The following is a 54,974-nucleotide window of genomic DNA, read 5'->3' as shown; positions in this document are numbered from 1 at the left end:
TAACAGAACGGGTTATTCAATTTGGGCGGTTTATATACAACCCTAATCGACAGCTAATTAATTAACTTAACTGATACTAACAGCTAGACACAGAAAGATTAAAGTGAAAGGATTAAAAATCACTCCTTTCTAACATATACAAAAATGTACGATCAGATTCTGTACCTACTTTGTTAAATGCCAATGGAAGCCTTTTTGAATAATTAAATCAACCAACCTTTCAGACAAATCCATATAATCAATTGAAGGAGGAGAACAATTATTGAAAGCATTCAATTGAAAGAGCTTCAGTAAAATCTAGCTCCTTAACTTAACCTCATAAACTTCATTACTCATTAGCTCCTTTTCTAATAAGCAAACCCATTGTCGTTTTGAAAGTAGGACACTCATGAACAAACACCAAACACTTTACAAACTAAAAGAATTCAACAAATATAATTAATATGTCATAACACAGTAATGAAACCTCACAAAATGGTCTTTTCTTCTATTTTAAAATGAAATTGTCATTCCACCAAAATGGTAGAAAGGCCATTTCATTGGAATGACATTCAAACACTTTAATATGCAACCAAACAAAGGAATGGAATAAAAATTGTTTCCTTTCCTTTCCATTCTATTTCATCACCTCCAACCAAACGCCACCTTAAGTCATTCGCAAGGTTAAGAAAATCCGTCTCCACAACCACACCAGTCTATTCTTTAGTTTTTATCCAGCTCAACGCCTCCCTAAGTCCCATGGCTTCAACAAACAGCACCACAACAACTTTTCTAATTTCAATAACTACCCCGCCTGAATTCCTTGCCACCATATCAAAACCCAAACGATTCGCCTTTTGAAAAATTACACCATCTACGTTATGAGATAAAGATACAAAGGTGTAGTCCAATGCTCAATTACAAAGGATACAATTGCATATATTTTAATTCAAGAGTTTTCTATTTTTTTTAATATAAATATAGGCTAATTATATATAAAATCTCACTTATATTTGAGGGATGTAAAACCTCACTAAATTTTAAATCATTAGATTGATGTAAAATGTATATTTTTGGTATCTTATGGTTATGATAGCTTCATTTATAATAAGAGTATAGAAATTTAAGTTGAAATTGGTAACAGCCAATATTAGTGTAATGTCATGTATCAAATAATTTTAAAATTAGAAAAGTAAGTAGTAGTAGACTAGTACTTATCTCCAATGGTACTTTAAAAACTCAAATTTGATGTAGTTTTTTCATTAAAAGCCTTCAATTCAACTCTAAAAATATTCTTATTTTGGTGGGAGTTACTTTTTAATAATTAAATAATCATTTTTCAAGTCAAAAATAAATAAATAATCCTTTTTTTTTAAAAAATAAATAATTATATAATAATAGAATTTATTAATTGAAAAATAGTATAATAAAGAATATATTTTTTAATGTAATTTTTAGTGTTGTGGTTGGAATTGAAAAAAATTTAGCGTTGAAATAGTATCCATTTAGTGTTGATTTAACACTAAATTTAGTTTTCCTCATTGGAGTTGTCCTTACTTCAAGAAAAAAAAAAGAATAGTATGCAATACTTTGACTAAATTATAAAACCTATTTTTTTTTTTTAAAAAAAATTATGGTGTGACTTATGCTATTTTTTTTTTAAGTGACACATGCTATTGCTAAATCTTATTTTGTATTTTTTTTTTTGGTAAATACTATTTTGGACCCTGTGTTTTGTAAAAGTTACCAATTAGATTCTCTATTTTGTTAAATGACAAAATGGACCTTATATTTTCTAAAATGGTAAAAATAGGACCCCGAGCTCAATTTTCAACAATTTTATTTTTTAATATAACCAACTAAAAGATAATTTTTAACACAAACAAATACAGAAATGTAACTAGTTTTATCATAACATCTCTAGATCAGATTATTAAGTTTTATGTTGGCATAAAATCAGTTTATGGTTCTATTTGCACAATTTTAGAAAATACAGGGTCTATTTTGTCATTTAACAAAACAGAGGGTCCAATTAATAACTTTTACAAAACACAAGGTTTAAAATAGTATTTATTTTTTTTTTCCTATTTTGTGCTTGTAATATGGATCATTTATTATTTGTTTTTAATTGTATATGTAGTGTTGTTGATGCCTGAACTCATTTCATGAGATATATTTAAGGGCAATTTACAGTAATATATACATTATACAAATAACTTTATTACAATATGTGTGTATAATAACTTATTTTCATATAATTATACATTTTATTTATTATGAAGAAAATTATTTTTAATTTACTATACAATATATAAATGGTAAGTATTTGATTGTTTGATTTATTCTCACTCATTATTATAGTTATTGAATGATGTTATATTAATAATTATTTTATATTTTTATATAATTTTAAATGATTTTAAAAATCAACTATTATTATAAATATTGAAAGTTTGTATTTAGATTAAATCATTATTTAATTTTTCTCTATAAAATCATTATTACAAATATTAAAAGTTTGTATTTAGATTAAGTCAACACATTTTGCACTTATTTTGAAGGCAATTTATTTATCGAGATATCATATCTAAAATACCTTGCATTCTTTAATTATGGTGGGAATCAAGCTCTTATAAAATTTATTACGTACTTTTTTAAGGACTTGCATGTCCCTTCATATCCTATATACTTATTTTGTTTATCTTTTTACTTTGTGCTTCTTGAGATAGATTTATTTTTATCACTCGAATTAATTAATAAGGAGAAACTTAAATGGTCTACAATCAGTAATTTCAATAAACTAAATGACAAAAAAATCAAGAAATAAACCTTAAGGTGTGATACAAAAGTTGCCACATGGCTCAATGATAATATTTCAATTTTTTCATCTTCTTTTGTAAGCAGCTCAAAAGGAAGAGTTTATACGCAACATATACATTCTTATTATATATATATATATATATATATATATCAACAGTAAAAACTGATTAATAAAAATAAAATTCATTCATAATCACATATAGTTTAAATTGTTTTAATAATAGATAATCTAACAGCCAAACAAATTCCAGTTTAAAATATGTTCCACTTTTCCTCCAGCGATTGGCAAATCATTGTGCTACAACATGCAGCGCTCAACGAGTAATTAGAAACTATAAACAAAACCATACAAAATTAATCAAAAGATAAATAATAAAAAGATATTAAAGTAACACTGCTAATACTTTTTTTATCAATTTTTTATTTTTAAAATTAAGAAAGTAAAAATATTTATAAAAAACATGTTCCATAAAACTGTTTAATCTTTTCAATTTTGTAATTGAGAATCTAAATTTATTTTTTCTTAAAAACAACAAAAAAAAATTACTTTTAATATTTTTTAAATAATTTTTTTTCTTAATCAATATTTTAAATTCTAACCAATGACCTTGAATCCGACTTCTGACCCGGACTTAAATAAAATTAAAAAATAAACTTTACAGAACATAAATTAAAAAATAAAAGAGGTCATAGAAAGCATTTTTATTTTTTAAGAACTAAAAATTTTACTTTTATTTTATAATTAAAAAATTTAAAAATCAAACTATTACCAAAAACCACTTAAATGTTTTAGAAAATTAAGACGAAAAGAATTTTACCAGCTATAAAATCATCGATATGGTAGTCCGGCTCAATTTTTCCATGAGCCATTACACCAACCTGATCCAAATACATGCATAATTAATACTATGAATCAAATAACAATTTCTAGAAAATTTACACTAAAGTTATAAAAAGTTATATATACATCATACCACAAAAACGATGTCTCTATCACTTTCAAACTTATGGACATAGTCTTTCATTTTTATCAACTTTTCTGAGCTAGAAGAGAATCCTGCCATTCAAACACACACACACATATATTATTTACATGATAAATTGTAAATATATATTAAAGAAAAACAAGACTTAAAAAACTCACCGATTTTATGAGAATTAACATGTAAATACTGAGTTACAGGATTTTTTATTACACGCAGAAGTTTAGTGTGAGTTTTTTCATCCTTTATACTCAGCTTTTGTAACAATTGTGCTGCAAATTAAGTAAATGAAATAAATAGTGAATACACAAAAACAAAGAAATTAACTATAAAATATTATAAGCATGTTATTATAAGTATGATATATAGTGTGAGAGAGTAGTAGTTACTTACACATGAGACCATAAAAACGTTTGGATGTTCTTGGCAAATGAGTTTTGGGTTTCACTTCAATTAGAACCCCTTTCTCAGTTCTTATGTACAATCCTTTTAATCTTCCTGCTTTGTTAAGTGGACTATCTAAGATGGCCAAAAGAGCCTACACAGTACAATAATCAAATAATAATCTCTCAATTAATTAGTGCAATCAAGTCATCATCAACTCACACTATTAGCTTTCAATTATGATTTTGTCCCGTTACTGTACTTTTATGGATTGTAATTCGTGATGTACGGCAGCTGTTAGATGAGGGAGTTATTTGATCTGAGGGTTAAGATTGATCTGGGGTAGTTAAGGTTAAAAAGTAGAAACGTACCTGACACTCATTTAATGTACCCTGAAACCCGAGACAAAAACATATCCCTATATATATATTTATAGGAAAGAAGACAAACCTGATGGACAATATCAGGTCGGTAATCTCCTTTGGTTTTTCCCATTTTGCTTAAAAAAACTGAGTGATCTGAGTTTAAAAGCTGATAAGTCTGTTGTGAAAAAGATAAAAAAAATCAAAATATGTTAAAAAGAGAATATACAACATATGCTAAAAATATCATCTTTTACAATCTCTTTTTATGGCTGAGGTAAAAGTTTGACATATATCAAGGTTACTTTTTGATTGTGATCAAAAGGTGAAAAATGAGAGATATTAAGTGTTTGCATGAACACACCAACTGAGATTACACATATATAGTAAAAAGATCTAAACTGGTTATTATGTATGTATAGTAAAATCCAAATAAGTTTACTAAGGATAATTAAGGAGACCTTTCCAACTTTGGCAACTTCCAAAGAAGCTCTCTCAAGGACAAATATAACACCAGGTTGTGATTTGAGGCTTGTTTGTTGAGATTGTGCAAGTGGAATTGGAATTCCATAATCAATCTCAAATGACCCATCCTTTCCTTCTTCTTCTTCTTCTTCTTCTTCTTCTTTGTCATGTCTCTCACATTTTTTCATCTTATCCTTGATAGCGTAAGGACGTACCATTGTAACTAATAATTCTTTCTCTGTTTGGCTTCGTTAAACAGAAAAGCTACTAACACCATAATAAAAAAGCAATAAAATCAGATCAACCATCTTTACCAGTAATCTCTAATGTCTTCATAAAAATATATAATGTACTCATCATTATTCAATTACAATAAAAATACACAAATTTGTTTTAGAAGAAACTCCTCCAAATTACATTCACAGTCACAGTAATTGTATCCATACAAGAAATTCTTACATTCATAATTTCACAAATTAAAATCCAGAAAAAATGGATTGAAATTTATACCTGTTCAATAGCTGATCGCGGATCGTAGTAGAGAAGAGGATTCACACGCTTGGGAAGAGAGAAGATTGGTGTAGCCGACGATGACGAAATTAACCGCAGAAAAAAGAAACATAGGGTTTTCTTATTTATTTAATTTCTAGTGCACGGTTGTTATAAAAATCAGCAAAAAGTTAATATTAATTTATGAATTTTTATATGTAAAAATATGATTTTTCTTTTTTTAAAATAAATATCATGTAATACACGTATTTTATTTAAAAATAAATTAGAATTTGAATTCATTTTTTATAAGTGAATAAAATTTAAGAACACAATCTATTATGAGGTATGATAGTAACTGTGAGTGTGAGCCGAATATTAGAGGGTATATTACACAAGTGGTTCGTTTGTTATGCCATATTTTTAGTATTATATTAAATTGTATTTTATGTAAAATTATAGGTGGTATTAATTTTTATGGACACCTAAATATATAATATTTTAGTATAAATAAAAATTTAATATAGTATTATATAAAAATATGATATATATATATAATATTAAAAAGTAATTTGTGGTATAAATAGTTTAACTCTCAGTTGTAAATAAATACTTAAGTTTTTTTTTGCGGTATCAATACCTATAAAAAATTTATAAACCTAATAAAAAATTTGCGACGGATGTTTAAAATTTTTTAAATTATATATATAATAAAAAATTATATATTTTATTTGATGATAACTAAATTATAAAATTGCATCAAATTTTAAATTTATTAATTTTTATATAAATTTTAAACAAAATTATTATTAATATAATTAATAATAATAAAATGGTAGAATAAATATGGAAAAATAAATAAATATTTATAAATCTAATAAAAAAATTAAAAAAAGAGGAAATTAAAAAGAGATGAGATAAAATTGTTTGAAGTGATTTTAAAGTGTCACGTCATCGCATCATACTTCTCTTTTATATATATATATTGATATATTGATTGCTATATTGATATATTGATGCTATATCATAGGCTATAAAAGAAAAAATATTATATACTATCCATTGCCATTAATTGCTATAAATATATTAAGCAAATTATCATATATCTGTTAGAGATATTATTACAATGGAAGATAAACTAAGATATATACAACTCAATTGTAAAAATAATATAAGGACAATAAAAGAAATTGATTAAATATATGTTATACAATAGACATATATACACTATATATCATATATACACTATATATCATATATAAGAAAGGTAGAAGAAGATAGATTACAACACATGTAATATAATATATGTATATATATATAACAAGAGAATACTATATATGTATACACTCACTCACAGTATTGACTGTAGATTAGTGGGGATCACCATGACTTGAACACAAGGTATTACACCTTTGTCCAAAAGCTTATTTCCCCTATCTCTAAGCACTAAGGGAACTCTCATAAAAAATAACTTTGAGAATTATCAAGCCTTTTAGGGTTTTCTAGCAAAGTGCTTTCTTGATAGAAAATTTCTCTACTCAATAAGAGCACATTAGACCTCTTTATATAGTCTTTAGGATATCACCATTTGAAATTCAAACTCATAACCCCCATGGGTGTTATGGACTCAAATGTAACTCATGCACACACCATAAATCCTATAGCATGAATTTCAAATTAAGATGTGTAACACCTTTTAATATTGGTGATAAACGGAGATTACTCATAGTAACAAGTAACTCTCCTATATGTTACAAAATAATGACAGATAATATACATTGTCATATGTTACATATTCAGGGTCGGCCCTGACTTTTAGTGGGCCATAGAAAAAAAATTATTTTGGGTCCTTATTTAGAAAAAAATATAGTATTTTTCAAAATCAGTAAAAAAAAATGGTATAATTTTAAAAGGTAAATATTTTTTTTGGGCCCCTGGGATAGGTGGGCCCTAGACACAGGCCTAGCCCGCCTATGCCCAGGGCCGGGCCTGTACATATTATTAGTTTATTACACATATTTAATTCATATATTATATTATTTAATAATAATATAACAATCTCCCACTAGATTAAATATTATCTTTTTAGTAACAAACTTGTAACTTTGTAACATATATTTAATTAATTAAAAATAGGGTAAATAGCGGCAAAACCCCCAATACGTTCGTTTTGGTTTCACTAAACCCCCAAAACTTAAATTTGTGCGGCTAAACCCCCAAAACCAGGAAACTATTAACAATTTAACACTTTCGTCCAAATTTAGTTGTTAACTGCCAGGTTGGATTGTCCACGTAAATAATTATTTAAAAAAATTAAAAAATTCAAAAAAAAAATTATTTAAAATTAAAAAAATTATTTTATTTATAATTTTTTTTCTTTTTTTTTCCTTTTTTTCTTTTTCTTTCTTTTCTTTCTTTTTCTTTCTCTGAAACATCTCTCGATCTCCCTCCTCTCTTCGCACTATCCCTTTCTCTTTCCTCTTCTTCTGTCCCCGATCCTCCACAACCACCGAACCTCAACCTCCTCCGGCGTTGTCCTCCTCTGGCCTCGTCCTCCTCCGGCCTCGTCCTCCTCCGCCGACTTCGAAGCCATTAAAGCCACCACCCACCATCTCCTCCATCTCAGATCCGCCATTAAAGTCGGCGAACAAAGATGTAGCTTCGACGTGGTTGTGAAGGAGGACGTCGGGGACAACCAAGCCAGCTCGGATCGATCTCCTCTCTCTCTCTCTCTCTCTCTCTCTCTCTCTCTCTCTCTTTCACGATCTCTTCTCTTTCTCTTTATATTTAAGATTTTCAAATAGTTGTGGGGAAATAAATTTAGGGTTTTCAAATATTAATTTTGAGGTTAAGATTTAGTATATATATATGTGTGTGTGTTTGTTTATTTGTTGGATTTGAATTTGTTTGAGCTTGGTTTTGTTTTGTTGTTTTTTTTTTTTGTGATTTGGATGGTTGTGGTGGTAGTAGATGACTGAAGAAGATGAAGAAAAAGAAGGTGGTGGTGGTAAGGAAGGAATGGTGGTGGGTGGTGGCTAGGAAGGATTTAGGTTTAGGGTTCATAATGATAAAGAAAAAGAAAAAGAAAGAAAGGAAAAAAAAAAAGAAAATGAAAAAGAAAGAAATGAAAAAAAGAAGAAAGAAAAAAAAAGAAAAAGAATTTTTTATATTTTTTTTAATTTTTATTTTTAAAATAATTAATTTTTTATTTTTTTAAATAATTATTTACGTGGACCAATAAAAATGTGCCACGTGTTTATTGTGTCCACGTGGACAATCCAACCTGGCAGTTAACATTTAAATTTGGACGGAAGTGTTAAATTGCTAACAGTTTCCTAGTTTTGGGGGTTTACCCGCACAAATTTGAGTTTTGGGGGTTTAGTGAAACCAAAACGAAAGTATTGGGGAGTTTTGCCGCCATTTACCCTTAAAAATATTATATCAAAATATAACATTCCCCCACTTTGATTGAATAAATAAACACTTTAAGAAGTCTTGCTTAAGTGCATTAGATAAAATGTCTTTCGGCTTGAATTTTACCTTAATATAATTACCACAAAGTTTGATGAAATTTTGGTTGCCGTAGCATTGAACTACTATTTCTTTAGTTCAAACTGGTGATAACACACACACCTTTGCTAATGCTCACTTGAGACCGCATGTCTCGTTTTTGCACTGTTAATGGCCATGTGTAAAATTCCAATTCATGGAATCTCTAGAGAATACTCCTAATTCTCGTAAGAGGCAGCACCACCTCTAGTCCATATATGGGTGGAGTTTTAGTGTCTCACCACTCTATAGACACTTCTTAAGCTTAAGTGAGCTTTCTTAAGCTTAAGCTCCATTAAAAAACCTTTCGGTTTTAACCCTCAATTTTCACCACATGTACTCATCCATAGATGGGACAATTGAGTACCACATTCACTCTATTGACTTGTTATTACCTATTGAACTTGAGACTAGATTTTTACTAGTGTTAAGATAGGTTACCATCAATGAGATAAACACTAAGGGAGTTTAGGTCCCATCCCTCAAAATTCATGCTTTAATCTTGTACGGAGATTAAGCGATTTGTTATAACCTCTCACTATTGTTTCCATGTGAATTATGCATGCCAAAATATAGTGTTCACTTTGTGGTAAGTATTTAAGCTATGAAAATTTAATCATAAAAGATTAATTTTCACACAACTCAAATTCTCAATAATTTTGATACTAAGCATATCAAAATTAAGCACTGATTTAGACACCAAACATGTCTAAATTACACTTTATTTTGAGACACTAAACATGTCTCAAAAATACACATTTTAGTTTTAGACACCAAGTATATCTAAACTTTCTCATATTGGAGTATGCACCCCCACACTTTCACATTTCATTATCAAGACAAAATCTTGATTTTGAAATATAGAGGACCAATTGGTCTCTATAATTTCTCTTAAATTTAATTTCCTTCTTGAAATTATTTTCACCAAAATTTGACACCAAATATGTCAAAATTTCACATATGCACATAGCCAAACTTGATTTAGAATTTGAATTTAAAATCAAATAAATTAATCAACAATGTCTCAATATATTTTGATTAAATTTGTGGCTCACCCACACATTTTTACCATAAAATGTATATAAAATATCACTTTTGTATATTTTCCTCTTCAAATGGCTCTTTAAGTCACTTTGAAAAATACCATTTGACAATTTTAGTTTTCTCAACAAAACTAAAATACCAAACTCACATTACTACTCACAAAATAATGTGATTATTTTTATCCATAATTTTAAAGTTATCTCCTCATTGAGATTAGCCCAAAATTATACCAAAGTTAACAAAATTCTCATCAATTTAGTTCACAACTTTGATTAATTAAGATTCAAAATTGCTTTTCCAATTTTGTTATCTTTTCATATATTTTTTTTTTTGAGAGAGTGATTTAAATCACACTATGATAATCGTTGACGCAGAAGAACTTCCAGTCAACAAGCTAATTATCTTTTCATATTTTTTTTGAATCCACATTGATTCACTTTATTTTGAGTTTAAATTTACTCTTCCAAGTTTGGATCACTATGATCTTAATTGTTCTTGTTTATGATAATACAAGTTTTATAAAAGTGTAACTCTCATAATTCACTTTTCCTTATCTTAAATATGAGATGATTATCTCTTATAATCCAATAAAAGATGTAACTTTTCAAAATCCATCTTTTATTATCTTATAAAGTAAGATGTTTACCACCAAATTAAAAAATAATTTAAAATTATTCTTTATCCACATAATAATTTTCACTCAATAGTAATAAATAATATTATTATTATATACATGTTAAAGTTGAGATAAAAATTTAAATTAACTTAATAGTAAATTATGTTTTGTTGTACAATTTTAGTTGCATAAATCATTTACTCATATGACAAGAGAAGACTCATAGTAGAAATAGTTTTAGAGTGAGTAATTGACTGCTTTACTTTGTCCCATATTTGCATTTGTTTTGTACTAAATCAGACTATGTACTTGTCACCTTAATCTAATCAAACGTTCTGAATCTGATCCAACAAGCCAACACACTTAGGCCTCTACTTACTTTTGTGTATGCTAGGAAAAGGTCTAGAAAGCCTAAAGGTGGGGAGGCAGTAGGGAATAACTCTGCTTCTAATATGTAATTTCTGTTATGGGGGAATTGTTTGGGTGTGGTTGAGGTGTATGTTAAGCCTCTTGGAGTCTAGCTATAAATAAGAGTTAATTGTCTTATGTGGGTTTTTGTGAAGGATTTTGTAACAGAAAGAGGAGAGCCCAGGCTCTCGAATTCCTGGGGTGATTATCAATACAGAATACCATTTCTCTTTTCCTTCTTCTTTTCTACTCTTACTTTAGTGCTGCTAGTTTAATTAAATTGATAGGAAATCCTATCAAGTTGGTATCAGAGCAACTTTCCATGGGACCCAAGAAGGATTCAATGGCAGAACTCATCGAGGAGAAGGTGGGTGAAGAGGTCTCGGACCTCCGTTCAGATGTCCAAAAAGTTACGCAGGGATTGGGTAGGATGCAGGAGGGATTTCAGGGCTCCGTCGCACAAATTGTCGCCAAACAACTGGAACCGGTGCTAAATCAAATATCCCAACTAACTCAGCTACTCGCACCGCCTGGAAGGATGACGCCGGAACCTGCAGCAGCGAGTGCCGATCGTCTTCGGCGTGCGACAGAGGGGGACGGCTCAACGACGGGGGAGCTCAACTCCGCTGGAATTCATTCGACTCACCTGCCACAAACGCTTCAACCATCACCGACAAGTCATCCTAATGCTGCACCCCCACTAACTCCGATTCAGATCGGATCGTTCAATCCGGGTCAAACGCAGAGCCCCAATTTTCGACCCCCTCGGATGGAGATACCGTTGTTCAACGGAGATAACCCGGACGGCTGGATTTATCGCGCCGAGCGATACTTCTTACTCACGAAAATGACCGAATCCATGAAGTTGGATATAGCCATCGTTGGCCTCGACGGAGACGCTCTTTCTTGGTTTCAATGGGAAAACCAAAGACGACCCATCACATCTTGGGTGATGCTTAAGCAAATGGTGCTTCATCGTTTTCGTTCAGTGCCGGTGGGCTCTCTTTCAGAAGAACTATTGTCCTTGGTTCAGTCCGGCACCGTTAAGGAGTACCGGGTTCGTTGGGAAGTTCTTGCTTCGCGTGTACCGGACGTACCAGAACACATTTTAGAGGGAAGCTTCACTAAGGGCCTTAAGGAAGAAATCAGGGCCACTTTACACATGCTACAACCTAAAGGGCTGGCCCAAATAATGGAAACGGCCCAGAGAATTGAGGAAGGCCATCATTTAATGGGCCCTGTTTCTAAAGCCACTACCACTAAACCACTTCCCAGCCCAATTACACCCACCCGACCCAACTTTCAGCCCTTTCCATCTTGTCTTCTTCAATCAGCGGGCCAAACTAGACCCCAAAACTTCACTTCCATGGCATCAAAGGCAAGCAGTAGCCGTTCATCCAACCCCAATACGTACAAGAGACTTACAGAGGCAGAATATCAAGAAAAACGAAATAGGGGGCTGTGTTTCAAGTGTGACAAGAAGTTTCACCTAGGCCATGAGTGTGAGCACAAGCTTCTCCAAATCGTTTTGACCACTGATGATGAGGAAGTCGAACCTAGTGAAGACAATACTCCCCTTTCGCCAGACTCTGGCAATACTGAAGTGACCGAAGAGACACTTGCAACTTTGTCCCTCAATTCCTTAATTGGAATATCCACAGCCCACACTATGAAGCTTGCTGGTTATATTGGCCAACAACCCGTGACTGTGCTAATCGACAGTGGCGCTACACATAATTTTGTGTCAATGGAGGTTGTGACTGCTGTTGGTTTGCCCATCACAGCCACTACATGTTATGGTATTCTTTTGGGAACGGGAGGAAAGGTTCGAACTGAAGGCATTTGTGCTCAAGTCGAGTTGGACTTAGGAGCTTTAAGGGTGATCACTGATTTCCTTCCTCTCGAATTGGGTGGGGCGGATGTCATCTTGGGTATCAAGTGGCTTGAAACTCTTGGTAATATGCAAGTGAATTGGAAAACAATGGTGATGAAGTTTGAATTGGCGGGAAATTGGATAACCTTGCAAGGAGACCCTAGCTTATGTAAGTCACCAATCTCCTTGAAGGCTATGATTTTAGCAGTGGATAAAGGGGCTGAAGGGTATTGGGTTCAACTCAATGAAATATCTCCTGTGGTGACACAAAACCAACTGCCACTACCAAAGTCCATTGGCCGGTTACTCGACCGGTATGACTCGGTCTTCGAGATGCCTCCAAGGCTTCCACCCAATCGCTCCCGTGAGCATTTCATCACGCTGAAACCAGGCACGGAACCGATATCAGTTCGACCCTACCGATATGCTCAGATACAGAAAAAAGAGATAGAAAAGATGGTTCGTGAAATGTCTCAAACCGGAATCATTCAATCAAGCACGAGTCCCTTCTCGAGTCCTGTTCTCTTAGTAAAAAAAAAAGATGGCAGCTGGCGTTTTTGCGTGGATTATCGAGCTCTAAATAGAGAAACTGTGGCTGATAGATTTCCCGTTCCGGTGATTGATGAATTACTTGATGAGCTCCATGGTGCGACAATATTTTCAAAGATCGACCTTAAATCGGGATACCACCAAATACGAATGGCTTTTCAAGATGTGGAGAAGACGGCATTTCGCACTCATGAGGGACATTATGAGTTTTTGGTCATGCCTTTCGGCTTGACAAATGTTGGGTTTTATGCCCTAAATAAAACTCATTTCAATATAATCAGATTTGTTTATTAATATAGATCAGAAATAACATTTAATGTTGCATGGTTCACATGATTTATTTCATGATTATATGTACATAATGTATAAATTCATCTGAAACCCTTTTCACATACTTGATCCTGTTTATTGTGCCGTCAACACATTGGAAAGTAAACATGACTATGTGAATAAAGTTTCCTAGATTTATCAGACACAGGGTTTTACTGATATGATAATCTACAACAAGAGTTTACTTGTATTTGGAGAAATACTATGTTCTTTCCAGAACATTGGTTAAAGTAAAGCTCAGGTTGGATGCATGGAGTATGCATCGGAAGGGACCGATATTGAACTTTGACTTAGATTTAATTAAACTTACCGTAAAATCTATTCAAGTCAATATCGCCTAGTTGATCCTAGATCAAATGATCTTAATCCAGATATGATTAGGCTCAATCTTGAAAGGCTATTCGTGTTCTTTGATTTGTTAGTTAAGCCTACTTTTAGGTCAGGGTGATACGTACATTTTGGGAACACGGTAGTGCAATTGAGTGGGAGCGCTATCATAAACATGGAATCTATAGCTTCTATCTGGCGAATAGTAAGCAAAGGATGATCTCCTTCGAGCTTGACCAAACGAACATAAATGGTGGAGTACTCATTTCACATTAGCTGAAATATCATTTATACGGGGTCAAGTGTTTTAAGGAATAAATACATTGTAGGGTGTAACGGTAATTTAATCCCTTTACAGTGTAGATCATTCATATAGAGGATCATTGATCACATTAGGATTATAACAATGGATAACTAATGATGTGTCTATATGGTGGAACATATAGAGCATTCTATATACTGAGAGTGCAATTCTAAGTTCTATGCGTGGATTCAACGAAGAATTAATAAGTTAGTGAATTTTAGTGTTAAATTCTTGATCTACTTATTGGAAGCTCGGTTATATAGACCCATGGTCCCCCCACTAGTTGAGATAATGTTGCTTGTAAGACTCATGTAATTGGTTTTGATTAATCAATTATAATTCACAAATTAGACTATGTCTATTTGTGAAATTTTCACTAAGTAAGGGCGAAATTGTAAAGAAAGAGTTAACAGGGGCATATTTGTTAATTATGATACTTTGTATGGTGCAATTAATAAATATGATAAATGACAATATTATTTAATAATTATTTATAGTTATTAAATAGTTAGAATTGGCATTTAAATGATTGAATTAGGAAATTGACATTTTTGAGAAAATCAGATACAAAAGGTGTTAAAATTGCAAAATTGCAAAGCCCAAGGCCCAATCCATTAAGTGTATGGCCAGCCACCTTTGTAGCTTTTTTAAATTGATTTTTTCATTATTTTAATGCCATATAATTCAAATCAAACCCTAGTGGAATGCTATAAATAGATAGTGAAGGCTTCAGGAAAATTACACACTTTTCTTCTGACTTTTTCTATTCAGAAAAATTGAGCCTTCTCTCTCCCTATCTTTAGCTGACCACTCTCTCTCTTCTTCCTTGATAATTTCGAAATCCTTAGTGTATGAGTAGTGCCCACACACATCAAGTGATACCTCAATCATAGTGAGGAAGATCGTGAAGAAAGATCATCAGCAAAGGAGTTTCAGCATCAAAGATTCAGAGAAAGAGATCCAGGTTCAGATATTGATAATGCTCTGCTACAGAAAGGAATCAAGGGCTAGATATCTGAACGGAAGGAGTCATTATATTCCGCTGCACCCAATGTAAGGTTTCTTAAACTTTATATGTGTTTATTTCATCGTTTTAGAAAGTTCATATTTAGGATGTTAATAAACATACTTGTGAGTAGATCTAAGATCCTGGTAAAATAAATTCCAACAACAAATGCACCGGCTACTTTCCAAGCCTTGATGAACGAGGTATTCCGTGATTTTCGTGGAGATTGTGTGTTAGTTTTCTTTGACGATATTCTTGTGTACAGTCCCACCTTTGAAGCCCATTTGATCCACCTCGAGCTCGTATTAGCTCGTTTACAAGACCACCAATTATACGCGAACCGGAAGAAGTGTACTTTTGCACAGCCTCAAGTGGAGTACTTGGGCCACATAATCTCTGCTGAGGGTGTTGCGGCTGATCCTAGTAAAATTGAGGCCATGAACACCTGGCCGCGACCGACAAACATCAAGGAACTTCGAGGTTTTTTGGGGCTCACTGGGTATTACCGAAAGTTTGTGCAAGGGTATGGAAACATCGCTAGACCACTCACCGATCAGTTAAAAAAGGACGCCTTCTGTTGGTCTCAAGAAGCCCAAGACGCCTTTGATCAACTCAAAAAGGCCATGAGCACCGTTCCGGTGTTAGCGCTGCCAGATTTTAGTGCTCCCTTTGTGTTGGAAACAGATGCTTCCGGCATGGGGCTCGGGGCTGTCTTAATGCAACATGGTCGACCCCTCGCTTTCTTTAGCAAAGTGTTATCTACGAGGGCTCGTTTGAAGTCGGTGTATGAACGCGAGTTAATGGCCATTGTCTTTGCGGTTCAAAAATGGCGCCCCTATCTTTTGGGTCGAAAATTCTTGGTCCGCACTGACCAAAGAAGTCTGAAATACTTGCTGGAACAACGCCTAGTGTCCATGGAACACCAAAAATGGCTCACTAAGCTCTTGGGTTATGACTTTGATATCCAATACAAGCCCGGGTCTGAAAATGGAGCAGCTGATGCCCTATCTCGCATCAATGGAGACGCTTCTCTGGTTGCCATTACAGTGCCGAATGTGTTATCAATTCCTGATTTGCAAGCTCAAATAGCCAACGACCCGCTGCTGTCCAAAGTTATTAAAGATCTCGGTCAAGGTCAAGATTGTGGGGGTTTTTCTTTAACTCATGGTTGTCTCAAGTTTAGAGGACGCTTGGTGTTACCTGCATCATCTTCATTCATTCCCTTGCTTTTACATGAGTATCACAGCAGCAATATCGGAGGTCACTCGGGGGTATTCAAAACTTTCCAACGACTAGCTGCCGAGTTCTATTGGCAAGGGATGCGAAAAGCGGTTCAACAATTTGTGGCGGAGTGTTCGATATGCCAACAGAACAAGTATTTGGCACAGTCCCCTGCTGGCCTCTTACAACCTTTACCAATTCCCGAGCAAGTTTGGGAAGATATTTCAATGGATTTTATCGAGGGTCTCCCAAATTCCAATGGTTTTGACTCCATTCTAGTGGTGGTTGATCGCCTCACCAAGTATGGACATTTTGTCGCTCTTCGCCACCCTTTTTCTGCCCCAACAGTTGCTGCCATTTTTATCAAAGAGATAGTCAAGCTTCATGGCATTCCCCGATCAATTGTTTCAGATCGAGATAAAATTTTCCTCAGCCTCTTTTGGAAAGAGCTCTTCCGCCTTCAAGGAACGGTGCTTAAACATAGCACTGCATATCACCCTCAATCTGATGGTCAAACGGAAGTTGTTAACCGCTGCCTTGAGACGTATCTTCGATGTTTTGTCAGCTTTAAACCCAATCAGTGGGTGAAATGGCTTCCATGGGCTGAGTATTGGTACAATACATCGCATCACACTTCTTCCGGGATGACTCCTTTTCGTGCCCTGTACAACCGAGATCCTCCACCACTGCTGCGTTTTGCAGCTACTACCACAAGAGCCTCCGCTGTTGAAAATGTTCTCCATGATCGTGACGCCGTTTTGGATCTGCTCAAACAGAATTTGCTCCGCGCCCAACAAAAGATGAAGTCTCAAGCTGATCGTAATCGTCGAGATGTCCAATTTCAAGTTGGGGATCGAGTGTATGTGAAGCTCCGTCCTTACCGACAACGCACTGTTGCCAGACGACCCAACGAGAAGCTATCTCCACGCTTCTTTGGCCCTTTTCCCATCGTGGCACGGGTTGGCCCTGCTGCATATCGTCTTCAACTTCCTCCCGACGCCACCATTCATCCTGTCTTTCATGTCTCTCTTCTGCGAGCTGCCTTGGGCCCCAATCAGCAACCATCACCCCTTCCTGCGGGCCTTACTGCTGACCTGGAATGGATGTTGGAACCCGAATCACTGCTGGCCATTCGCCCAGGTACCCACAAGGTTAACCCGCAAGCTCTCATCAAGTGGAAAAACCTTCCTGAGTATGAGGCTACATGGGAAGACTTTGCTGTCATTCGAGCTCAGTTTCCAAATTTCCACCTTGAGGACAAGGTGAAACTTCAAGCCGGGGGTATTGATAGGCCTCCACTTACTTTTGTGTATGCTAGGAAAAGGTCTAGAAAGCCTAAAGGTGGGGAGGCAGTAGGGAATAACTCTGCTTCTAATATGTAATTTCTGTTATGGGAGAATTGTTTGGGTGTGGTTGAGGTGTATGTTAAGCCTCTTGGAGTCTAGCTATAAATAAGAGTTAATTGTCTTATGTGGGTTTTTGTGAAGGATTTTGTAAGGCTCTCGAATTCCTGGGGTGATTATCAATACAGAATACCATTTCTCTTTTCCTTCTTCTCTTCTACTCTTACTTTAGTGCTGCTAGTTTAATTAAATTGATAGGAAATCCTATCACACACACACACACACGACTCCCATGGATTTTATCACCTGTGCTCAAACTCACCATTATTTGCTGCACTCGTCTTCTTAATCCAATCCCCTACACTACAGTCGACACGATCAGTACTCGATCATACTGGCAGACAACCAACTCAATACCAGTTGACACCGACCTTAAACTCGTGGATCCTTACCTGCAACTCTAACTAAGCTCTTCGAAGATGTCAATGGCGTCTTCAGCTTTCTTGGTACCCTTTTCCGAGTACTCAACTTCACCACCACCAGTGTTTTCTCTCTCTAACTCTCATGTTCGCAGCTTCACTGTAAGTCTTTTATCACTATTTTATGTGTATCGATTGTTTAACTTGAGCTTATTCAAAGGGTCTTTCTCTCAACTGATCAAAATGTTTAAAAAATGAAAGTAGTTAGTATTTAATTTGTGTTCATGAAATTTAGGCTTCAACAAACAAATCTCATCATGGATCAAGTGGTTTTTATGGAGGAGCCAGCTTCTGTCATGGATTTTGTGGCTTTAAACTAAGGCAGCCTAACAGAAAATTTGGTCTTAAACATGAATTGAAGATTATCAAAAATCAAGACAAAGATCACTCATCAAATCACATTGAAACAACTTCATCATTTCAAGAACAAGCCTCTGATGGAACCACAATTGAGTTGGGGCATGGTTAGCATTAACTATATCTTGGTTGAAACTTATTTGCCTATGGATTCCTTTTAGTTGATTTATTATATTTTAATTTTTCCTTTCATTCTGATTAAGGTTGTAGAAATGAGAATAAAACAAAATTGATAAAAGAAAAATTATTAGTTTGTAAGACATTAATCATTCAACCAAAATTGTAGAAAAGTTAGAATGGGATGAAATTTGATTCATTTATATTCCATTTCATTTCATTATCCCCAACCAAACATACCCTAAATGTCAAATGTGTGTTTAGAATTCAAAATGGTGGCATGTTAGACTCTGAGATTATGAGACATTAACTTCACAAACTTGAAGAAAGTTCTTTGCCTAACATCTGATCTGGTGTTTATGTGAAGTTTCCACTTCTAAGCAATCCCCTACATCTTTGCCACAAATACATTCCTCCAATTCCTCAGATAATGTCGCCGGAGGACCGTCACTGTGCATAGCTGTCATAGGAGCAACAGGTGAGTTGGCAAGGAGAAAGATCTTTCCAGCATTGTTTGCTATGTATTACACTGGATTTCTTCCTGAGGTAAGGCTAAATTTACATCATTCTCAGTGAGTTTTTAGTGAATTTCTTGCTATATTCCTATATGCTAATTTGTGAAAAATAAGCAGCAATCTCAATTAAATTGATAATCTAGTAAGTTTGGTAACTTTTTACAATGGATTTGGGCCATTTGGTGTCTACAAAATTTGATTCAACACCTATCTCTTAAATGTCTGTCCTTGGGTGCAGAATATTGGAATTTTCGGTTATTCGAGAAAGAATTTGACAGATGAAGAACTAAGATCAATAATAGCTTCAACTCTGACGTGCCGTGTTGATCATCAGTATGAATCTTTTATTACCTCTGATAGTTATTTATTTTATAGTACAATCTCCCCATTTACAGAAGCAGGTTACTAAGGGTTTGATAAAGAGACACTTTGAACTTTTATGAGTACATTTTTGAAGCAGATTTTCATGTAATCAAAATATTGAATTTTGAATTAACCTCCAAATTACTAACAACCAATTTCAGAAACGACTGTGGAGACAAGATGGATGCTTTTCTGAGTAGGACATATTATATACATGGCGGTTATGATAACAGAGAAGGCATGTTAAAGCTTAATGCCTTAATGGAGCATGTTGAGGTAAAAATAAACATTCAAAACTATCAAAAAAAGGTTTTTTTTCTACTTGTGATACTTGATTAGAAGCGATTGACTTACCGCAGGGGGGATCTGAAGCGAACAGAATATTTTACCTTTCTGTGCCACAAGAAGCACTTATAGATGTTGCATCTTCTCTTGCTGATTATGCTCAAACCTCTAAGGGCTGGAACCGTATAATAACCGAGAAACCATTTGGTCTCAATTTACTATCATCTCTTCGGTTGACACAGTCTCTTCTTTCCAAGTTTAAGGAGAAACAAATATACAGGTGTTTAGGCACAGCACAGTGCAACTGAATTATCTGTTATAATGTAAATTTGTGAAAAGAAGTAATTGTCTGATCAATCTTATTTCAGGATTGATCATCTCCTAGGAAGGAACCTTATCGAAAATCTCACAGTTCTAAGATTTTCCAATCTAGTTTTTGAGCCATTGTGGAGTTATAAATACATAAGAAATGTGCAGGTACTTCTGTTTTCTTTATTTATTGTTATCTAATGTTACAATCTACTTTGCCTTATACAATATATGCTGGATCATTGGAACATTTTTCAGATTGTCTTATCTGAAGACCTGAGTGCACAACCAACAAGGTAATTATGTGCCGTGTTGTGGTTGCTGCATAGCAGAGAATCAATAAAATAATCTATGCTCTATGTGTTTTTGTTTTACACAGGTATTTTGAGGGTTATGGGATAATTCGAGACATAGTACATAGTCATATACTCCAAACAGTAGCACTGCTTGCTATGGAACCGCCTATAAGCCTTGATGGTGAAGACATTCGAAACGAAAAGGTATATATTTTTTTTATTTTTGCAGGAGCAACTTGTTCATTAGACTAGGAAGAAAAGATGGGAACGACAGGAGGGGGCCCCTCCCTTTCGACTACAATGATCAAAGTTTTTCAAAATGTTAAAGTATAACAAAAGAAATTTTAGAACTATAGTTACTCTGCTTAATGGCTCTTTTCCAGGTCAAGGTTCTGAGGTCAATCCGTAAATTGGAACCAAGTGATGTTATACTTGGGCAATACAAAGCAGGCACAGAAGAGAAAGTTGATGTGTATACAGACAATCTGACACCCACATATTTTGCTGCTGCAATGTATATTGACAATGCGCGCTGGGATGGTGTGCCTTTTTTGGTTAAAACTGGAGTAGGACTCATTGAACACAGGTTGGATATGTTCTATGGTCCTTTTGTGCTGACATATTTTTCGAATGAACACACTAGTACTTTTCGGGTAGTTTGAACTGCTGTAGAATTTTAATTTTGTAGGAATTGAGCTTCAATTTTATGCTGCCTTTGTTTTAGAACGTTCCTAGTGGCTCAACAAATATAGAATGAATTTGCTAGGTAGTCTACATAAGAAATTGGATCCCAAATGGGCTCATATGAATTCGAGGATTGGAACTTGGATCAAATTGAATTGACAATGCTTAGCTTGAATTACTTCTTTCACTAGTCAATGTGTGTACTAGTTACAAGCCATTAGGCCAAAGGACTTAAGGATTCATTCAGTATTTCATTTAAAACAATACCAAATCTTCTCATAACTTTGTCTATATACTATGTAGGGTGGAGATACGTATACAGTTTCATCATGTCCCAGGAAACATTTATCGAGAGCGAATGGGGCATAACATCGACCTTGTTACCAACGAGCTGATATTAAGAGTTGCTCCAGATGAAGCCATCCTCATCAGGGTCAATAATAAGATCCCAGGACTGGGGTTGCACTTGGATTCTCCAGAGTTGAATTTGCTATACAAGGACAAGTAAGCTCATCCATAAAAAATGATGTCTACACAACAATGCCAATGCATTTTGTTTTCTCTTTCTTTCTACTTAGCCTCATTTAGGTGCTTTTACTTCATCAACTATGCAGGTACAATGTTGAGGTGCCCGACTCATACGAGCATCTTCTTCTCGATGCCATCGACGGTGATAGCCATCTGTTTATGAGAAGCGACGAGGTTGAAGCTGCATGGAATATTTTAAGTCCAGTCCTCCAGGAGATAGACAAGAACAATATAGTACCAGAGCTGTATGAATTAGGGGGCAGAGGCCCAATTGGGGCATACTATTTGTGGGCAAAGCATGGAGTTAGGTGGGCAGAGGACTAGAATTAGCACCATTTTTTATTTGAAGAGCAACTAAGTCCATGAAACTACAATATTAGATCATGAGGTTAAGAAAGTTCCTTGCTTGAAAATAAATAAATAAATTACATTGCATGCAAACTACTAAAAGAAAAAAAAAAGAAAAAGAAATGTCATTTATAGCTAATTTTTTTTCTTCAAAATATCTCAAAAATATGTATTTTGTTACTATCGTCCAACATTTTTAAAGATTAGGTACAAAAAGTACTTTAGTATTTTAAAATCAATGTATATTGCCGTAAAAAAAAAATTAAAAATAAGAAATTGACTATAAAAATGTAACATTTTGAAAATATAAAATAAACTTACCACCAAAAAATTAAGAAATTTTTACATTAAAAATACAAAATGTTAACTTTATTACTAAAAAACCACTATACGGTTACCTAAACATTTATACCCTTTTCCTTTAATTTTTTATATTTGTACCACATGCACACACAATAAATGCTTTCTTGACACGTGAGATTGATGTACCACATCAATCTTTCTATATATCATTTCCCTTTTTTTTTTCTCTTATTTTTTCCTTTTATTTTTCATTTCTTTTCAGTTTTTTTTTTTTTTTTTTTTTTTTTTTTTTTTTTTTTTTTAAATATTAACCTCCATAGCTAAACACTTCCCCCTCCACAATCCCAACTCGATTTCCCTCTTCTTGTTGTTCTTCAATTTTTTTTCAACTCCCATTACCGAATCCCATAACTGTTTTCTCTCTTTTTATTTTTCTCTTAATCCATATATAAATATGGCTGTAACTCGTCCTTCCCCTGTTCAGAAGAAAAATTCTAAAATGGAGTTGAGGAAGATGACTCTGATTTTGCTCCTCCATCGTTGAAACGTGGGTGAGCTCCTCCAAAGAAGAAATCAAAGGTGGTTGCCCAGGAAAAAATTCATCAAGATGATGCTCAAAAAATGATTAAGATGGAGCTGGTCTTCGATCTCAGGTTTGTTTTCGGTTTCTTTTTCGTTTCCCCCATTTTTGAAATTTTTTTCATATTTGACATTATTGTATTTTGTGTTTATCGATTTTACTATTTTAGGTTTTTTATTTTAACATTTCTTTTAGTTTTGTTTAGTTTTTTAGGGCTTCTATTTTTTAGTTTAATTTATTTGTTCTTTTTATGAGTTTTTCATTTTCGTTTGTTTAGTCTTAATTTTTGTTTTTTTTTTGTTGTTTTTTTTTTTTTTCTATTTTTGTTTTTTCAGATGTTTTATTGTTTTTCATTTCAGTTTCTTCATTTTGTAATAGTTTTTTCATAGTTTTTTAATAGTGTAAACACCTTCTGTATGTATTTTTTTTAATATGTTTTTTGTCTAGTTGTTTCTTGTCCATTTTTATATCATCAATGGATAACAATGAGATTTATCATGGATGTTGATGTTCAAAGAGTTTTTCCTGTATTTTAGTTTGTATAGAGTTGTTTTGTAGTTTTATTATAGTTTTGATACTTGCATATGTTATTTCATTATAAAACTAATATGCAACTATTTGCACAAAACTTATTATGTATAACTGCTATTTCTTGGTCCCCGTCAAATTAAATTCATGCATAATATATAAACTATTATAAAACGATAATGCAACTATAAGGCAACCAAAACAAAAAATAAACAGACTTATACGTAACTGGTTGTACCTTAATTCGAATTTGCTCTTCTTATTGTGTTTTAAAAAAATATATTCCACATTGGAAACCAGTAATCAATCAAAATGCAACTGTATATAATGTAGATCTATTATTCATGAGATTTTTTTAAAAAAAAAATTCACAGCATATTGTTTTGGATTCAGTGGGAGCTCCAGATCTGTTTGTTACAGATCTACATTTCATGAATATGGATTTCGATATTAGGGGGAGTTGTTTTGATCGAATAATACAGAAAACAAATGTGTAATTTTAGTTTCTTCACAGTTTTCTGATTTTTTTTTCGTCATTTTCTGTTTAGATCATTGCAGGTCTTCTTTTCCAGTTGATTTCGCCAGAATTAATGGTTGTATATTTTTCTCGTTTTGGTTTCATTTTGGTTGTTTTGCCGTTTTGAAACGATCGAGGTATGTTCACCTTCAACGTTCGGTCTGTACAGCTGAAGGCTTAGTGTATGTGGTATTTTTGTAAATATTTGTATGTGGACTGTATAAATGTTTAATGGGCCGGCCCATAGTATTTTTGTAATTTTTTTTTCCTTTTTTGTATTTTTCTGTTTTTTTCCCAAAAATTAATTAGATATAAAAGTGAAACCAGGGCCGGCTCTGAGTTGAAATGGGTTATAGACAATTTTTTTTTTTGAGCTCTTACTATAAAGATAAATAGTATTTTTAAAAATTATTAAAGAAATATGTATATTTTTAAAAGGTATTTTTTTTATTTGGACTCCTAAAATGAGTGGGCCTTAGGCACGGGCCTAACCCGCCTATACCTAGGGTTGGCGGCGAGTGAAACATATTAAAAATATTAAGTATTTTAACTGTAATTTACTCTAAAGATCTAGGGAAATTGACATGGTATACTAACTTTTGTCATTTTTTTACAAAAATACTGTCAGGCAGAATTTTTTACTTTTTTATTGTATTTTTTTTATAAGTTTCATACTGCAGTATACTGTGTTAAGTTTCAATGGTGTTCTATTGGTGTTTTTTAGTTGTTCTACTGTTGTTTTGAGTTGTTCTGTTTTGAGTTGTTCTGTTTTGTGTTTTACTGGTGTTTTATAAAAAACACAGTATTTTTGAAAACTTTTCCGTGTGACAGTTTTTTTGTAAAAGTTAACTCAAATTCCAGTATTTTTGTAAGTTTTCCAATATAAATCAAAACTTTTGAATTCAACTCATGATGTACAATTTCAAGAGTCGTAACCAAATTTAAAATGGTTGAGCTGAATATAAAATGGAACATATTTCGGTACAGCAATTGTAAAATTGGTCTCAAAGTTAAAGATTGAATTGAAAGAAACCCTAACCTCAATGAAAATGGAAGAAAACTCTAATTTGAATCAGTTAGGGTACCAACCTAAGTCCTTAGAAGAATAGACAACTTGAACGTAAGTGTTCATTAGTATAATACATTTTGGGAGGATACTCAAAGATAATCCGTGAGGGCTTAGATCCAAATCGGATAATATCATGCTAATATAAGAGTTAAGGTGAGCTTTTAGTCCAACAAAGTGAAAGAACAAGGCCCAACTAATGACATTATAGCTAAAGTTTCATGAGTTGGGCTATAGCGGGCTACATTTGCGTTGTGTGAGAGAAACCCTCAATATGATCTCATGATTCAATATACTGAATTAATGGTGTCTTGCATCAAAAGTCTACATGATATTATGGTGGTTAGACGACGTATCCCGTTGGTGATTACAGCAGTCCCAGATGGAAATTTACGTTTAGTGCCTTCTGTCGAAGGTCTTCATAACAATGTTAATGTTCAGACGACAAGATCTATTGGTGATTACATTAGTACAAGATGATTTCGCTGGAGGGGAGGCCACAAGTACGTGGTTTGAGGGAACAATTATTGGCGTACCAACCCAAGTCCCACATTAGAATAATATATAAGAATTTTTTTTGAATATAAGTGTTCACCTACTCCATCAGTATGAGTCATTTTGAGAAAATATCTAAATTCAAAGCTGATAGCCTGATAATATTATGCTAGACTTCTCCAATAATCCTTAATTGGTTAGTGAGTAAAAAATAAAATAACTAACCTTGAATAATTTACATCCAATTATTACACATTTTTCCTTTCATACAATAATAAAAATGAGTTTTTTTATTTTTATATTTTAAAACAGTTTTTTTTTTCTTTTCTTTTTTTCGAATTTCACATAAAAATTCCTATAATAACTAATAAACTAATTTAAATCACAACTAAAATTTGGAGAAACTACCAAAGCAACTCAAACCGTAAATAAAAAAAAAAGGGTTAAAAAATACTTTTTTGAGGTAATTCTCCTACTAAAAACTAACCTTCAAACATGAACATTCAATTATTGCCTTCGTATTATATAGGTATTTATTTTTTAATAATTTTTTTTTTTTTGAATCAATTGATATTATTTATTAAGCTCAAGCTTGATTGGAAAAGTATTGTTGTAGTGACATTTATATTTGGTGGATATATTTAATTTTGGGAAATTATGAGGTGAATAGCATGATAAATGGGTATGTACGTAGCAATATTACAAATGTAATTATTGATATATGAGTCTGCATAACAAACTAACAACTTTTGTTGGGTGATGATGCTGACATGACATGTTACTGACCTGTAGTATTCTAACAATACAGAATAATTGACAAAATTAACTCTAAGAAATAAGAATATGGAAATAATAATAGCCTTCCTAGCTCTAAATGCTAAATATCAGCCCCATTATTTGAGTACCTATTTAATTTAATTATGACACCATACACTGATATCATCATATGTGGGACTAAGTAGATTTGCATTATTTCCATGTTCTTTCAACTTCAATTCAATTAATTACACTTTTGTACCATGGTTGAAAAATCCAATAGAATTATAATCGATATATATATATATATGAACTGAGTATTACTCTTTTATATATATTTATATTATTAAAATTTTTTAACTATAAATATTAATTTTAATAATATTAAATCATTAAATTTTGATTCAATAATAAATAATACAAGAAAATTAGAGTTTTTATACTTAATTTTACTATTTAATTAAAAAAATTTAAAAATATTTTTTTTACACTAAATTAAAAATATGTTTGCATAAAAATATTTGAATTAAACTCAATTTTTTTATCTTATTTTTTTGTCAAATAAACATTTTCTTTTTATTTCTTTCCTTTCCTGTATAATGTAAACAAAATAGAGTTTTTTTTTATTAGATAGAAAAATTATAATTTTTTTTTAATAATACTCATAATAATACTTATTAAGAGTGCATATATATATATATAAGAGAATAAATGAACTAATTATTTTAAACTAATTAGTTTTGTATAAAGTTTTTGATTTAATGGTGAATCAAACATATCATTTCTAACACTTTCAAGCTCATAAATCACAATGGAACAAAATTAATTTGGTTGAAATTCTGCTTTACAGAATTGCTGAAAATGTTATTGTCTAATTTTCCAAAAAAATTTCTTAAGTTCTCATTGCGGTATATGAATTGACTAAACATGTTTTTTAAATATACCTACAATAACCTTTTCCAACCTATAATGATATATTCTTTATAGTTTTAATCAATTAACTAGGAAACACGGTTGTATTTTGTTTAATCATCATTAATAAATCATAAAATTATTGTTACTAAAAAAAATAATAATATTGTAGAAAATTTCATCATACAATTTCAAAGTAAACAAAGATATTTTCAAACCTAGTAAGAAAAAAAAATTGAAATTGAAGAATCCTCACACAAATAAGAGATCTAAAAAGCTATTATTTGATAAATTTATAAAAAAACTTATTATATGATTTTAAAATTGTTATTATCACCATAGTTTACTTGTAATCGTCACTACATTCAAGCTAATTGTCAAAATAATAATAGATCATGATTCCAAAATATTTGATCGATAGAGATTTTAGCTAAAAAAAAATCAGTGTATATATATATTTTTGTTAAGGATATTTTTTCAATTTTTGTATGGCTGAATTTTGTTCAAAGGATATTTTAGTTAAAAATCTATATAAAACAAAATTAGTTAAAAAAAATTATAAAACCAATAAAAAAATTAAAAAAAAAAAGAGAGAGAATTGAAAAGGAAATAAATAAAGGTATTTGTTGGTTTAAGTTCTAATAAATAAGTTTAAAAAAGTGAGAAAATTAAGGAGAAGAAAGAAAAATGACTTTAGAGTAATTTTAGAAAAAATTAAATAAATAGATTCTTAAAAAATATGTATATTAATTTTTTTTTTGATGAATTGGTGCAATTTTATTGATAAAAATTAGATAAAATAATAGTTTGCAATTATATTGAGACATCTTTTTATTGGAAACACGACCAATATTAGAATTAGAAAAATGAGCTAATTAATCAGTTGCCTGATTTTGAGATTGTTTGACAAAAAAAACTAAAATAAAATTATATGAAAAAAGATTGCAGCATCATAGTTAACCTTAAGAGTACCTACATTTTGTTTTATCTACCGCTCATAATACATAACAGTAGAAACTGTTGCAGCAGGTTCATTCAACCTCGTAGTTTAAGCATTCAACTATTAAGGTACGTAACCACACCAGTAACAACCCCTTCAGTCGTAGAGAACTTATTATTTCTAACCACTACCAGTGATTTGATGGTGAGTCATCGAAAAATATCCAACAATGAAACAAAACAAGATAAAACAAAACCATGTAACAGAAACAAGACAAAGACTCAAAACTATGTCACAGAGATAAGACTAATCCCAATAATAAAAATCTAATCACATAGCAAAACTACAAATCCTGACCAAGCATACACCTAAGCCCAAAAAAGATCGGGGTGAACCTAGCCAGAGAAAAAAGACAAGCTAAGGATTTAGGAAACCAAAAACCCTAGTAGACTATTTATTATCTACGGTGTATTGATAACACAAATATAAAAATATGTATATTAAATTAAATAAAGAAAATTATATATATTTTTTATATGTTAAAAAACAATATAAATTAAGAATAAAAATCATTAGATAAAATATAAAAAATGTAAATATAACATATAGTCTTATAAAAAGAATCTCTCCATTCTCTAATTATAATTTTTAATATGTTAAAAAACAATAGAAATTAAAAATAAAAGTCATTAGATAAAATAAAAAATGTAAAGATAATTATTTAGTCTTACAAAAAGAATCTCTATATTCTCTAATTTTCATCAAAATATCAAACAAATAAAAATTATATTTATTTCTAATTAACTTAAGTCTTTCTTATCACCTCCTTATTATCTAGTCCATTAATTAATTTTCAATTTTTTTTGGCCCAAAGGAAGCCTTGATCATTTCTGCATTTTTCTTTTCTCTCTGGCCAAACCACTTCAAACTTTTTCCCAATCACCCAAAATTCCCTGCAGCATAACATAATAATATATGGGAAATTTGATTTTCTATACTTAGAAAATCAAAAAATTTGATTTCTAAACCAATAATTTAAACCCTAAAAAAACTATACTTTTTTTTTCAAAACCCCAAAAATACCCCCAAACATCTTTCTCTCTCTCTCTCTATCTCGGCCGTTCCCAAGAATCCCACACCCCAGGTCCGATGGTCGGACCATGGGGTCCAATGGGGTCCGACCAATCGGACCCATCGGACCCCAAGGTCCGACCATCGGACCTCTCTCTTCCCCTCTCTCTCTCAAATCGTAGGAAAAAAAAATTTTCACAGACGGTCGGACCTTGGGGTCCGATGGGTCCGATTGGTCGGACCCATCGGACCCCAAGGTCCGACCATCTTGACCTCTTTCTTCCTCTCTCTCTCAAATCGCAAAAAAAAAAAAAAAAAAAAAAAAAAAAAAAAAAAATTAAAAGACGGTCGGACCTTGGGGTCCGATGGGTCCGATTGGTCGGACCCATCGGACCCCAAGGTTCGACCATCGGACCTCTGTCTTCTTCCCTCTCTCAAATCGCAGGAAAAAAAAAAAGTTTGAGAGGGTCGGACGGGTTGGGGTCGGAGGGGTTGGGGTCATGGTCGACGGGGGTGAGGGTGGTGATCGGCGTTGGGGTTGACGTGGGTGGGTGAGGGTGGTTCGGGTGAGGGTGGGCGGTTGGGGTGAGATAGAGGGGAGAGAGAGATGATGCAGAGAGAGAGAATATTGTGAGGGGGGTATTTTTGGGGTTTTGAAAAAAAAGTATAGTTTTTTTAGGGTTTAAATTATTGGTTTAGAAATTAAATTTTTTGATTTTCTAAGTATAGAAAATTAAATTTCCCTAATATAGTTCTTTATATGTACAAACAACTTATGTACATGCATTATATATTTGTGTGTCCTACATTACCCAAGAGATCCCCCTTTCAGCATATCATGTTTTCAGGTTGTCTTATTCGAAGAACTATGTATATAGTGTATTTATATGTATATATTTATATAATATATATAGATATGGGATCAATATCTATAGTTCCCTCTCTAATATACCCTATATATATACGCCCGCAGGCATTATAATGCTTGGTCTTTTTTTTTTCTAAGACAGCCAAGCTGAATTTGAGGGTTATATGGGAATATCATAATTCATATGTATATATGATATATAATCTAGTTAGTATATATATAGAGATACAGAATAATGCACATTCATGCATTGGAATATTTTAATCAGGTAGTGGGAATACACTAGTTTTGTTTATTACTTGTTTTTTCTTTTGCTTGTTTCGGAATCTTTGTAGTATAAATATAAAGTCTTTGAATATTGTTTTCCAAAAGGAAAAAAAAAAGTCTTTGAATATACATATATATATATATACTAGCAAAAACTACACGTATACTAAATTTTATGCTAGTTTTTTTATGTTATTTGAAAGTAATATAATAAAAAATTAAAGGAAAAACATTATTAGTTATTAGGTGAGATTATTTGAATAAAGAACAATAAATAATCACGTAAAAATAAAAAATAATTATTTGAATAAAGAATTCAATATACACATTTATATATATGAATCTCATTAATCAAAAAAAATTATTAAATATATGAACAATAATTTATCACGCTATATGTTTCCCAATAAAGAAATCCACCTCCTCATAGTCAAAAACAAACAATACATGTAATACAGATCTTTGTAATGAAGTACCTAAAAGAAACAAAACTTCAGTTAGCATAATCGGAAAAGGTTTAAGTGAACTAAATAATGACTAAGAAGATCTAAATTACAAAATGAAAATAACATGTCTATATGAGTATGATTCTATTGCTATATGAGCATAATTGATCTAAGAGAAAATAGATAAACTTATAAACATATAAATATACTTAATATTAATTTTGACAAAGAAACAATTCAATTATAAACAATTCTAAATATCAGCTTGACAATTTCCACACACATATTACTCATTAAATAACCATAATGTATACATCATGATAATTTTATTTTATTTGATATCAAATGATAGAGATTATTGAGGTTTTTAGCCATGGAAAACACACTATGATCAAAAAGTAATGCTCATTAATTGTATATTTCAAAGAAACCCTGATTTCTATGAATGTCCCTAATAATATATAAACAATAAAGTTGTAAATTAAAAAAAAAAGTAGCAAAATTTCATTTAATATAAGAAATAGAACAAATTGAAGATTTATACAATACTGGAATTTGAACTCTTAGAAGCCATTAGCGAAGGGGCGAAACTCGTTAGATCTCCTAGTTGAACACTACCTTAAAAAAAATTAAATGATGTGGAGGTTTTTGTATGTGTTTCTGTTTCGATATGTTCTTTTAAAACACCATAAATTGTAAAACAAGCCTAACAGTTGCTTAATGTTTCCTTAGCTTTAACGTGGCACCCACTTCTTAGATTGGCTTTTTTATCTTGTATATTTATGTATCTTTGAGATTTAACGGAAAAGGCTCTATTGCCTTGAGATTTAAACCACGTTTGATTTTCTTATTATTTACAGGGCAGGCATGCTTTGGTCTATGATATAAATACAGCAAATGAGACTTGGGAGTGGGTTGACCTTAAGGAGGTAACAATTGTGTTTTAAAATCTTGGTTCCTGAAGAATGTTTCAAGATACAAGTATGATGGGTTTTTTATATTATAGACGATTTGTTCCAAAATATAATAGAACTAACCAATTTAGGTTAATGATCTGGCTTCTGATACGTCCATATTAAAGATGATTGGGGGTGTGCGGTTCTGTAAATGCTATGAAATAATTTTGTAGTTAGTCTGTGAATATTGCAATGAAAGTGTTGGTTTGACTTGGCAATTTTGTGGTTACAACTTACAAGAATTCTTGACAAAGTTGTTGAATAGTACACCAATATAAAACTTGTTTTACTCTGTTGAATAATATGAAAGATAATTCATTTTTTCACCATGTTTAAAAATAAATACAAATTTGATGAGCATATTACTTTTTTTTTTCAATTGAGAGTCTCAGAGTATCAAATCCCGGGTTTTTTTTTTTTTTTTTTTTTTTTAAATGTGTTGTGATTCTCGAATATTTAGCACTAAATATCAGTTCAAATATTAATAGAATTTGTTTTATTATTATTTTATTATATATAAATAATATTTTATTATTTTATTAAATAAAAATTAAAAGTGACCTAAATATCAGTTCAAATATTAATGAGATTTGTTTTATTATTATTTTATTATATATAAATAATATTTTATTATTTTATTAAATAAAAATTAAAAGTCACCCATAAATTTCTCAAAAACCAAGAATTTCAGTTATATAGGCACACTTTATATAGAATATATATATATATATATTTATAGAAAGTAAGGTATATATGGTAAGATATATAAGTTTTATTTAAGATTAATTGACAAATGAAAAAGTATATATATATATTTTTTATATTATCCAATTTTTAACACTACACAATATAAATATATATATATATACTAGTTGATTGTTACGTGTCAAGCCACGTAGTGTTAGTTTTATTTAATATTTTAGTTTTTTATTTTAATTAATAATTAAAATAGTATAATTATTTGAATGATTTGTTTTATAAAAATAAAATATGTGTCAGTATATTTAGTAAGTAAAACATAGTTGTGTTATAATAATGTATGTTATTAATAGTAAAATGTACATTAATCTTCTAATTGAAAAAAGTTCTATTATTTCATTTCATATCTAATAAAAGCTACACAACTATATATTTATAGACTTTCACATTCTTTGCAAATTACTAATTACAGCCCATTTCATCTTTTTTTTTTAATTATTTTTTTAAGCCCAAGCCCAAAAATTTCTAAGCCAACACAATCAATCTTCTTTTATATTATCTTTTCTAGATATTTTATCTAGATTTTTATTTTTTAAAAAATAAATAAAAAAATTATTAATATTCTCCCAGATAGGTTTGTTAGAGAGATATGTGGCTAAGATGATTTTTTTAATTTAAAAAGAGATTATTAATATTTAAAAGATTGTTTATTTAAAAGATTGTTTAATTTTTTGGGTTTAATTATTGGGTTTAAAAAGAGATTATTAATATTTAAAAGATTGTTTATTTAAAAGATTGTTTAATTTTTTGGGTTTAATTATTGGGTTTATTTTTTAACGGGAGATCAAACCTAATCGTTAAATTTAACAGAATATTCTTTTATTTTTAAGTATATTCTGTTAAACCAAGAATGTTAAACCAAGAAATGCCGTTAGATAGGCACTTTTAATATATAAAGATATATATAGAGAGAGAGAGCTTGATTAAGTTCCGCTAAAAAAGAAAATCATGAGCCTGATGAGATCGATCACAAGATTATTTATAGACACACTCACATATAGTATCTCTTCTTTATTCTTCAAAATTCATTACAAAAATTTCATTTTAGCCAACGAGTTTGCACCATCGTGTCGAAACAGCGATCTGTGATTCTTCTCTCAATGAAAGCACCAAAATGTTGACTTCGCTTTTAGCCAACGACAATGAGTCTTTTTGATAAGCGATAAACGATATGTCATAATATGAATACGTAGTAAAGCAATAATAATAATAAGAAGACACATAAATTTTATAGAGGTTCAGCTCCGAGCAGTTCGGTAATAGCCTAATCCTCGTTAGTTGTATTAACTTAAGAATAAGGAAGAAAATTCCTTTTCTTATAGCTCTTACAATAGTATCTCTAAATATATAATTATTAGATAGCCTTAGCTTATAGCGTTTCGGCGTATGATCTCTATTTTACAGTTTTTGATCGATCTCCCTAGCCCAGTGAACATTTCTCACTATTTATAGGGCAGGAAACTTGAGGAGGAAGAAGTTCCCTCTCTCGTTACAAAGCGCATAAGCAGAAAGATCGTGTGATCAATGCTGAATGCTAGGATTGTGGGATTGAGGCTGAATACAGTGATATAGTGATAGTGGGATCGTGTGTGTGCCACATCCACGCAAGTTGATCCCTGAGTTATAGGGATTGAGCTGGTGACTCACGAAGTGCTTGGTTGAATTCGCTAAGTGTTGCTCATTCTGCACGGCTCGTTGAGTATTTCATTATGGACATGCCAGCGAGGCATCCTGCTCGACATGTTGATCTGACCAGGTGCTCTAAGTAGATGCCACGTGTCACCATTCTTGTGATGCCACGTCAGAATGCCAATTTTAGGATAACAATATCCAAACTTACCTCCCCAGAAATTCGATTTGCATATTGATGATTAGTTACTAGTCGTTGCCTAAATCCTTCTATGGTAATACAACTTCAGAATGATGCAATGGTTGGGTACTTAGTGTAAACCATTACTAGATTCATGGATGACCTAATCGAAATCTTAAGAAAAGCTAGAAATGTTAACCATGGTTTGCATGTTTGTTAGCTATTCTAAGTGATTAGGGGTGGAACATCCCATAGTCAATAGATAAGAAAGTGTTTGTTTAAACAAATACTAATTTTCTAAGAAAATGACTAAGTCTGAAAATAAAGTAGCAAATAAAGGAGATAATTTTTTTCTTGATTCCAAAAGTGTTCTATCATCTTATTTGACATATGACGATCACACTGCCTCTGTTGTCTTGACACAACCGAAGAGGTCAATACCATTTAGTTTCTTAAGACATAATTCACGGTACCTTGTCGTAGTGGGAGAGTTTCAAGGAACTTCACTTATTATGACTTGGAAGACACTAGTGATTAAAATCCACTGTGAGTTTAAACAAGTAATAGATTGTCAAGATAAGAAATTAAGAAGAAAAGTCAAGACAACTATGGTTTGATCCATTCACATGGAGTAACCTAAAGTTTTCTATTACAAGGACAAGAAAGTAAATTTTCATTTGTAAGTCTATTCAATGGACTTAACAAAATTTCCTGTTCATAGTATTATAGGTTTGAGTTTATCTAAACCTATGGCTTGTGGTATACCTGATAATTACTTACTCTAATGCAAGTAACTTACTTTAGTAAGATGATGAAGTATTTTCTTTTTAATGGCAATCTATAGAATCTTCTTGACTTCTAGACAAAGATTTTATTTATCTAAGGAAAAGTCTCAACTATTCCAGAAAAGATAAAGCCATCAAAGAATTTCTTAAATCAACAGTAAGAGGTCTCAGATATGCTTTAGTATGCCTTAGACCAGACACCTGTTGTTGAGTGGGAGTAATGAGTAGGCATCAGATTAATCCAAGAGAGGAACATTGGAAGACAATCAAGTAAATCTTAAGATTAAGAAGAGGAACTATATGTTAGTCGATAAGGGTGTGTTTAAAACTCTTACACTACACCACATCAGATTTTGAGACTTGCCTTTGTGCTAGAAAGTCTGCTGATAAGATGGTGATTACTCTGGGGGTAGTGATTTTGGAGAAGTGTAAAAACCTATCTGAAGTCTCTTAGTCTACTAGAGAGAGACTGAATGTTAAAGATGCAGGAAAGGTACTTATCAGTCTAAGGAAAGTTCTATACATTTGTGGCACCGTTCCAACTTGTCTTAACTACTACTGTTACTTCCTGAATAACCAAAAAGTAGTTGCCAAAAGTATAGAATCCAGTATCCCAAGAGAGTAGACATATAGAGAGGAATTTCACATTATCAAGGATTTTGTGATTAAGGAAGAGTAATGGTGGAGAAAAGGTTGTGGTTAATTCAACCTGTCAGATCCTATCACGAGGAGTATACTACTACTACACTTGATTTGTATATCAAGGTGTTGAGATTATTTGAAATGCACATTTTGTTTTATATTAGTGCAAGTGGGAGTTTGTTGGGTTTTGTGCCTTAAATAAAACCCATTTTAATATAATCAGATTTACTTATTAATAAAGATCAGAAATAACATTTTATGTTGCATGGTTCACATGATTTATTTCATGATTATATATAATGTATGAATTATATTTAAGTCCAGAACATGTGAATTTGTTAATGATTATAGTGTTGTCAGCAGAGTGGAATATAATCTTAATTATATGTTCGAAAGTTTATTCCCTGATTTTTCAGTTCACTGGATTTAGACTGGCATGATATAACCAGCGATAGGTATTCTTACACCTTGGATAAGTGTTATTTCTTTTTCAGGGCATTGGCAAAGTTTACCAGTATCGGATGTATGGAGTATACATCGGAAGGGACCGATATTGAACTTTGATTAGATTTGTTAAAATTTACCGTAATATCTATTCAATTCAATATCACTTGTTGATCCTAGATCAAATGATCTTAATCCTGATATGGTTAGGTTCGATCTCAAGAGTATTACATATGTTCTTTGATTTGTTAGTTACGCCTACTTTTGAACAGTCAGGGTGATACATACATTTTGGAAACATGATAGTATAAATTAGTGGGAGTGCTAGCATAAATATGGAGTCTATAACTTCTATAGGAATTTAGAAGTGAAACGATGATATCCTTCGAGCTTGGCTAAACAGAGATAAATGGTTGAGCTCTCATTTCACTTCGCTAAAATATCATTTATATGGAGCTAAGTGTTTTAAGGATAAAATACATTCAAGGTGTAACGGTAATTTAGTTCCTATTCAATGTAGATCATCTATTAGAGGGTCATTGATCAAATTAGGATTATAACAATGGATAACTAATAGCGTATCTATATCGTGGAACATATAGAGCGTTCTATATGACTGAGAGTGCAATTCCAAGTTCTAAGTGTGGATTCAATAAGGAATTAATAAGTTAGGGAATTTACTTGGTAAATTCGGTTCGACTTATTAGAAGCTCGGTTATATAGGCCCATGGTCCCCATACTAGTTGAGACTATACTGCTTGTAAGACTCAGTTAATTGATTTTAAATTAATCAATTATAATTCTAAAGTTAGAATATGTCTACTTTATGAATTTTCACTAAGCAAGGGCAAAATTGTAAAGAAAAGAGATTCTAGGTTTATTTATTAATTAAGAGACTTTATATGTCTAATTAATAAATATATTAAATGACAATATGATTTAATAATTAATTTTTATTTATTAAATAATTGGAATTGACATTTAAATGGTTAAATTGGAAAATTGACATTTTTGAGAAAATGGGATTGAGAAATGACAAAATGGCAAAATTGCGAAGTGAGGCCCATTATCCTAATCATGGCTGGCCACTATGCAAGCATTTTACCATTTATATTTTTACTATTTTAATGCCATACAATTCTAACCTAAACCTAGATGGCTTTCTATAAATAGAAAGTGATGGCTTCAGGAAACTAAGACTTGCATCTTATTTCTTTCAGAGAAAAACCTAAGCCTCCAAGCCGCCACCCTCTTCTTCTCTTTTCTTCTCTTCAATTTTGAAATACCCTAGTGATAGAGTAGTGCCCACACACATCAAGTGGTATCTCAATTATAGTGTGGAAGATTGTGTAAAATGCAATCAACAAGAATGAGAATCAGCATCAAATAAGGAGAGAAAGAGATCCAGGTTCATATCTTGATTATGTTCTGCTACAGAAAAGAATCAAGGGCTAGAGATCTGAACGAATGGAGTCATTATATTTCGCTGCACCCAATGTAAGGTTTCCTAAACTTTATATGTGTTTATTTTATTGTTTTAGAATTCATATTAGGATGTTAATGAAACATACATGGTAGTAAATCTAGATCCTGGTAAAATATTACCAACAGATTCAACCTCCATTGAGCATCAATAGAAGGTTTGCTATCAGGTTTTAGGTGGATCTTGTGCATCGGAATAGAGGGACTGATTCCTTTAATATCAACAAGAGTCCACCCAATAGCAGGCTTGTGGGCTCTTAGCACTCTCAACAATTTTTCTAACTCCGCACAAAACAAATGAGCAGAAACAATAACTGACAGTGTATCATTTTCACCCAAATATAGACACACCTCAAATGTTCTTTGTTGGTACCAAGGCGCCATGCCTTGATGGTTTTCATGCTAGTGTTTACCAGTCTAATTGGGAGACAGTAAAGAATTTTGTGGTGGTGTTGTGTGTGAATGTTCTTAATAATGGTGTTGAGATGGGAAATTTAAAAAAGACAAATGTGGTTCTCATTCCTAAAGTTACTCATCCATCCAAGATTTTTGAGTATCGTTTGATTAGTCTTTGCAATGTCAAAGTGATTACTAAGGCCTTGGCTTTCTAGTTCAAAGCAACCATTCATTTAGTTATTTCTAAGACTCGAAGTGCCTTTGTGCCTGGACGATTAGTTTTTTGATAATACCATCATGAAATTTGAGACTCTCTATTCTATGAAGAAGCATAATAATGGTGATAAATTGTGGATGAGTGTTAAGTTGGATATGAGTAAGACTTATGATAGGGTAGAGTGGTCTTTCTTGGACTCTATGATGAAGGCTATGGGGTTCTATGCAGTTTGGCGCGAATTTATTCTTAGAAGTATTAAAAGTCCTCAGTTTTCTTTCATCATTAATGGTACTTCTGGGGGCCATGTTGTTTCAACTCACAATTTAAGACAAGGTTGCCCACTTTCTTCCTATTTATTTCTTATTTGTGTCGAGGGCTTGTCAAAACTTGTAGTTTGGGCTGGGAAGAGGGTGTTCTTGTTAGGTTGTCAAGCAATAGAGGGCCTCGTATTAGTCACTTATTTTTCGCGAATGATAGTGTAATTTTTTGTAAGGCTTCTATTGTTGAATGTCAAGCCTTGTTGTATGTTCTATGCACTTATGAGAAGGCTTCTAGTCAATTTGTTAACCTTGGAAAATCTCTAATTGGTATCCACATATTAAAATCATGACAATCATGCCCTTAAGTCATAAACTTTATTCCAAAATAGACCACATAAATTTGACTTATTTATTTGATGACCCAACACACATTTTATATATACAGTTGTGACCCCAATTATTTCTAACATTTTAGTCCTAGTGTTCCTGTTGCTGTGAAGCAAGACATTAAGGATGTTATGGGGTTGTATGTGTGTTCAGCGATGTCAAAGTACCTTGGATTTCCTTTTACTATTGGCAGAAAGAAGAAGGCGATGTTTGAGGATATTAAAGATCGGGTTTGAAAAAAACTTTTAAGTGTGGAAAGGTAATCTTCTCTCAACTAGGGGTAAAAAAGTTTTTATCAAGGTTGCTGCGCTTTCTATCCCTATGTATGCTATGAGTATTTTTGTGTTACCTAAATTCATGTGTCAGGATATGGAAGCGATGGTGGCCTGTTCAATGGTGGCTCTTTTTGGTGGGGTTCAACAGATGATAAACATAAGATGCATTGGAAGAAGTAGGAAGATCTTTGTGTGCCTAAACATGAAGGGATTGGGTTTTAGTAATCTTGAAATATTTAATCAAGCCTTGGTTGCAAAACAAGGGTGATGTCTTTTGACTCACCCAACTTGTCTCATGGCTAGAGTGCTCAAAGCTAACTATTTTAAAAATGGTGATTCTCTTCATGTGGAAAAGAAGGGTGGTATTTCCTTTGTGTGGTGTAGTACTCTTTGGAGCAGGAGGTGTTGGAGTTGGCATTAGATGGAGAGTTGGTGATGAGTCTCAAACTCATCCAACATATGACCCTTGGCTCCCCCATTTGTCTACGTTTCATCCTTTCACAAACCTAGAAGTTCTTGGCCCTTTATGGCGGGTAAAGAATTTCACCACTGATGGGCATTTGAATATTGATTATCTCAAACAAATCTTTTGAGAAGTGGATATTGTAATCAAAATTTCGACATTCTTCTCAATTTTCGTGATATTGCTGACCAAATTATGTGGCATTTCACTTTGTATGGTGAGTATAGTGTTAAGTCGGGGTACCATGCTATAATAGAAGCCTCTCATGATATTTCTATTTCTAGCTCAGTTAAGGCCAAATGGTGGAGGAAAATGTGGCAGCTTCATAACCCATCCAAAATAAAAAATTTCTTATGAAGGTTGTCCACAATATTCTTCTAGTGTCTCATGTGCTTCATCATAGGAGAATCAAGGTTTCTTCTAGATGTTTCCGGTGTGGAGAGGACACGAAATATATTACTCGTGCTCATTTTGGCTGCCCTTATTCAGTTCTGTGTTGGGAAAATACGATTTGGACTTCTAAAGTTATTTAGTGGTGTGCTCTAAGTGCGAGGATTTGCTTCCCATCATCTTCGAAAAATTTCCCATTAGTGAAAATTGAGGCTTTTGCTACTGTTATGCGGATCACTTAGTTTGAACTGAATAAATATAGGTATAGAGAGACTAATTGGTCTTTGAATTCAGTCAGTTCTTATGTGGGTCGTTTTCTCTTTGATTAGCAGACAAGCTCCAATGGTGGTGAACAAGGGCAACAAATTATCCAGTCTTATTATTGGTGATATCTAAATTCTTTTAGTTCTTAAGTTAATTCTTGTTGCTTTATTTCTCGTGAGGGGAATAAAGTAGCCCATCATTTGGCAAAGATAAGTAATTTTTCTCTTTTGTTGACAATTGTATTACTCATTTTATTAGAATGTTTGCTGTTTAACGAAAAATTTCTAATTTCAAAAAAAAAAATAATTAAAAAATTAATCATAATATTTGTAGACGAATATTGCTTTTATGAGCTGTAAAATGCGGGACCAACTCTAGTGCTCCATTCAAAGGTAATAATTGAATTATATATATGCATGGGATGGGACCCTTGTGATCAAAATTATTTCATTTTGGGTCCTATAACAACAATAATAATAACAATAATATATACATATTTGTTAGATATTTTGTGAACTTCAATTCAACCAAGTCCACAAATTAATAAAATTGGTCGGTTCATTGGTTTTCGACTATGTAGTGCACTCAGTTCTTGCAAAGTCATACTATATGATGCGAAGTGGACTATAGTTAATTAGTCCTCTCATATTTTTGACAAATATGTAATTTATTATTCACAATAATAATTCATATTGTTGACCACCCTATATAGACTAAATAATAATAATAATGTTTAGTTTAGAAAATGGTTCATCTATATTCAATATTGATAATACATATATATAATATTATTAATAACAATTATGCAAAAGCAATTAATATTGGGGTATGGTTACAAAATGAAAATAGAATAGGAATGATAGTAATATAGTAATGAGAATATAGGTCTTTATTATATGATATTATTGATCTTTGTAATAAGTTTAATTTGTTAGTTTTATCCATTATAATAGATCTTGTAATGGTGTTGTTTATATTTTGGTCAAACTTACTTTGTTGGCACGTAGTAATATTATTTGGTGTTCAAAAAATTACAATTGTATTCAGAATTAGTTGATAGTTGATGCTATCTTTGAATAAATCCTCACCCCCACCTTAGTATAGTGCCTGTTGCTTTTGGTATTTGGTGGTTGAGACATTTTTCTTAAAAAAAAAAAGTAATAAGAATATAGAAATAGAATGAAATTTCTATTCTTTTATTTGATAAAAATTATGAAATAACGTGATAAAATTACTATAGTATAATAAAGTATAAAATGGAATAGAATTTTTATTTATTTTAACCTAATTGCCATAAGATTTATTATGAATACAATAAAATAAATAAAAATATATTTGTTTAAAGTACTACTGCTATGGAAAACCATGTCTAAATTGCAATATATATTTATCGAGAAAGGCTAATCAAAACAATATGCCTATAAAGTGTTCTTATTATTGAAGTTTGATTTAAATTATTTATTTATTCATTTATTCATTTATTTATATTTATGAAGTTATAATTTCTTTTTGAATAATTATTAAGGCTAATTAGTATTTTTTCTCCCGAACTTTGACATGTACTAAATTGTGCTCCTTGAACTTTTTTGGCTGTTAAAAATTCCCCCCGAACTATTGAGATTGTTAAATTTAAGGATTTTTGTCTGATTTTAGTAAAAAAATTCTAACATGGATGAAAGTTCAAGGGGCATGATTTAGTACATATCAAAGTTTGAGGGGCATGATTTGGTATATATCAAAGTCTGGGGAGCATAGTTTAGTACATAAACAATCACTGAAACAGTAAAATTGAATGAAATTAGACAAAAGTCCTTAAATTTAACAATCTCAATAGTTCGGGGGGAATTTCTAACGGCCAAAAAAGTTCAGGGGGCACGATTTAGTACATGTCAAAGTTCGGGGGGAAAAATTACTAATTAGCCAATTATTAATTGTGTGAAAAGAAAAGTCTTGGTGGTCAAGTTTTAAATAATCTTCTAGAGGAAGCTTCGGAATGTCTTGGTGCCTAAGTTTTGTAACTTTATAATTATATGTGTTTTGTGTGTGAGAGAGGTGTGTGTGTGAGGAAGAAGAGTGAGTTGTGAAAAAAAAAAAGTGAGTGTGAGTTTGTAGTGTTGTGAGAGTGAAAAAGAAGCAAATAGTTTATTAGGATTTAAGTGAAGAGATTGAGATAGTGAGTGTGTAATTCGAAGTGATAAGTGAAATATATCTATCTTTGTGGGTTTGGTAATTTTACCAAATCGAGTAAATAATTTTGCTTTGTTTTTTTATTATTTTGTTGCACTTAAAGTTTATTATTTTTCTCCACAAGTGGTATCAAGAGCCAAAGTTCAAATCAACATAGAAAATGTCAAAGATGGTGCCTTCTACAAAATTTGAGATCGAGCATTTTGATGGGAAGGACAATTTCAATTTATGGCAGAGCACGGTGAAAGGTGTGTTGGTACAACAAGGACTCCTAAAGGCACTACAGGAAAAGAAGACTGAGAGTATTGACTGATGAAGATTGGGAGGAGTTGCAAAGTGGTAAGCACTATTCATTCAAGTTTGGCTCCTAAATTAAAGTATAGTGTATTGAATGAAACATGTCCATCTAAATTATGAAAAAAGTTAAAAAAGCATTACATGTCAAAATCTCTAACAAATAGATTATATTTGAAGAAGCAATTAAATGAGTTAAAAATGGTTGAAGGAAAAGATGTTAGGGATCATATAAATAGATTTAATAAGTGTATAACGCATTTGTTAAGTGTAGAAGTCAAAATTGATGATAATGATCAAGCTATTATTTTGTTGGTATCTGTACCAAAATCATATGAGATATTAGTGATTACAGTTTAGTTAGAAAGACTACTTTAACTATAGATGAGGTGTCAATTGCTCTTTTGGAGATAGACAGTATCAAGCAATACCAAGTAGTATGTCTCATACTGATCAAGCTCTTGTGACAATGTCAGAATTAAGTCGTGATTGGAGTACATCGAGAGGAAGATATGATGACAGAAGAGACATGCTCATTCACGCTCTTGGAGGGAAGTGGAGTTCTACTATTGTCACGAAAAAATACATGTTAGGTAGAATTGTGAAGAGTTGACCAAGCATCAAAGACATATCAGATTCCACTAATGTTGTTGGTGAAGGCTTTGAAAGTGACTCAGATGTTCTCTGTGTCATAGTTGATGAAAATTTTCCTAACTCTTGAATTTTGAAATTTGGTTGTTCGTTCCACATGTGCACATATAAGGAGTGCTTTGACACTTATAAAGAATATGATGGTTGTACTATTTTTATGGGTACTAATTCTAGCTATAAAGTTGTTGGCATAGGAACTGTTAATGTGAAGATGTTTGATGGTGTGTGAGAACACTGACTAATGTGAGATATGTTCCAACATGAAGGAGGAATTAATCTCTTTGGGAGCTTTGGATAATTGAGGTTGTGTCTATTCCACAAAACATGGTGAGATAACTATATTAAGAAAGGTGGGTTGATAGTTGTGAATGGTAGGAAAGAGCAGAATTTGAATAAATTAGCCGGAAGACTATTTTAGGTGGAGATGTGAAGGTAGAGTCAAGTCATAAAAGACATTCAGTTAGAGTGAAGGAATGTGACAAGGTGAAAAAAACTCTAATTTTAGCTAGAAGTTGTTTGAAGAAAGAAGGCATCAATCAACGATTGAAGAATGTGAAGTCAAGTGTTCAAGTGAAGTTCAATAAAAGTATGAACTCGATGCATATATATTTTTATTGATGGTTTGAGTTGTGAATTTAGAGAATATGAGCCAAGGTGGAGATTGTTGGAGTTTGACTCAAATTATTTATTTTTTTATTTATTTATCTATATTTGTAAAGCTGTAATTTATTTTTAGGTAATTATTAATTGTGTGAAAAGAAAAGTCTTGTGGTGACCCAGTTTTAAAAAGTCTTCTAGAGGAAACTTTGGAATGTCTTGGTCTAAGTTGTTTAAATAATTTAGTTTGTTTTGGGAATACATAATTATTGTTTTTTTAAAATAACTTTCATTTATGTATGCAATTTTCCTTTTGAGAACAATATAAAATTTATTTTCATTTATATATGTCACGATATTTATTCAAATTTCATTTATTTTTTAAATTTTGATGTCAATTAACATTTTTTTTTAATATTTATATTGGTAGGATGGAAAGATAAAAGTTATAGGTTTTGTTTTCTGATTTTAACGTTTTATTGTCTAATTTTCCTGAGTTATCTTTACATTTTTAGCATACACACAATCTTCTACTTGTTGTGTAACACATCTACCTTTGTTACTTTAATCTTTTATCGATTTACCCTTAAAAGATAGTTAAATATTGAAACCAAACCACTCTATAAGAATAAATTATTTGCTTTGAGATCATGTGGTTTGAATTTTATTATTATTCTTATATATATTTTTCTTTCAAGTAGTTATATTTTTTAATATTAGCTTTTTCTATCTAAATAATTAACCAATTGCCTTAATTACAATAACTACATAGTTAGATTATAGTTTTTCATTAAATAATTTTAGACCAACACAATAATTAATTTGCCGTGTGTTCCAAGCCAAGTACTATCCCAACTCTGATTTTCTTTCTGCAAAGCTTGGCAACAACCCAAGTTTTGTTTGGCGTAGCATTTGGAGCGCACAAAGCTTGGTTAAATTGGGTTGTCAACGAACCATTGGAAATGGAATGTCAACAAGTATCTTGAAGCACCCTTGGCTCCCTGATCCCGTCAATCCTTTTGTGACATCCAATGCTCTCGGCCTCACTAACCACATGGTCGACTCTCTTATGGATATTCATGAGTCCTCTTGGGATATTCCCCTGGTTCAAGATATGTTTAATTCTCGAGATGCTCACTTGATCCTTGGAATCCCGTTGAGTGCTACACCAATCGAAGACTGTTGGTCCTGGAGGGGTGAAAGATCTGGTTCCTTCTCTGTCCGTAGTGCCTATGATTTGTTGCAAATTAGTAAATATGGACAGCAGAATCAACCAAACTCTGGATTTTGGCACAGGTTCTGGCATCTTAAAATACCACCAAAAGTGAAGAACTTCATGTGGCGCGCTATCACCAATACCCTCCCCACATGTCTTGAACTGGCTTCAAGGAATGTTGATCTATCCTCCTTGTGCCCTGTCTGCCATAATGCGGGTGAGACTGCTTCTCATGTGCTATTGAATTGCTCCTTTGCTTTCAGTTGCTGGGAACGTTGTGGGTTCACTATCCAATCCGATACTTCATCAACTATTGGTTATTGGCTTGAATCTACATTCGCATTGTATGGTGATGATATAGCTTGCCGTGCCATCATGATCTGCTGGGCACTTTGGAAGTCTCGAAACAAGCTTGTTTGGGAGAAGAAGACTTCCGCTCCAACTCAAGTCATTCATTCAGCATGGACTACACTTGACCACTGGCGTACTGCTCAAGATAAAACTAGTTTATTATCATTGTCACTCTTGCAACATGATAATAATATTGAGCGATGGACTAAACCCGATTCTGACACAGTCAAGTTAAATGTTGATGGAGCGTTATTTGAGAGAGAAAGTGCTTATGGTTTCGGAATTGTTGCTCGAGATTCGACGGGCCACATTGTTGATCTCCGAGCCACATATCAGGGAGGAAACTACCCAGCTGAGGTGGTTGAAGCTCTTGGCATCAAAGAAGCTCTAAGTTGGTTGAAGGACAAAGGATGGAATAAAGTTGACATGGAAACTGATAGTATGGTAACGGTGCAAGCAATCTTTAGTAATCAAATTATGTCCTCTACTTTTGGTTTGATTATTAGAGATTGTAAGAGTTTATTGTCAGCTTTAAATAATGTTGTTGGATTAAAAATCCTATGTGGGCACATATGTATAATGTATATGCTATTATAAAGTGTGATACAAAATTAAGTGACCAATTATGTTATGGGTATCAAAAGGGTATAAAATTGTCATGGAAATAATGTGTAGATACCATAAGTTAATTTATAATTTGTTGAGGGGCCAAATTATAAATACCCAAGAGTTATTCTAAAATGACTCTATAAATAGGTAGTGGTCCCCAAGAAACACTAGGGGTTTCTGTATTCTCTCCTTCCCCATCAGAGAAAATACTCTAGAAAATAGTGTATTCTTGGAAGATCAAAACCTTCTCTGCAATCTCCAACAATGGCTTCAGGTTAGTGCTTCCGCTGATCTTTTATCATCATTTTCTTCTTTAATTCAGCAAAGGCTTTATAGATTTATGATTTAGGGTTTTCTATATTAAAGCACTTTATGAATATGTTTGGATCTGTGATTTATATATTTCTTAAGTGTTCTATTAACACGATTTATGCCTCTCTCATATCCTGCTGTGTATTGGTCAGTATGACCGTTATTTCTGTTAGTGGTTTAGGTGCTTTAATCTGTTCCGTTAGGATATTTCTGTTAGTTATTTTTTTCTGTTTTATTTCTTTTTCTGGTTGTTATCCTCTGTCGAGGCCTGGGTATATATATACCCCATACCTTGTAATTCATTTTATTCATTCAATTCAATAAACTCAGACCTTGGTTTCTCTCACAAAGGTTCTTTCGTGATATGGTATCAGAGCGGGGAAGAGAAGCTTCCCCTCGATCCTGACCTCGTTCCGTTCATCTCCTTCGCTGTGTCTTCTTCTCCAGCGAAGGATCTCTTCTCATGAGAGATCTGTCCACAAACTTTCTCTCTTCATTAATCTTTCTTTCTTGATCAGCGTTCCTTTTTTTCCTGATCTGTTTTATTTTCGTTTCCACCATGGAAACCAACAATCAAGCTGAAACTCAAGGGACTGGCGATGATAGTGTTACTGCTACTGTCGAAGAAGGAGTGGAACCAAATATGCAGAACAATCGTATGCAGCAGAGGAACCCTCTTGAAGATCCCTCAAATCCCTATTATCTTCATCATGGAGATAACCCAGGTAACATACTTGTATCACAGCCCTTAACTGGGCAAGACAACTATATGTCATGGAGTAGAGCTATGCAATTAGCTATATCTGTTAAGAACAAAATTGGATTCTTGGATGGTACTATTCCTAAACCCCATTCTTCTAATTCTGTTATGTACAATGCTTGGTATAGAAATAACAATATTGTTATTTCATGGATCTTGAACTCAGTTTCAAAAGAAATTTCCTCAAGTCTTTTGTATGATGAGTCTGCTGCAGCCATCTGGACTGATTTAAAGGTTAGATTCCATCAAAAGAATGGACCACACATATACAACTTGAGGAAAACTTTGATGAACCTGAAACAAGAAAACCAAAGTGTTAGCATGTACTTTACTAGGCTCAAAACCGTTTGGGAACAATTGTCTAACTATAGGCCCAACTGTGTTTGCAATGGGTGTACATGCGGTGGTGTTAAAAAGCTCCAAGAACACCACCACATGGAGTACATAATGTCCTTTTTAATGGGACTTTCAGATTCTTTTTCTCAGGTCCGAAGCAATGTTCTTATTATGGATCCATTGCCAGAAGTTAATAGAGTTTTCCATTTGGTAACTCAAGAAGAAAACCAGAAAAGTAACAACAATGCTACAGCCGATCTAAATTCGAATATGGCATTTGCCTTTCAAGGAGACAAAAGCAGTAATAAACCGAATTCTCAAGGCAATAAGGCTCACCCTCCCAAAAGAAATCGTCCATTTTGCACTCATTGCAACATTCTTGGACATACTATCGAGAAATGTTACAAGATCCATGGTTACCCTCCTGGTTTTCACAAAAATGACAAAGGAAAGGATGCTTCTGCCAATCAAGTTCAGACCAACAATGACACTACTGCTGGGAATGAAGGGCAAGCTATACTGCCACAGTTGACAGCAGCGCAATATCAGCAGCTGCTGAACCTTTTGGCTGTTCAGACTTCGAATACCACCAACAATGAAACTGGTAACAATATAGGTAACCCAGGTATCATTCTTTCAAGTATATCCAATACACATTTAAAAGATTCTTGGATAATCGATTCTGGGGCTACCCGACACATATGCTATGATAAAAGATTATTTCAATGCATATGTTATGTTAATCCTACCAGACTTTATTTGCCCAACAATGAAAATATCACAGTTAATCAAAGTGGCACCATTGTCATATCAAATAATTTAATCCTCAATGATGTTCTTTATGTTCCAAAATTCAAGTACAATATCATTTCTGTTAGCTGCCTTGTGAATGACAGCAATATATATGTTCAATTCTTTTCTAATCATTTTTTGATACAGGACAATGCCAACAAGAAGAAGATTGGCAAAGGTGAATCCAAGAATGGTCTATACATTTTGGATTCCAAACCTCCTGCTTCTCCTATTCTTGCTGTCAAAGCTGAAGTTTGGCATTCAAGACTTGGGCATCCTTCAAATAAATGTCTCAAACTTTTAGATAGCAAAATAAATTGTAACACTTCTAATCTTCATAAAGATACTCCTTGTTACATATGTCCTATGGCTAAACAAAGAAAACTTCCCTTTAAAAATAATATCACTTTTGCTGATAATGCTTTTGATTTAATTCATTGTGATATATGGGGACCCTATCATGTGCAATCACATTCGGGTTTTAGATTTTTTCTCACCATTGTTGATGATCGATCTAGATTCACTTGGATTTATCTCTTAAAACAAAAATCTGATGTTCATGAGATCATACCTCAATTTTTAGCTTATGTTGAGACTCAATTCAAGGGTAAAGTAAAGAAATTTCGTTCTGACAATGCTCCCGAACTTGTGTTCAAAAATCTTTTCTTAAAATATGGAATTATGCATGATTTTACATGTGTTGAAACCCCTGAGCAAAATGCTATTGCTGAAAGGAAACACCAACATTTATTGAATGTTGCCCGTGCACTTTGCTTCCAAGCACACACACCACTTAAATTCTGGTCTGAATGTGTCATGACATCTGCATACCTCATTAATCGCACTCCCTCTCCCAATCTTGGTAATAAATCTCCATATGAAATTCTATTTGAAAAACAACCTGATTATGCTCATTTTAGAACCTTTGGATGTCTTGCTTTTGCTTCTACTCTTACTGCAAATAGGACTAAATTTGCTCCTAGAGCAAAAGCTTGTGTTTTTCTAGGCTATCCTCAAGGAGTAAAAGGATATAAGTTGTACGATCTCAACACTAGACAAATTTTTTTATCAAGAAATGTTGTCTTTCATGAGAACATTTTTCCTTTCTTGAAGCTAAATGAAGATCGTGGTAACATTGATCCTTTCACTACTGTTGTTTTACCATCTGTTGATCTTACCAGTTCCTCTATTGATGATTATCCATCTGACACTATAGATCTTCCTAGAGATGATATTTTTTTGCAGGACAATAATCTCGGTGCACCAGACTCAACAAATGAGTCAAATGACACTTCAAACACACCAGCAACTGCTGCCAACACACCAGCCATTGAAACTTCAACAACACCAGCAACAACAACAAATACACCAACTGCTGTTACTGATACACCCGCAGTTGTGCCTCGCAGAACTAGCCGAACCACAAAGCCACCTGCTTATCTCAAGGATTTTGAATGCTACTCTATTTCACAAGACAAACACACCACTCCTCATCCTATTACTAAATATATGTCATACCATAAATTGACAGAATCTTACAAAGCTTTTATCCTTGCAGTGACATCACTTAAGGAGCCCCAAACTTACCAACAAGCTATTCAGTTCCAACATTGGTTGGATGCCATGGATTCGGAGTTAACTGCTTTACGAAATAACAAAACATGGATTGTTGTGCCTCTTCCCCCAAACAAACGAGCTATAGGATGTCGATGGGTTTATAAAATAAAACTCAATAGTGATGGTTCTATTGAGAGATTCAAGGCTCGTTTGGTTGCTCAAGGCTACACACAACAAGAAGGCCTTGATTTTTTTGATACTTTCTCTCCCGTGGCCAAAATGGTCACATTCAAATTACTACTCGCAATTTCTACGATCAAACATTGGCATATGCTTCAAATAGACATTAATAATGCCTTTCTAAATGGAGACCTCAATGAAGAGGTATACATGACTTTACCACCTGGTCTTAACTTACCTGCCTCTGTTCCTACAGGTACCAAATTGGTTTGCAAGCTTCAAAAATCCATCTACGGATTACGCCAATCTTCAAGACAATGGTACAAGAAATTGACTGCCGCCCTTATTCACGAAGGATTTCAGCAATCTCAAGCTGATTACACCCTCTTTACCAAAGGCAAAAATGACACCTTCATCGCTCTTCTAGTGTACGTCGATGATATTGTCATTACCGGACCCAACCTTGCTGTTCTTCAACAACTACAAGATTCTCTCCATGACAAGTTCAAGCTCAAAGCTCTTGGCACACTACGATACTTCCTCGGCTTTGAAATCGCTCGAACTAAAGAGAGCTTATTCCTTTCTCAAAGGAAATACACTTTGCAATTACTTGAGGACACTGGGTACATAGGCAGTAAACCTGCCAAAGCTCCAATGGATCCACGGCAAAAACTTGATGATCAACAAGGTGTACTATTGGATACTCCTTCCAACTACAGACAACTCATCGGGAAGCTCCTTTATCTCACTCTATCACGGCCGGATATCACCTACGCTGTGAATGTCCTCAGCCAATTCATGGCTTCTCCTCGGACTCCCCATATGCAAGCTTTACAACACCTCCTCAGATATTTAAAAGGGAGTCCTGGTCAAGGCATCATGTATTCCGCCAACTCTTCCCTTCATCTTAGAGGATTTTCCGACTCCGATTGGGCTTCTTGTCCTATTACAAGGCGATCAACTACGGGTTTTTGTGTTTTCATCGGCGACTGCCTCATATCATGGAAAACTAAGAAACAAAACACCATTTCACGCAGCTCAGCCGAAGCCGAATACAGAGCACTTGCAGCCACCACAAGTGAGTTAACTTGGCTGCAATACCTGCTGAAAGACCTCCACATCCCACAACCGAATCCAGCCTTTATCTACTGTGACAATCAGTCAGCGATACACATCGCTAACAACCCCACCTTCCATGAACGCACCAAACATATTGAACTAGACTGCCACTTTGTCCGTGACAAAATCAACCAGTCCACTATTCGACTTATTCCGGTTCCAAGCAATCTCCAACTCGCCGATGCTTTTACCAAGCCATTACCAGCATCCACTCTCTCGGTTCATACTAGCAAGATGGCTGTCCAAAACTTGTACCGTCCACCTTGAGGGGGGGGGTAACACGATTTATGCCTCTCTCATATCCTGCTGTGTATTGGTCAGTATGACCGTTATTTCTGTTAGTGGTTTAGGTGCTTTAATCTGTTCCGTTAGGATATTTCTGTTAGTTATTTTTTTCTGTTTTATTTCTTTTTCTGGTTGTTATCCTCTGTCGAGGCCTGGGTATATATATACCCCATACCTTGTAATTCATTTTATTCATTCAATTCAATAAACTCAGACCTTGGTTTCTCTCACAAAGGTTCTTTCGTGATATCTATAAACCCTAACAAATGTTACTATTCGTTTTGTAAGACGATCAGCAAATCGCGTTGCCCACTTTGTTGCTAGGCGATCCCGATTTTTCTCTGATCGTAACATTCATAGGATTGATTTTCCTGATGAGCTTCTAGCTCTTATGTATGATGAATGCTAAATTTCAATGAAGTTGATATTTCATTTATAAAAAAAAAAAAAACACAATAATTAATTTTAAAATTAATATGGAACCACTTTTTATAAAAATGTACGGTCTGTGGATAACTAAAATGTACGGTTTGAATATTGTATTGTTGGATTCAGAACAATAAAGATTAATTATCATTTAACAAAACCCTTTTGATGGTTTCGTTTATGACATTTGTTACATAATATGTGAGCCATTATTTTCTCAGGTAGCATTAGCTTTGGGCTATTTTGAAGATCTTCTTTTGTAATCTCATTTTACAACATCTATTTTCTTCATTTTTGCTTAATAGAACTCAAATTATATAGACTAGTTTTAATCGAATATTCATGTTCTTGCAAAAATTTTAATTTTAGCATTATATCATCATATTTGACTCCCATATCCATTAAACTACATGATTATAAAGTCTAGTTGATTAATATCTATATGCCCCGAAATAATTTTAAAGTAAAATTTTATGATGACTTGTCAAAGTGAATGACTTAAAATTCATCTCATGAAAAGTCAAAATTACATAAAAAATTGAAAAAATTTACATTTACTACTGGTAATATAGTCGCTAATGCTCGTTATTCCAAGTATTTTTTACTAGCGAGCCATTTTGCCAGGATAATTTATAAACCACTAGTGTAATTACAGCTTCTATCATATATGGACCTTCCCGATTTGGGTTAAATACTCCTGCCACTAGATCTCATGTGTTGGCAAATACTATCGCAATACCAAATCTTCAATATTAAAAAGTCTTTCTCTAACTCTATTATTGAAGTGTTTTGTGATCTTTTATTGATATGCAGTGTTTCACATTTGTGACTCATCGCATAGAGGAAGTCCAGAGAATCTTTAAGTAATTCCTAGTTTTCATCATGATCATAAAACTCTCGTCTATGGGATGAGATATTAACTTCCACAAGAAGCATTTCCTCTGAGCAAAATGTTAGCGGGAAAGGAGCATGTCCCGTTGCATTCTTTTCAGTTATTCGATGGACCCAAAGCACTTGTCTTAATTCATTAACTCATCTTCCCTTGAATGTGTCAAGCTTCTTTTTAATAGTGTCTATTAGGGTTTTATTGACTGCTTTGACTTGTCCGTTTGCCTGTGGTTGCGAGACAAATGAAATTTTTTTCCTCTTGCAAAATTCAGTGAATAAATTGATATCAAACTGAGTCTCATAATCTGAAACTATCTTTGATGTAATTAAAACTAAGGGTTCAATTTCAATCCATTTAGTAAAGAAGTCAACCATGACAATTGCATACTTTGTACCTCCTCGCCCTGTTAGTAATGACCCAATTAAATCTATCCCCAAAATTACGAATTGGTAGGGCGAGGTCATCATGTGAAATTCTATTGGGGGATTCTTGGTAAGTGTGAGAATATTTGGCATTTATTGCATTTCTTTAAACTTATGTGTCTCTTTGCTAATGATTGGCCAATAATATCCTTGTTGAATTACCTTCTTTGACAGACTTTGCCAACCAGCATGATCTCCACAAAAATCTTCATGCATTTCCTTTATGATATTCTCGTCTTTTGTTTGTAATACACATCGTAGTAGATGCATTGAATATCCTCTTTAGTATAGCTTTACTTCCACAATAATGTATCTTGGTATCTTATACATGAGTTTTCTTGCCTCATTTTTTTATGGAAGTTGGCCATTTAAGAGATAGTTCATTATGGGTATCATCCAAGTTAGACTTGCATCAATTATTTCTACATCTCGTTCTTCCATCTCAAAAATGCTTGGTTCTTGTAACTTTTCAATTGAAACTAAGTCGAGGTCATTAGATTCAAATTTTGATGCCAAAGCCTCAGTATTAGAATTTCATTCTCTTTGTAATTGTTTAATTTTGTAATAATCGAATTTTTCCAAGTTTTTCCAAACTTTTTCCTAATATTTGGCTATTTTAATTCTTTTTGCTTGATATTCACCAAGCACTTGATTTACAATCAATTGAGAGTTGCTAAACCAATGTATTATTTTAGCATTTACAACTTTAACCATCCTTAAACTTGCTAGAAGCGCCTCGTAGTTAGAAGCTGGAAACTGAAACCTTAATGCATAATGAAACTTAAAGTTTTCTCGTGATACTAGCATTATGACTACCCCGAGCCATTTTTGTTAAATGATTAATCGACGAATAATTTCTAGATTTTCTGATTTGGAATCTTTTCTATATTTTCTTCAATACTTATCCCTTCGATCAAAAAATCTAACAAGGCTTGTCCTTTGATGGCTACTCGCGGATGATAAGGTATATCAAACTGTCCCAATTCAATTGACCATTTTATCAATCGTCTCGAGGCATTGGGTTTTGAGAGGACTTGCCTCAATGCTTGATTTGTTAAAACATGAGTTGGGCGTGCTTAAAAATATGGCCTTAGTTCCCTTGAGGTATATGAATCAATCTTAACGTGAGTTTTTTTAGGGGTGGATATATATATATTCTTCCCTCAGTAAATGCTTACTAACGTAATATACTAGTGATTGGGCTTTTCCCTCTACACGCACTAACACAGCACTAACTGCATTTTTATATGCTGATAAGTACAAAATAAGATCTCGCCAGTAACTAGTTTTGATAGTATGGGTGGGGTTGATAAAGTGTCTCTTAATGATTTGAAATGTCTCCTTGCATTCTACTGTCCATTCAAATCTTTTGTTGCATC

At 32.9% G+C, this 54,974-nt stretch overlaps 2 protein-coding genes and 1 long non-coding RNA gene across 6 annotated transcripts; 2 read left to right on the top strand and 1 right to left on the bottom strand.

Moving 5' to 3' along the window:
* Positions 1–2,963: 2,963 nt before the first annotated feature.
* LOC115720769 (uncharacterized) lies at positions 2,964–5,656 on the bottom strand. Of its 3 annotated transcripts, none has more exons than XM_030649946.2 (8): positions 5,504–5,651; positions 4,990–5,260; positions 4,617–4,706; positions 4,176–4,320; positions 3,944–4,054; positions 3,774–3,856; positions 3,618–3,678; positions 2,964–3,131 (listed from the first exon to the last, which is right to left on the bottom strand). In XM_030649946.2, the coding sequence occupies exons 2-8, from the start codon at positions 5,209–5,211 to the stop codon at positions 3,052–3,054; spliced, it is 792 nt and encodes a 263-aa protein (XP_030505806.2). In that variant the 5' UTR covers positions 5,212–5,260; positions 5,504–5,651; the 3' UTR covers positions 2,964–3,051. The 3 variants fall into 3 exon arrangements, with proteins under 3 accessions (XP_030505806.2, XP_030505807.2, XP_030505808.2); XM_030649947.2 differs by having other exon boundaries at positions 4,990–5,257; XM_030649948.2 differs by lacking the exon at positions 4,617–4,706 and having other exon boundaries at positions 5,504–5,656.
* Positions 5,657–18,183: 12,527 nt separating this feature from the next.
* Positions 18,184–22,420, top strand: LOC115719345 (inactive glucose-6-phosphate 1-dehydrogenase 4, chloroplastic). 2 transcript variants are annotated; one of them, XM_030648337.2, is made up of 12 exons: positions 18,184–18,633; positions 18,767–18,995; positions 19,373–19,551; positions 19,759–19,853; positions 20,045–20,159; positions 20,243–20,448; positions 20,537–20,645; positions 20,736–20,773; positions 20,857–20,977; positions 21,157–21,359; positions 21,761–21,961; positions 22,072–22,420. In XM_030648337.2, exons 1-12 carry the CDS (start codon positions 18,532–18,534, stop codon positions 22,307–22,309), a joined length of 1,836 nt encoding a protein of 611 aa, XP_030504197.1. In that variant the 5' UTR covers positions 18,184–18,531; the 3' UTR covers positions 22,310–22,420. The 2 variants fall into 2 exon arrangements, with proteins under 2 accessions (XP_030504197.1, XP_030504198.1); XM_030648338.2 differs by having other exon boundaries at positions 18,190–18,633; positions 19,433–19,551.
* A 16,214-nt stretch (positions 22,421–38,634) lies between these two features.
* Positions 38,635–40,944, top strand: LOC115720815 (uncharacterized). Its single transcript, XR_004012316.2, has 2 exons — positions 38,635–39,479; positions 39,587–40,944. It is a non-coding gene; the product is annotated as an uncharacterized LOC115720815 (long non-coding RNA).
* Positions 40,945–54,974: the final 14,030 nt, after the last annotated feature.

This window comes from Cannabis sativa, chromosome 2 (assembly GCF_029168945.1).
Source record: "Cannabis sativa cultivar Pink pepper isolate KNU-18-1 chromosome 2, ASM2916894v1, whole genome shotgun sequence".
In the NCBI taxonomy this organism is placed as follows: domain Eukaryota; kingdom Viridiplantae; phylum Streptophyta; class Magnoliopsida; order Rosales; family Cannabaceae; genus Cannabis; species Cannabis sativa.
Note: the sequence above shows the minus strand (reverse complement) of the source record. Positions and strands in the feature narration are given on the sequence as shown.

What these genes read in the sequence shown, in the direction of transcription:
- LOC115720769 (XM_030649946.2), bottom strand. Translation starts at nt 5,211, where the DNA reads ATGGTACGTCCTTACGCTATCAAGGATAAGATGAAAAAATGTGAGAGA. An exon ending in ACGTTTTTATGGTCTCATGT is followed by an intron (nt 4,055 to 4,175) that starts GTAAGTAACTAC and finishes CTTAATTTGCAG; the next exon opens with CACAATTGTTACAAAAGCTG. An exon ending in ATAGAGACATCGTTTTTGTG is followed by an intron (nt 3,679 to 3,773) that starts GTATGATGTATA and finishes TATTTGGATCAG; the next exon opens with GTTGGTGTAATGGCTCATGG.
- LOC115719345 (XM_030648337.2), top strand. Translation starts at nt 18,532, where the DNA reads ATGTCAATGGCGTCTTCAGCTTTCTTGGTACCCTTTTCCGAGTACTCA. An exon ending in CCTTAATGGAGCATGTTGAG is followed by an intron (nt 20,160 to 20,242) that starts GTAAAAATAAAC and finishes GACTTACCGCAG; the next exon opens with GGGGGATCTGAAGCGAACAG. An exon ending in CTGAGTGCACAACCAACAAG is followed by an intron (nt 20,774 to 20,856) that starts GTAATTATGTGC and finishes TGTTTTACACAG; the next exon opens with GTATTTTGAGGGTTATGGGA.